This window comes from Balaenoptera borealis (assembly GCF_965194805.1).
Source record: "Balaenoptera borealis genome assembly, contig: HAP1_SCAFFOLD_81, whole genome shotgun sequence".
NCBI lineage: Eukaryota > Metazoa > Chordata > Mammalia > Artiodactyla > Balaenopteridae > Balaenoptera > Balaenoptera borealis.
The window spans coordinates 681824-753912 of NW_028123982.1; the positions used below are offsets into that span (position 1 = coordinate 681824).

At 44.9% G+C, this 72089-nt stretch overlaps 1 protein-coding gene and 1 pseudogene across 2 annotated transcripts in view; both read right to left on the reverse strand.

Moving 5' to 3' along the window:
• Window positions 1-9294: 9294 nt before the first annotated feature.
• On the reverse strand, window positions 9295-42802 carry LOC309621260 (uncharacterized protein; the record flags this gene model as incomplete). Its single annotated transcript, XM_082408835.1, has 3 exons — window positions 9295-13893; window positions 41829-42544; window positions 42638-42802. The coding sequence occupies 2 exons, from the start codon at window positions 42800-42802 to the stop codon at window positions 41882-41884; spliced, it is 828 nt and encodes a 275-aa protein (XP_082264961.1). The 3' UTR covers window positions 9295-13893; window positions 41829-41881.
• A 26678-nt stretch (window positions 42803-69480) lies between these two features.
• The window catches only part of LOC309621261 (CDK5 and ABL1 enzyme substrate 2-like), a 5213-nt pseudogene continuing 2604 nt past the window's right edge, over window positions 69481-72089 (reverse strand). The window contains exons 2-4 of the transcript in view: window positions 70850-72011; window positions 69855-69998; window positions 69481-69610 (exon numbers count right to left, since the gene is read on the reverse strand). The product of the transcript in view is annotated as a CDK5 and ABL1 enzyme substrate 2-like (transcript). The remainder of the gene's footprint in view (window positions 69611-69854; window positions 69999-70849; window positions 72012-72089) is intronic.

The window sequence follows — 72089 nt, forward strand, 5'->3', positions numbered from 1 at the left end:
ATGGACCACAGGTGCACACTGAACAAAGGAAGGATTGTCTCAGGTGCTGGCCTAGGACCTAATCCAGCTGAAACTGGCTTCGGTCTGCTCTGGGATCTGGGGAGTGTCACTCGTCCTCTGGCCTACATCAGCATTCCGCTGAGTGAGGGCTGAACATCAAGGAATGACGGACATTGATCCCTTTGGCATACAACCTTCCAGGTCCTCCTGTTGGAGGTAGATTCACGTCAATATGTGTCCCCTTGATCTCAGGGTTGGTTGCCCATGTTTTGGCTCCCAGTATTCATGCCTCGAGGTCACGTATCCTTGTGGATATCCCGACACCTCCAGAATGAATGTACATTGTGATTTTGTCCTCGCCTACAGACTAACTTGGTTAAAGTCAGTGAATTCTACTCAATTCTCTCCTGTGATCTTGTGGTTTAGGCGTGTATGTGCACGTAAGCGCACGTCTATTTGTATCTCTATGTATGATTCAGTATATGTATGTATTATATAGCTTTTAAGTAGAAAAATGTGTGATTAATAATATATGTATTATGCATATTGCCTTTAATATATAGTGTAATCTAAATTTATTCTTTATAATAAATTCTTGATATAGAATATGTTTATTATGTCATTAAATTATATTATTTATAGAATACCTACAGGTGCACATACATAAACACACACACACTCTTAGGGTTCAGCTTCGTTTAGGGTTTTTGTGTTTCGAAGGCTTGCGTTTTGCGACTTCTCAGTCTGCTCTCCAGATGATCCCCCTCGTCAGGTTCCTTGTTTGCAAATGAATGTTTTCTCACTTTGATCTGCTGCCTTTTCGTCATGCGGATGCTTTGCCTTTGTCATCGAAATCCGTTTTCAGTCGACTGGAGCCCCAACTGCCTTTATTTTGCTTTTGTTTCCCTTGCCTGAGGAGACTGATCCATAGCCATGCTTCTATATCTGAGGTATAAGAATGTACTGTCTATGGGTTTCTTCTGGGCCTGGCCTGACTTCAGGTTTGAAATTGCAGTAGTCAATTTGGTGTGAGGTTCTTGTTGTTGGTGGCAGAAGAAAGGAATCCAGTGTGATTCGTAGGCATGGAGCTGTCCAGGTTTTTCAGGACCATGCATTGTGCAGGCTATATTTTTCCCCATCAGACTTTCTCAGCTCCTTTGATGGGACTATATTGGGTTTCCTTCTGGGTGGCCCTTCTCTTCCCTGCATCTATGTGGATGTCTTGTGTGCCAATACCACGCTGTCTTGATGATGGTAGGTTTGCAGTCTAGTTGTAAATCAGGAAACCCGGTGTCTGAAATCTGCACTTCTTGCTGAAGAGTGTACGGACACCCTCGAGGCTCTTTTGCAATTCCAAACACATTTAAGAATTCTCAGTTGTCCTTGTCTGAGGCAATCTGTGGGAATTTTGATAGGAATGGCATTGACTCTGTGGATTTCCTCGTGAGTGTGGAATCATTTGAACACCATGGACTCTTCCGGTCCATGAGCACTACGTATCATTCCATGTTGGGTATGTGTCCTCTACATCTTCTTTCATCAATGTCTCTATCATCCCATTTTCTGAGGTATGTGCCTTTTAGGTCGTGGGTTAGATGGTCTCCTAGGCATTTTCTTTCTGTTGTTACCATCATTGTCCACAGCATTGTCTCCTCCCTTTCTCATTCAGATAGTGTTGTGTGTGTACAGAAATTCAAGCAATTTCTGTAGCGTCAGTGAAGATTGTACCCTGCTATCGGAATGAGTTTTCTGAGTTCAGTTCTGTTTTGGTTATTTTTCTGTTGGGGGAGGGTCACCGTCAGCATTTTCTGTGCAGAGAATTGTGTTAATTGGGATCTTTCCTCTGCTGTCGGAAAATTCTTCTTTCTTCTTTCCAAGCGTTTATTATGGCGAAGCATTCCTCTGCCTGGGTGAATGAATGTAGGCAGCGTACCAGTGTTAGAGGTAGGTGTATGCAATAACTGGCCATCTCGTCCTTTGTCCTTCTTCATCTCTCTGAGTCATCCAGGAAGGTGAGGACTAGGCCATGGCCCCATGGGCCTCATCTTTTTGAGCTGTACCTCTGTCGGTCTCCCACTCTCTCTTGGACACAATTTGCTCTACCATCTGTGAAACTTCTTTTGCTTGGGTTTGGGAGGTGGGATTTCCATCAGACCTTTCACTCCATTGTGACCAGTCCTCTGTTCATTATGTGTTGGCAAATTGCAATCTACCAGTTGGGTGGTCTGAGGTCAGCTTTCGTTACATGCCCAAGACCAAGCTCTGGGAACTCACCATGTGGTGACAGGATTCATCGCCATCCTGCTCACTTTGTGCTCTTCCGTCGTGTGCTCCGGGTACTGTACCTGACTTGTAGGGAAGCTTAGCATGATGCTCCATGTCAGATCCGGCTGTGCTGTGGTCTCTTCATAACCCAGGATTGGGCCTGGTAGACCTCTAGGCCCTGATTACATTGAACCCTCCATGGCCACACATTCCAGAGCCACCACTGGCCTTTGCGGGCAGTGCGGGTGGGGTGTGCATTGGCTGACTTGGCCCAACACTCGGGGAGAGGCATTTGGTGTCCACATCGGTGAGCTCCTCACCAATGTTCAACGTGGGGTTTTACCATGACAGTGACCAGGAGAAGGGCCTGCAAAGCCTGCATGGATCAGGGCCCCTTCTGGCCATTATCACTGCTTCTTCTGCCCACTCGACCTTCTGCTCCGAGATCAGGCACAGAACTAGGTTGGAGCACATATCCACATGGGATGAAAGAGAACCACCTAGAGTTTTAGGCATAGACCTCGGGTTAAATACGCAGCCTGGGCTCGCTTCATATGATTCTTCCAGGTTTAGTGGGCAGAAGAAGCAATGATAATGGCCGGGTGTGCCCCTGATCCATCCAGCCTGGGCTAGACCGTTTGCTTGTCTCTGTCATGGCAGAGCCCTATGTTGGTGATCGGCGATGAGCTCAATGATGTGGACACCCAACGCATCTCCCCGAGTGTGGGGTCGAGTTGACCCACCCCACACCCCACCCCTACTCTCCACGAGGGCCAGCCCTGGATCTGGAGAGTGTGGCCGTGGAGGGTTCTCCAGAACCAGGGCCCAGGGACCTACGGGGTCCAATCCTGGGCTATGAAGAGAGCTCATCACAGTCAGTTCTGACTTGTAGCACTGTGCCAAGCTTCCCCCCTAGTCAGCTACAGGACCCGGAGCACACCAAGGGAGAGCACAGTGGTGAGCGTTCAGGTGATGAATGCTAGGCCCCACAGGGTGAGACCCCAGAGGCTGGTCTTGGGCATGGACAAAATGCTGGCCTCAGACCATCTGTCTGTTGGACTGCTGCAATTTGCCAACATATAACAAAGCGAAGATTGGTCTCAAAGGATGGTAAGGTCTGTTGGAACCCCCACCCCCCCAACCCCCAGCCACAGAAGGCTTACAGATGGTAGAGCAATACACCCCCAGGAAGGTGGGAAGATGAACGGTGGTCCAGCTCACTGAGCTGAGCCCTATGTGGCCCTGGCCTAGTCCTGCCATTCCTGGGGGACTCAGAGACATTAACAGGGATGAAGGAGAAGAGGGCCAGTTATTGCATACACCTAACACTAACCATGGCAGGATGGCTGCTTTCATTTACCAAGGCAGAGAAAGTTCTCACCATAATAACGGTATGGAAAGAAGAAAGAAATATTATCCGATGGCAGAGGAAATACTCCAATTGACCTGATCCTCTGCACAGAAAAGGCTGAAGGCAATGCTCCCCCAAAAGGAAACAACAGAAAATAGAACAGAACTCAGGAAACTCAGTTTGAATGCAGGGTACAAACTTCACTGACTCTATAGAAATCTGTTGCGCTTCTGTACACACACACACAAATATCTGAATGAGAAACGAAGGAGACAACCCCGTGAACAATGATGGTAACAACACAAAGATAATGCTTAGGAGACCATCTAACCCACAACCTACAAGACACGTACTCAGAAAACGGGACGAGAGACAAATTGATGAAAGAAAATGAAGACGACATATGCCCAACATGGAATGAGAGGTAGTGTGCATGGACCGGAAGAGCCTGACTTGTGCAAATGATTCCACACTCTTGAGGAAATCCGGAGAGTCAATGCCATTCCTCTCAAAATGCCCACGGACTGTCTCAGACAAGAATAACCAAGAAGTCCCATATCTGTCTGGAAACGCAAAAGACCCTCGAGAGAGTCCATACACTCTTCAGCAAGAAGTGCAGATTTCAGACAGCCAAGCACCTGATCTCCAACTAGACTGACAACCTACCATCATCAAAACAGCATGGTATTGGCACACAAGACATCCACATAGATGTAAGGAAGAGAATGGAGAGCCCCGAAAGACAGCTTGTCCAAAAGAAGGAGGTGTGAAAGTCCCATGGCGACAAGATAGCCTAGGCAATGCATGGTCCTAGGGAACCTGGACCACTCCATGCTGAAGAATCACACTGGATTCCTTCTTTGTGCCACCAACAACAAGAACCTCACAGCAAATCGACTACTGCAACATCAAATTTGAAGTCAGGCCAGGCCTAGAGAAACCCATAGGCAGTACACTCTTGGATCTCAGCCTTAGAACATGTCTAATGGATTGGTGTCATCAGGAAAGGGAAACAGAAGAACAAGAAAGGTAGTTGGGGCTCCAGTCGGCAAAAAGTGATTTCAATGGCAAACGTAAAGCATGTGCACGATGAAAAGGCAATGGAGCGAACGTGAGAGAACATTGATTTGCTATTGATGAAAGTGACGAGAGGGATCATCTGGAAAGCAGACCGAGAAGTCGTGAAAGGCAAGCCTTCGAGACACAAAAACCCGAACCAAAGCTGAACCTTAACAGTATGTGTGTGTTTGTATATATGTGCACCTGTAGGTGTTCTTTATATAATATACCTAGATTATATATAATAAACATATTATATGTGAAGAATTTATTATATAGAATAAGTGTAACATACATAATATATACATGAAGGGCAATATGTATAATATATATATTATATATCATATTTTTCTACTTAATACCTATATAACACAAACCTATAATGAATTATACATAGAGATACAAATACGTGTGCACTCACACACAGGAGAGAACTCAGTAGAAGTCACAGACTTTTCCCAAAAGTGCTTCTGTAGGTGAGGACCAAATCACAGTGTCCATTCATTCTGGACGGATGGGGATATCCAAAAGGATATGTGACATGGAGGCAAGAATGCTGGGAGCCAATGCATGTGCAACCCACCCACGAGACAAAGAGGACACATGTGGACGTGAATCTACGTACAACAGGAGGACCTGGGAGGTTGTATGCCAGAGGGGTCGATGTCTGTCATTCCTTGATGTTCAGCCCTCACTTGGCAGTACAGGGATGTAGGCCAGAGGACGAGTGACACTCCCCATATCCCATAGCAGTCCCAAGCATGTTTCAGCTGGATTCTGTGCTAGGCCAGCCCCTGAGACAGTCCTTCCTTGGTTCAGTGTGAACCTGTGCTCCATGTGATTCCAGCCCTCCATGTGATACCAGCCTACAGGTTTGACAGGCACTGTAGGTTCTTCTAAGCCTATCCACCTAATGCCTTCCCTAGGAAGTTGATGCAAAAATGAGTGCCACTTTCAAGATGGGGAGATTCGGGAAGAGTGGTCCATGGTTTCTACAGGGCCACATCACTGATGACATGGAGGATGGAAGCTAGTTTTGAAAGCAGCTGTGTCCACAGAACAGGGGCCATGGCTCTTCCCATGTCACGTTTGTGTCACTGTTCTGGGCCAGGGACCCCAGGAAGTGACCTAATTTCCCTGGCAATAGAGCCAAGAGAAAGTGGAAAATGGGGAACAAGGCATTGACATCCTAAAGGAGGCCACTCCCCAGCTCACCTGGCTGTAAACATGGCTCTGCTGAGTCCCCATGTGCTGGTGCTGTGGCCTCAGGAAAAATCACGATGAGCGTGAGTCTCTAGTGCTGTTGATGTGGGTCCAGTCTCACGTGAGTTGCTTTTGGCCAGTGCCTGGGAGGAACGCAAAAACAAGCCTAGGAGCCCCAGGCCTGTCCACCAACCTGATGACACCCTGCTAGCCATCTGTCCTTGCCTTTTGTGTTGAATGATATTGGACGTGGGTGATGCTGTCCTGTGGAGTGGGTTTGCTTTCAGTATGGGCAGGCTCATGAGTGGTGAAAAGCCAGGTGGGCCGGAAACATGCACAGCCATGTCTCAAGCTGGAAGAATCATATGAAGCGAGCCCAGGCTGTGTATTTAACCCGAGGTCTATGCCTAAAACTCTAGGTGGTTCTCTTTCATCCCATGTGGATATGTGCTCCAACCTAGTTCTGTGCCTGATCTCGGAGCAGAAAGTCGAGTGGGCAGAAGAAGCAATGATAATGGCCAGAAGGGGCCCTGATCCCTCGACCCCACACTCGGGGAGATGCGTTGGGTGTCCACATCATTGAGCTCATCGCCGATCACCAACATAGGGCTCTGCCATGACAGAGACAAGCAAACGGTCTAGCCCAGGCTGGATGGATCAGGGGCACACCCGGCCATTATCATTGCTGCCATGACAGAGACAAGCAAACGGTCTAGCCCAGGCTGGATGGATCAGGGGCACACCCGGCCATTATCATTGCTTCTTCTGCCCACTAAACCTTCTACTCCCAGATCAGGTAAAGACTTAAGTCGGATCACATATCCACCCAGAGCAAAGAGAACCACCTAGAGGATTTAACAAAACCTCAGGCCAAAGGGTGCTGACTGGGATCACTCCATCCTGACCAGACAGCTTGGGAAATGGCTGTGTAAGTGTCTGGCCCAACAGGCTTCTCACCCCTCATCAACCTGCCATTGCTGGAGGCAGACATACCCAACAGGACAGGAAAACCCAGCACAAACACCACTCCACACAACCAGGCAAGGGACAGAGGGCTACCAGGCTGGCATCAGGGTGGTGGCCTAGGCAGGGGCTCCCAGTCTTGCCTTTGGGGTCCTCCCAGAAAATGGCCCAAGGCAACGTGCGTGAGACCTGACCCAACGTCGACAGCTAGCCCTGCAGAAACTGCCCTGACTGTGACGTTTCCTGAAGCCACAGTCCCAGCACATGGGGACACAGTAGATCCATGTTTACAGCCACGTGAGTTGGGGAGGGGGCTCTAGGATGTGGATGCCTCGTTCCCCAGATTCCAGGTTCTGTTGTGGTCTAGTGCCAGGATGTGAGTTCACTTCCTGGGGTCCCCTTACCCAGAGCAGTGACACAAACACGGACTGGGCAGAGCCAGGTTCCCGGCTCTGTGGACACAGCTGCTTTCAGACCCAGCGGCTCTCCTCCATGTCATCACGGATGTGGCCCTGTACAAACCATGGGTCTCTCCTGCCCTATCTCCCCATGTCCAAAGTGGCTCTCATTCTCGCATCAACTTCCTAGGGAAGCAATTAGGCAGATATACCGAAAAGCACCTACAATGTCTGTCAAATTTCTAGCCTGTTATCACATGGCGGGCTGGTATCACATGGAGCACAGGTGCACACTGCCCAAAGGAAAGATTGCCTCAGGGGCTGGCTGAGGACAGAATCCAGTTGTAACAAGCTTGTGCGTGCCCTGGGATCTCAGGAGCGTCACTCGTCCTCTTGCCTACATACCAGTCATGCCAACGGAGGGCTGAAAGTCAAGAAACTACAGACATCGACCCCTCTGGCATACAACCATTCAGGTCCACCTGTTGCAGGTAGATTCACGTCCACATGTCTCCTCTTGGTCTCCAGGGTGAGTTGTCCATGCATTGGCTCCTGGCAGTCTTGCATCCAGGTCACATATCCTTGTGAAAATCCCCACCTCTCCAGAGTGGATGGACATTGTGATTTGGTTCCCGCCTACAGGCAGATTTAGGAAAAGTCTGCGACTTCTACTCCTCTCTCCTGCGATCGTGTGGCTTGTGTGTGTGTGCGCACGTGAGCGCACACATATTCCTATCCGTACATATGATTCAAAACCTGAATGTATTATATAGGTATTATGTACAAAAATTTGATACATAATATATATATTATATATATTGCCTATAATATATATTATGTATCCTAATCTTATTCTATATAATAAGTTTATAATATAGAATATGTTTGTTATATATACTCTAGGTGTATAATGTATGGAATACCTACAGGTGCACATATGTACACACATACACATTGTTAGGGTTCAGCTTCGGGTTAGGGTTTTGTGTCTGGAAGGCTTGCATTGTGCGACTTCTTAGTCTGTTTTCCTTGTGATCCCCCTCCTCAGTTCCATCGTTAGCAAATCATTGTTTTCTCACGTTTGCTCCATTGCCTTTTTGTTGTGCGGATGCTTTGCCTGTGCTGTTGAAAAACCTTTTCAGTCGCCTTGGGCCCCAACTGCTTTTATTGTGCTTCTGTTTTCCTTGCCTGAGGAGAGGGATCCACAGACATGCTTCTAAGGCTGAGATCCATAATGCACTGCATATGGGGTTCTTCTAGGCCTGGCCTGAACTCAGGTTTGACAGTGCGATAGTTGATTTGGTGTGAGGTTCTCATTGTAGGTGGCATGAGAAAGGAATCCACTGTGATGGTTGTGTATGGATGGGTCCAGTTTCCCCAGGATCATTCATTGCACAGGCTATCTTGTCCACATAGGACCTTCTCACCTCCTTTGACCACACAAGCTTGGCTTTCTTTTGGGGCTTTCCGTTGTCCTCCTTGGACCTACGTGGATGTCTTGTGTGCCAATACCATGCTGTCTTGATGATGGTAGGTTTGTAGTCTAGTTGGAAATCAGGCAGCGTGGGACATCCAAAATCTGCACTTTTTTCTGAAGAGTGTATGGATACTCTCAAGGTTCTTTTGCGTTTCCAGACATATTTGGGAATTCTTGGTTGTACTTGTCTGAGAAATTCTGTGGTTATATTCAGAGGAATGGCATCGACTCTCTGGATTTCCTCGAGTGTGCGGCATCATTCGCACAAGATGGACTCTTCCGATCCATGAGCACCACCTATCTTTGCATGTTGGTTGTGTCGTCTTCATATTCTTTCATCAATATGTCTGTCATCCCGTTTTCTGAGTTACAGGTCTTGTAGGTCATGGGTTAGATGGACTCCTAGGTATTTTGTGTTCTTACCATCATTGTCCATGGGGTTGTCTCCTTAGTTTCTCATTCACATAGTTTGTTTTGTGTTTACAGAAATGCAACCAATTACTGTAGAGTCAGTGAAGTTTGTACCCTGCAACTGAACTGAGTTTCCTGAGTTCTGTTCTCTTTTGTTTTTTGTCTTCTTTTAGGGGGGGGGTCACCTTCAGCATTTTCTCTGCAGAGAATTGGGACAAATGGACTCTTTCCTCTGCCATCAGATTATTCTACTTTTTTCTTTCCATGCCATTATTATGGCAAGGAATTCCTCTGCCTGCGTAATGAAAGCAGCCAGGGTGCCAGTGTTAGAGTTAGGTGTCTGCAATAACTGGTCCTCTTCTTCCACCCTCTCCATCTCTGAGTCCTCCAGGAAGGGTAGGATTACTCCAGTGTTCCATAGGGCTCAGCTCAGTGAACTGGACCTGCTGTTCCTCTGCACCTTTGTCCTGGGTGTAAGTTGTTCTACCATCTGTGAACCTTCTGTGGCTGGTGGTGGGTGGTTGGGGAGGTGGGAGTTCCATCAGACCTTTCCCTCCATTAAGACCAATCATCTTTTCGTTAAGTGCTGGCTAATTCCAGTCCACCAGACCGCTGGTGTGATACTGGGCTTTGGTCCATGCCCAAGACCAGTCTCTGGAGGCTCACCTTGTGGAGCCCAGCATTCATCCCTGGCCTGCTCACCTCTGTGCTCTGCCTTGTGTGATCTGGGTCCTGTCCTACACTAGGGGGAAGTTTGGCATGGTGGTAGAGGTCAGAGTCAGCTGTATTAGCTTATTTTGTAGCCCAGGATTGGGCCCCATTGACACCTCCACCATGGCTCTGGAGAACCCTCCATGACCACACTCTTTGGATCCAGCTCTGGCCCTCTTGAACAGTGGGGTCAGAGTACAGGGTGGGTCGAATGGACCCACATTTGGGGAGATGCACTGGGTATCCACATCATTGAGCTCCTCGCCAATCTCCAACGTGGGGTTCTGCCATGACAGTTACCAGTAGTAGGTCCAGCCAGGACCGGAGGGATCAGGGTCCCACCTGGCCATTATCATTGCTTCTTCTGCCCACTCGACCTTCTGCTGCCAGATCAGAAACAGACCTAGGTCAGATCACATATCCACCTGGACAAAAGAGAACCATGTAGAGTTTCTGGCATAAACCTCGGGCAAAAAGGCGCTGCCTGGGCTTGCTCCATCGTGACCACCCTGCTTTGGACATGCCTGTGGATGTGTCTGGCACACCAGGATTCTCAACCATCTTGAGCCTGCTCATTCTGGAGGCAGACCAACCCAAAGGACAGGAACACCCACCAACAACACTCCACACATCCAGGCAATGGACACATTGTTCCCAGGCTGGCATCAGGGTGGTGGCCTAGCTGGGGTTCCCAGGTTGGCCTTTGGGTTCCTCCAGGACAAAGGCCCAAGGCAACTCGTATGAGACCTGACCCAACATCAACAGTCCTGGAGGATCACCCTGGCTGTGACTTTTCCTGAGGTCACAGACCCAGCACATGGGGACACAGCAGAGCCTTGTTTACCACAACCTGGGCTGGGGAGGGGGCTTATCTAGGATGTGGATGCCTCGTTCCCCAGGTTCCAGTTTCTGTTGGGCTCTATTGCCAGGGAAGTTTGGTCACCTCTTGGAGTCCCCTGTCCCAGACCAGTGACAGAAAGACAGCATGGGCAGAGCCATGGCTTTGGCTCTGTGGACACAGCTGCCTACAGACTTGCTGCTCTCCTCCATGTCATCAGGGTTGTGGCCCTGTACAAACCATGGGCCTCTCCTCCCCAGTCTCCCCATCAGCAAAGTGGCGCTCATTCTGGCATCAACTTCCTAGGTCAGCCATTAGGTGGATAGAACTAGAAACACCTACAGTGCCTGTCAAACATATAGACTGGTATCAAATTGAGGGCTGGTATCACATGGAGCGCAGGTACACACTAAACAAAAGGATTGCCTCAGGGGCTGACCTAGCACAGAATCCTGCTGAAATAGGCTTAGGTCTGCTCTGGCATCTTGGGAGAGTCACTTGTCCTCTGGCCTAAATCCCAGTCCCGCCGAGGGAGGGCTGAAAGTCAAGAAACTTCGACCCCTGTGGCAAACAACATTCCAGGTCCTCCTTTTGCAGGTAGATTCACGTCCACATATCTCCTCTTGGCCTGCGGTGTGGGTTGCCCCTGCATTAGCTCCCGGCAGTCTTGCCTTCAGGTCTCATGTCCTTCTGGAAATCCCACCCCTCCAGAATGGATGGACATTGTGATTTGGTCCTCGCCTACAGATGGACTTAGGAAAAGTTTGTGACTTCTACTCAATTCCTCTCTCCTGTGATCGTGTGGTTTGTGCATGTGTGTGTGCGTGAGCACATGCCTATTTGTATGTCTACGTCTGATTCATAATATATATGTATTATATAAGTATTAAGTAGAAAGATTTATGATACATAACATATAATATACATATTGCCCCAATATATATATTATGTATTTTGAACTTATTCTGTATAATGAATTCTTGATATAGAATATGATTATCATACATAATCTAGGTATATTATTTCTAGAATATCTACAGGTGCGCATACACACACACACACACACACACACAATTTTAGGGTTCAGCTTCGATTAGGGTTTGTTTGTCTTGAAGGCTTGTGTTTTGCGAATTCTCAGTCTGCTTTCCCGAATATCCCCTTCCTCGGTTCCATCGTTTGCGAATCATTCTTTTCTCACGTTTGATCCACTGCCTTTTTGTCATGGGTCTTTGCCTGGGCCTTTGAAAAGCCGTTTCAGTTGCCTGGAGCCCCAACTGCCTTTATTGTGCTTCTGTTTCCCTTGCCTGAGGAGTCCGATCCAAAGACACGTTTCTCAGGCTGAGGTCCAAGAACGTACTGCTTATTTGTTTCTTATAGGCCAGGGTTGATTTCAGGTTTGACATTGCGGTAGTCTACTTGGTGTGAGGTTCTTGTTGCAGGTGGCATGAGAAAGGAATCCAGTGTGATGCTTGTGCATGGAACGGTCCAGTATCCCCAGGACCATTCATTGCACAGGCTATCTTGTCCCCATAAGACCGTCTCACCTCCTATGACTGCACAAGCTTGGCTTTCTTTCGAGGCCCTCCATTCTCTTCCTTGCATTTATGCAGATGTCTTGTGTGCCGTTACCATCCTGTCTTGATGATGGTAGATTTCCAGTCTACCTGGGAATCAGGCAGCATATGACGTCCGAAATCTGCACTTCTTGCTGAAGAGTGTACGGACACTCTTGAGGATCTTTTGTGTTTCCAGACACATTTGGGAATTCTTGGTTGTACTTGTGTGAGAAAATTCTTGGTTATTTTGATAGGAATGGCATCAACTCTCTGGATTTCCTCGAGACTGTAGAATCATTTGCACAAGACCTACTCGTCCGATCCTTGAGCACTAGTTATCATTCCATGTTGGGTGTGTGTCATCTTCATTTTCTTTCATCATCGTGTCTCTTGTCCCATTTTCTGAGTTATGGGTCTTATAGGTCGTGGGTTAGATGGACTCTTAGGTATTTTCTTTGTGTTGTTACCGTCATTGTCCACAGGTTGTCTCCTTCCTTTCTCATTCAGATAGTGTTGTGTGTGTACAGAAAGACAAGCAATTTCTGTAGTGTCAGTGAAGTTTGTACCCTGCTATTGAACTGAGTTTCCCCAGTTCTGTTCTGTTCGTTTTTGTTTTTGTTTTTTTTTCTGGGAGGGTCACCTTCAACATTTTCTGTGCAGAAAATCGGGGCAATTGAAGTCTTTCCTCTGCCATTGGATAATTCTTCTTTTTTCTTTCCATGACATTATTATGGCAAGGACTTCCTCCACCTGGGTGAATGAATGTATCCAGAGTACCAGTGTTAGAGGTAGGTGTATGCAATAACTGGCCATCTTCTCCTTCCTCCCTCTCCATCTCTCTGAGTCCTCCAGGAAGGGCTTGTCTAGGCCAGTGTGAACTGGACCACTGTTCATCTGCCCCTCCCTCCCAGACTTAATTTGCTCTAACATCTGTGAATATTCTGTGTCTGGGTTTGGGGGAGTCGGGGTTCCATCAAACCTTTCCCACCATTCAGACCAATTTTCTGTTCGTTATGCATTGGGAAATTGCAGTCCACCAGATGGGTGGTCTGAGGCCAGTCTTTGGTACATGCCCAAGACCACACTCTGGGGCTTACCCTGTGGGGCCCAGGATTCATCTCCAGACTTCTCAACTTTGTGCTCTGCCTTGGTGTGCTCCAGGTCCTGTAGCTGACACGGTGGGAAGCTTAGCACAATGCTCCTGGTCAGATCTGGCTGTTCTGAGCTCTCTTCATAGCCCAGGATTGGGACCCGTGGAACCCTGAGACCTGGTTCGACAGAATCGTCCATGACAACACACCCCAGAGCTGGCATTGTCCCTCGTGGGCAGTGGTGGTGAGGGGAGGGGTGTTGTAACTGGGCCCCACACGGGGAGATGCATTGGGTGTCCACTACCTTGAGCTCCTTGCCAATCACAATGTACGTCTATGTCATGACAGTGACCAGCAAAAGGCCCGGCCTGGCCCAGAGGGAGCAGTGCACCACCCAGCCATTATCATTGCATCTTCTGCCCACTCGAACTTCTGCTCCCAGATCAGGTATCTCACTGGACATTAGGGTCCACACATAATGAGGGCTGCCACAGGTCAGCAGCTATTCGTCTGCCTGTAAACTGGTGGCCATGTTAAGCAAGGGCATCCACAGCTTCAATGGCTTTTAGTCTGAAAGGAAATCAGTGTCCACATATAAGAAGAACAGGCACAGAATCAACAGCTATAAGTCCCAACAGAAATCTGTGTCCACATATAACATGGGTAACTACAGGAAAACGGCTAACAGTCTCACTTGAAATCACTGTCCACATATAACAAGGGCTACCAGAGCATCAACTGCTATCAGTCTCCCTGGAAATAAGTGTGCACATACAACAAGGGAAACCACAGCATCAAAGGCATTCAATCTCACTGGAAATAGGTGTCCACATATAACAAGGTGAACCACAGCTCAACGGTATGTCTCACTGAATATTACTTTCCACGTATAACAACTGCAACCATAGGTCAACAGCTATCATTCTCACTGGAAATCAATATCCACATACAACAAGGTAAACCACAGCATAAAAAGCAATCAGTCTCCCTGGAAATAAGTGTCCCTATATATCAAGAGCAACCACAGCATCAATGGCTATCAGTCCCACTGGAAACAAACATGTGTCCACATATAACAAGGGCAGGCAGAGCATCAACAGCTTTCAATCCCCTTGGAAAAAAGTATCCACATATATAAAGTCCAATCATATCATCAAAGGCTCTCAGTCTCATTGGAAATCATTGCCCACATATAACAAGGGCAGCCACTGCATCAACGGCTATCAGTCTCACTGGCAATCTGTGTCCGCATATAAAAAGGGCACAAGAGCAACAACGGCAAACAGTCTCACTGGAAATTAGTGTCAACATATAACAAGTCAAACTACAGCATACAAGGCTATCAGTCTCACTGGAAATAAGTGTCCACATATAACAAAGGCAACCACAGTATCAAAGGCTATCATTCTCACTGGAAATCACTGTCCACATGTAACTAGGGAAACCACCAGTAAAAGGTTAACAGTCTAACTGGAAATCAGTTTCCACATATAAGATGGGCAACCACAGCATGACGGCTATCAGTCTCTCTGGAAATCAGTGCCTATATATATCATGGGTAACCAGAAGTCAACTGCTGTCAGTCCCACTGAAAATCAGTGTCCATATAAAACTAGGAAAACCACAAGTCAATGGCTAACAGTCTAAGTGAAAATCTGTGTTCCCGTATAAGAAGGGCAACCAGAGGTCAACAGCTATCAGGCTCACTGGCATTCAGTGTCCACATATACAAATGGAAACCAGAGCAAAAACAGCAATCAGTTTCACTGGAAATTAGTGTCAACATATAACAAGTGCAACCACAGCATTAATGGCTATCAGTCTCACTGAAAATCAGTGCTCACATAAAACATGTACAACCAGAGGTCAACTGCTTTCAGTCCCACTGAAAATCAGTGTCCATATAACTAGGGAAGCCACCAGTCAACAGATATCTGTCACGCTGGAAATCAGTATCCACATATAACAAAGCCAACTACAGGACAAAAACTATCAGTCTCACTTGAAATCACGGTACGCATAAAACCAGGGTTACCTCAGCATCAACTGCTATCAGTCTCACTGGTATTCAGTGTGCACATATAAAAAGAGCAACCACAGCATTGCCTGCTTTCATTCTCATTGGAAATTAGTGTCCACCTACAACTAGGGCAACCACAGCATCAAGCGCTATCTATCTCATTGGATATTAGTGTCCACATTATCTAGGGCAACCACAGCCTCATCTGCTATCAGTCTCACTTGAAATCAGGGTCGACATATAACAAGGGCCGCCACAGGTCAACGGCTATCAGTCTCACTTGAAATCACTGTCCACATAAAACCAGGGTACCACAGCATCAGCTGCTATCAGTCTCACTGGAATTCTGTGTGAACATATAAAAACGGCAACAACAGCATCAACAGCTGTCAGTCTCACTGGAAATCTGTTTCCACATATAACAAGTCGAACCACAGCATCAAAGGCTATCTGTCTCACTGGAAATCAGTGTGCACATAGTAAAAGGGCACCCACAGCATCAACCAACATCAGTCCAAATGGAAATATGCGTCCACGTATACCAAGGGCAACCACAGCCTCAAAGGATATCAGTCTCAAAGGAAATCAGTTTCCAAATATAACAAGTGTGACCAGAGTATCAACGGCTATCAGTCTCAGTGGATATCAGTGGCCACATGTATGAAGACCAAACACAGCAAAAAGGCTAACAGTCTCACTGGAAATCATTTTCCACGTATAACAAAGTAGCCACAGCATCAAAGTCTATCAGTCACACTGGAAATTAGGGTCGACACATAATGATGGCTGCCACAGATCAACGGCTAAAAATCTGACTGGAAGTCCATGTCCACATTAAACAAGGGCATCCACAGTTCAACGGCTATGAGTCTCATTGGAAATCAGTGTCAACATATAACAAGGGGAACCAGAATATCAACGGCAATTAGTCTCAATGGAAATCACTGTGCACATATTAAGAGGGCAATCACAGCATCAACAGTTATCAGATTCACTGGAAATCAGGGTTCACATATTACAAGTGCAACCACAGAAGCAACGGCTATCACACTCACGGTAATTATTGTCCACATATAACAAGTGCAGACACAGCATCAACTGCTATCAATCACACTTGAAATCAGTGTTCACATATAACACGGTCATCTACAAGACAATGGCTATCAGTTTCACATGAAGTCACTGTCCACATACAACAAGGGATACCACAGCATCAAGGGCTACCAGTCTCTATGGAAGTCAGTGTCCACATATAACTATGGCAACCACAGAATCAACGGCTGTCAGTCTCACTGGAAATCAGTGCCAATATAACATGGGCAACCAGACATCAACTGCTACGAATACCACTGAAAAATCAGTGTCCACATATAACTAGGGAAACTGCAGCAACAACAGCAAACAGTCTCACTGGCAATCAGTGTCCACATACAATAAGGCAACCACAGCATTAATGGCTATCAGTCTCACTGGAAATCAGCGCCCACATATAACATGGGCAACCAGAGATCAACTGCTATCAGTCCCACTGAAAATCAGTGTCCACATATAACTAGTGAAACCATAGTTCAATGGGTATCAGCCTCACTGGAATTCAGAGTCCACGTATAAAAAGGGCAACCAGAGTTCAACGGCTATCAGTTTCACTGGCAATCAATGTCCACATAAAACAAGGACGACAACAACAACGTTAGTGGCTATCAGTCTCACTGGGAATCAGCGTCCACATAAACTTGGGAAACCACAGATAAACGCCTATCAATCCTACTGGAAATCAGTGTCCTCATATAACACGGGCAACCACAGGACAACAGCTATCAGTCTAACTTGAAATCACTATCCACATATAACAAGGACTACAACAGCATCAACTGCTATCAGTCCCACTGGAAACATGTATCCACGTATATCAGGGGCAACCACAGGCTCAATGGATATCAGTCTTACTGGAAATCAGTGTCCACATATAACAAGTGTGACCAGAGCATCAACAGCTATCAGTCTCACTGGATATCATTGTCCACATATAACAAGACCAACCACAACAAAAAGGCTATCAATTTCATTGGACATCATTGTCCACATATAACAAGGGTAGCCACAGCATCAAAAGTTATCAGTCTCGGGTGGGTGGGAGGGAGATGCAAGAGGGAAGAGAAATGGGAACATATTGTATATGTATAACTGATTCACTTTGTTATAAAGCAGAAGCTAACACACCATTGTAAGGCAATTATACTTCAATAAAGATGTTTAAAAAAAAAAAAGAAAATAGGCAGAAGACAGGAACAGACATTTCATGGAAGAGAATATACACATGGCAAAGAAGCACATGAAAAGATGTTCAACATCGTTAGCCATCAGGGAAATGCAAATTAAGACCATAATGAGATATCAGAGAATAACTAAAATTAAAGTATAGTGACAACATCAAATGCTGGTGAGTACGTAGAAAAATTATATCACATCACTGGTGGGAAAATAAAATGGTTTAGCCACTCTGAAAAAAAAAAAAAAAGTTATCAGTCTCACTGGACATTAAGGTACACACTTATCTAGTGCATCCACAGCTTAAACGGCTATTAGTCTGAAAGGAAAATGTGTCCTCATATAAAAAGGGCAGGCACAGCATCAACATCTATTATTCCCACTGGAAACCTGTGTCCACATATAACATGGGCAACTACAGGACAATGGTTATCAGTCTCACTTGACATCATTGTCTATATATAACAAGGGCAACCACAGCATCAACTGCTGTCAGTCTCCCTGGAAATTACTGTCTACATATAACAAGGGCAACCAGAGCAACAACGGCAATCAGTCTCACTGGAAATTAGTGTCCACATATAACAAGTCCAACCATAGCATCCAAGGCTAACAGTCTCACTGGACATCATTATCCATATATAAGAAGTCAACCACAGCATTAACGGCTATCAGTCTCACTGGAAATCTGTGTCCACATTTAACATGGACACCAACAGCATCAACGGATATCATTCTCACTGGAAATTAGTGTGCAGATACATCAAGGGCAAACACAGGTCAACAGCTATGAGTCTCACTGGTATTCAGTGTCCACGTACAACAAAGGGTACCAGAGGTCAACGGCTCTGTCTCACTGCATATCATTTTCCACATATAACAACGGCAACCAGTGGTCAACGGCTATCATTCTCAATGGAAAGCTGTGTTCACATATAACAAGGGGAACCACAGAATCAATGGAAATTAATCTCAATGGAAATCAGTGTCCACATATAACAATTTAACCACAGCACCAATGGCAACAATCTCACGGGAAATGTGTGTCCACATATAACAAGTCCAGCCACAGTATCAAAGTCTATGAGTCTCACTGGAAATCAGTGTGCACATATAAAAGGGCACCCACAGCATCAAAGGCGATCTGTCCCCCTGGAAATCAGTGTTGATGTACATCAAGGGCAACCACAGCATCAACGCCTGACAGTCTCATTGGAAATTAGTGTCCACATATAGCAAGGTCAACCACAGGTCAATGGCTATCAGTCACACTGCAAAACTCTGTCCACATATAACAACGGCAACCACAGTTCAACCGCTATCAGTGTCACTGGACATACGTGTCCACATATAACAAGACGACAACCGCATCAAAGTCTATCCCTCTCCCTGGAAATCAGTGTCCTTATATAACTAGGGAAACTATAGGTCAACGGCTAACAGTCTCACTGGAAATCAGTGTCCACATATAAATAGGGCAAACAGAGCACAAATGACAATCCGTCTCACGGGAAATCAGTGTCCACATATAATAAGAGGAGCCACAGGTCAACGACTATGTCTCATTGGATATCACTTTCCACATATAACATGGACATCCACAGATCAACGGCTATCATTCACATTGGAAATCAGTGTCCACATATAACAAGGTAAACCACAGCATCAACAGCAATCAATCTCCCTGGAAATTAGTGTCCATATATAAAAAGATGCATCACAGCATCAATGGCTATCAGACCCACTGGAAATATGTGTCCACATAAAACAAGGGCAGGCACAGCATCAACAACTATCAATCACACTGGAAATCAGTGTCCACATATAAAAAGTCCAATCATAGCATCAAAGGCTCTCAGTCTCACTGGAAATCAATGCCCACATATAACAATTGCAGCCACTACATCAACGGCTATCAGTCTCACTGGCAATCTGTGTCCACCTATAACAAGGGCAACCAGAGCAACAACAGGAATCAGTCTCACTGGAAATTGGTGTCGCCATATAACAAGTCAAACCACAGCATTCAAGTCTATCAGTCTCACTGGAAATATGCGTCCACATATAACAAAGGCAACCACAGCATCAACGGTTGTCAGCCTCCCTGGAAATTATTGTCCTCATTTATCTAGGGAAAACACCAGTAAAAGGCTAACAGTCTAAATGGAAATCATTGTCCACATATAAGAAGAGCAACCTCAGCATTACAGCTATCAGTCTCATTGGAAATCAGTGCCTACATATAACATGGGCAAGCAGAAATCTACTGCTATCAGTCTCACTGAAAATCAGTGTCCACATTTAACTAGGGACACCACAAGTCAACGGCTATCTGTCTCACTGGATACCAGTGTCCACGTATAACAAGTGCAACCAGAGGTCAATGGCTATCAAACTCAATGGTAATCAAAGTCCACATATAACAAGGGCAACAACAGCATTAATGGCTATCACTCTCACTGGGAATCAGTGTCCACATAACCTTGGGAAACCACAGGTCAATGCCTATCAGTCCCACTGGAAATCAGTGTCCACATATAACACGGGCAATTACAGGACAAGAGCTATTAGTCTAACTTGAAATCACTGTCCACATATAACAAGGTCTACCACAGCATCAACCGCTTTCAGTCCCACTGGAAATATGTGTCCATGTCTATAAAGGGCAACAACAGCTTAAACGGATATCAGTCTCACTGGAAATCAATGTCCACATATAACAAGGGAGACCACAGCTTCAACAGCTATCAGTCTCACTGGATATCAGTGTCCACATATAACAAGAACAACCACAACAAAAAGGCTATCAATCTCATTGGACATCATCATCCACATATAACAAGGGTAGCCACAGCATCAAAAGCTATCAGTCTCACTGGAAAAGAGGGTCCACACATAACGAGAGCATCCACAGCTTAAACGGCTATTAGTCTGAAAGGAAATCTGTGTCCACATATAACATGGGCAGGCACAGCACCAACAGCTATCAGTGCCACTGGAAATCAGTGTCCACATATAACATGGGTAACTACAGGACAATGGCTATCAGTCTGACTTGAAATCGCTTTCCACATACAGCAAGGGCTACCAGAGCATCAAGTGCTATCACTCTCATTGGAACTCAGTGTGCAGATACATCAAGGGCATACACAGGTCAACGGCTATGAGTCTCACTGGTAATCAGTGTCCACCTATAACAAAGGGAACCAGAGGTCAACGGCTCTGTCTCACTGCATATCACTTTCCACATATAAAAATGGCAACCACCGGTCAATGACTACCATTTTCAATGGAAATCTGTGTCCACATATTAACAAGGGGAACCACAGCATAAAAACCTATGAGCCTCACTGAAAATGTGTGTGCACATATAAAAGGGCACCCATGGCACCAACGGCGATCAGTCCCTCTCTAAATCAGTGTCCACGTATATCAAGGTCATCCACAGCATCAACGGCTGACAGTCTCACTGGAAATTAGTGTTCACATATAACTAGGGAAACCAAAGGTCAACAGTTAACAGTCTCACTGGAAATCAGTGTCCACATATATAAAGGGCAAAGTGACCAAAAACGGCAGTCAGTCTCACGGGAAAGCAATGTCCACATATAACAAGATGAACCTCAGGTCAACGGTATGTCTCACTGAATATTACTTTCCACATATAATAAGGGCAACTACAGGTCAATGGCTATCATTCTCACTGGAAGTCAATGTCCGCATATAACAAGGTAAACCACAGCATCAACAGCAATCAACCTCCCTGGAAATTAGTGTCCATATATAACAAGTGCAACCACAGCATCAATGGCTATCAGTCCCACTGGATATATGTGTCCACATATAACAAGTTCAGGCACAGCATCAACAGCTATCAATCCCACTGGAAATCAGTGTCCACATATAAAAAGTCCAATCATATCATCAAAGGCTCGCAGTCTCACTGGAAATCTTTGCCCACATATAACAAGGGCAGCCACTGCATCAACGGCTATCAGTCTCACTGACAGTCAGTGTCCACATATAACAATGGGAACCACAGGTCAACGGCTATATCTTTCTGTATATAATTTTCCTCATATAAAAAGGGCAACCACAGGTCAACAGCTATCATTCTCACTGGAAATCATTGTCCACATATAACAAGTTAAACCACAGCATCAAAGACAATCAATCTAAATGGAAATCAGCGTGCATATATAACAAGTTCAACCATAGCATCAAAGGCTATGAGTCTCATTGGAAATCTGTGTGCATATATAAAAGGGCCCCCACTGCATCAAAGGCTACCAGTCTCACTGGAAATCAGTGTCCACATATATCAAGGGCAACCACAGTGTCAATGGCTGTCAGACTCACTGTAAATTAATGTCCACATAGAGCAAGGGCAATCACAGGTCAAAGTTTATCAGTCTCACTTGAAATCATTGTCCACATATAACTAGGGAAGCCACCAGTCAATGGCTAACAGTCACACTTGAAATTAGTCTCCACATATAACAAGGGCTACCAGAGCTTCAAGGGCTATCAGTCTCACTGAAAGTCAGTGGCAACATATAACAAAGGCAACTACAGATCAACAGCTATCAGTCTCACTGGAAATCAGTGCCCACCTATGACAAGGGCAACCTCAGCATCAATGGCTATCAGTCTCTCTGGAAATATGGGCATTCATATAACCAGTGGAACTACAGTTCAATGGCTATCAGTCTCACTGTAAATCATTGCCCACATAGAACAAGGGCAAACAGAGCATCAACGGCTATCAGTCTCACTGGAAAACAGTGTCCACATTTAACAAGGGCAAGCACAGCTCAACAGTTATTAGTGTCACTGGAAATCAGCGTCCAACTATAATAAGGGCAACCAAATATCAACAGCTATCAGCTTCACTGGAAATCAGTGTCCACATAGAACAAGAGTAACCACAGCATCAACGAGTATGTTTCACTGGAAATCAGTGTCCACATATAACAAGGGCAACCACAGTTTAACGGCTATTAGTCTCACTGGAAATAAGTATCCACATATAACAAGGGCAACCTCAGCATCAACGGTTATCAGTCTCTCTGGAAATCAGTTTCTACATATAACAAGGGGAACTACAGTACAACACCTCTCAATCCTACTGAAAATCATTGTCCGGATAGAACAAGGGCAAACAGAACATCAAAGGCTTACAGTCTCACTGGAAAACAGTGTCCACATTTACAAGGGAAAGCACAGCTCAACATCTATTAGTTTCACTGGAATCAGTGTCCACCTATAATAAGTTAACCAAAGCATCAACATCTATCAGCCTCACTGGAAATCCGTGTCCACGTATATCAAGGGCCACCACAGTTTAACGGCTATCAGTCTCACTGGAAATCAGTGTCCACATACAAAAAGGACAACCTCAGCACCAACGGCTATCAGTGTCACTGGAAATCTGTGTCCACATATAACAAGGACAACCACAGCTCAATGTCTATCAGTCTCACTGGAATTCCGTGTCAAAATTTAACAAGTGCAACCACAGATCAGTGGCTATCAGCCTTAAAGGAAATCAGTGTCCACATATAACAAGCCCAACCAGAGTTCCACGGCTATCATCTCACTAGAAATCAGTGTCCACATATAACAAGGGCAACCTCAATGTCAACGGCTATCAGTCTCACTGAAAACCAGGGTAGACATATAACAAGGGCAAGCACAGCTTAACGGCTGTCTCACTGGAAATCAGTGTCCACATATTAAAGGCAGCCACAGCATCCACAGCTATCAGTCTCACTGGAAATCACTCTCCACATAAAAAATGGGAAAGCATATCATCAACTGCTAAGAGTCTAACTGGAAATCAATGTCTGCCTATAACAAGGGCAGCCACAGTTCAACGGTTATCAGTCTCACTGGAAATGAGTGTCCACATATAACACCATCAGCCACAGCATCAGCGGTTGTCAACCTCATGGACATCACTGTCCCCATATAACATGGGCAACCACAGCATCAACAGCTATCAGTCTCATGGAAATCAGTGAAATCAGTGTCCCTATATACAAGGGCAGCCACAGTATCAACGGCTATCAGTCTCATAGGAAATATGTGTCCACATATAAAAAAGGCATCCACAGTATCAACGGCTATCAGTTTCACTGGGAACCAGGGTCAACGTAACACAAGGGCAACCACACTTCAACTGGTATCAGATCTACTGAAAATCAGTGTCCACATATAACAAGGCAAACGAGAGCAACAGCTATCCATCCACTGGAAATCAGTGTCCATATATAACAAGGCCACCACAGCATCAATGGCTCTCAGTCTCTCTTTTAATCAGTGTCCACATATAACAGTTGCAGCCACAACATCAAGAGTTATCCGTCCAAATGTAAATTAGTGTTCACATATAACAAGAACACCCACAGCATCAACGGTTATCAGTCTGACTGTTAAACAGTGTCGACAGATATCAAGGGAAACCACAAGTCAGCAGCTCTCAGTCTCACTGGAAATCAGTGTCCAAATATAACAAGGGCAACCAGAGTTCAACGGCGAACAGTCTCACTGGAAATCGTTGTGCATATATAATATGGCAAGCACAGGTCAAAGGCTATCAGTCTCAATCGAAATCAGTGTACAAATAAAACAAGGGCAACTGCAGCATCAACAGATATCACTCTAAATGTTAATCAGTTTCCATATATAAAAATCGCAGAGAGGAGCTTCAAGATGGCGGAAGAGTAAGACAAGGAGATCACCTTCCTCCCCACAGATACATCAGAAATACATCTACATGTGGAACTGCTCCTATAGAACACCTACTGAGTGCTGGCAGAAGACCTCAGACCTCCCAAAAGGCAAGAAACTCCCCACGAACCTGGGTAGGCCAAAAGAAAAAAGAAAAAAGAGACAAAATAATAGGGACGGCACCTGCACCAGTGGGAGGGAGCCGTGAAGGAGGAAAGGTGTCCACACACTAGGAAGCCCCTTCGCAGGCGGAGACTGCGGGTGGCGGAGAGGGGAAGCTTCAGAGCCACGGAGGAGAGGGCAGCCACAGGGGTGCGGAGGGCAAAGCAGAGAGATTCCTGCACAGAGGATCAGTGCTGACCAGCACTCACCAGCCCGAGAGGCTTGTCTGCTCACCCGCCGGGGCGGGCGGGGGCTGGGAGCTGAGGCTCGGCCTTCGGAGGTCGGATCCCAGGGAGAGGACTGGAGTTGCCTGCGTGAACACAGCCTGAAGGGGGCTAGTGCACCACGGCTAGCGGGGAGGGAGTCCAGGAAAAAGTCTGGACCTGCCGAAGAGGCAAGAGACTTTTTCTTCCCTCTTTGTTTCCTGGTACGTGAGGAGAGGGGATTAAGAGCGCCAGAGACGGGCATGAGCCACGGCTATCAGCGCGGACCCCAGAGACGGGCATGGGACGCTAAGGCTGCTGCTGCCGCCACCAAGAAGCCTGTGTGCAAGCACAGGTCACTATCCACACCGCCCCTCCTGGGAGCCTGTGCAGCCCGCCACGGCCAGGGTCCCGTGATCCAGGGACAACTTCCCAGGGAAAACGCACGGCGCGCCTCAGGCTGGTGCAACATCACGCCGGCCGCTGCCGCCACAGGCTTGCCCCACATCCGTATCCCTCCATCCCCCCGGCCTGAGTGAGCCGGAGCCCCCAAATCAGCTGCTCCTTTAACCCCGTCCTGTCTAAGTGAAGAACAGATGCCCTCAGGTGACCTACACGCAGAGGCGGGGCCACATCCAAAGCTGAACCCCGGAGCTGTGCGAACAAAGAAGAGAAAGGGAAATCTCTCCCAGCAGCCTCAGGAGCAGCGGATTAAATCTCCACCATCAACCTGATGTACCTGCATCTGTGGAATATCTGAATAGACAACGAATCATCCCAAATTGAGGAGGTGGACTTTGGGAGCAAAGATATATATTTTTTTCCCCTTTTTCTCTTTTTGTGAGTGTGTATGTGTATGCTTCTGTGTGTGATTTTGTCTGTATAGCTTTGCTTTTACCATTTGTCCTAGGGTTCTGTCTGTCCAGTTTTTTTCTTTTTTTACTTTAAAAAATTTTTTTCATAATAATTATTTTTCATTTTAATAACTCTATTTTATTTTATTTTATCCTCTTTCCTTCTTCCTTCCTTCCTTCCTTTCTTCCTTCCTTCCTCTCTCTCTCTCTCTCTTTCTCTCTTTCTTTCTTTCTATTTTTCTCCCTTTTCTTCTGAGCCGTGTGGATGAAAGTCTCTTCTTGCTCCAGCCAGGAGTCAGGGCTGTGCCTCTGAGGTGGGAGAGCCAACTTCAGGACACTGGTCCACAAGAGACCTCCCAGCTCACGTAATATCAAATGGCAAAAATCTCCCAGAGATCTCTATCTCAACGCCAAGACCCAGCTTCACTCAACGACCAGCAAGCTACAGTGCTGGACACACTATGCCAAACAACTAGAAAGACAGGAACACAACCCCATCCATTAGCAGATAGGCTGCCTAAAATCATAAGGCCACAGACACCCCAAAACACACCACCAGACGTGGACGTGCCCACCAGAAAGACAAAATCCAGAGGGAAAGACAAGAGAAGGAAATGGGACCTACATATTGTAGAGAAGGAAAAGACCCAAAACAAGGAAAAGACCTACAATAGAGAAGTTCCTTTAACATTTGTTGTAAAGCTGGCTTGTTGGTGCTGATTCTCTTAGCTTTTGCTTGTCTGTAAAGGTTTTATTTATCCATCAAATTTGAATGAGATCAGACCTAGGGACACATACAGACTGAAAGTGAGGGGATGGAAAAAGATATTCCATGCAAATGGAAATCAAAAGAAAGCTGGAGTAGCAATTCTCATATCAGACAAAGTAGACTTTAAAATAAAGACTATTACAAGAGACAAAGAAAGACACTACATAATGATCAAGGAATCAATCCAAGAAGAAGATCTAACAATTGTAAATATTTATGCACCCAACATAGGAGCACCTCAATACATAAGGCAAATACTAACAGCCATAAAAGGGGAAATCAACAGTAACACAATCATAGTAGGGGACTTTAACACCCCACTTTCATCAATGGACAGATCATCCAAAATGAAAATAAATAAGGAAACACAAGCTTTGGACAAGGACAAGGACATAGGGAGGGGGAAGGGTAAGCTGTGACAAAGTGAGAGAGTGGCATGGACATATATACACTACCAAGCGCAAAACAGATAGCTAGTGGGAAGCAGCCGCATAGCACAGGGAGATCAGCTCGGTGCTTTGTGACCACCTAGAGGGGTGGGATAGGGAGGGTGGGAGGGAGGGAGACGCAAGAGTGAAGAGATACGGGGAACATATGTATATATATAACTGATTCACTTTGTTATAAAGCAGAAACTAACACACCATTGTAAAGCAATTATACTCCAATAAAGATGTTAAAAAAAAGAAAAAAAAAAGGCAGCCACAGCATCAACAGCTATCTGTCTGACTAGAAATCAGTGTCCACAATTAACAAGTGCAGCCACAGGATCAATGGCTATCAATCTCACTGGAAAAGAGTGTCCAAATAAAACAAGGGCAAACACTGGTCAATTGCTATCAGTCCCAGGTAAATTCAGTGTTCACATATAACAAGGGAAACCACAGGTCAACGGCTATCATTCACACTGGAAATTAGTGTCCTCATATAACAAGGGCAAACACAGTTCAACTGTTATCAATACACTTGAAATCAGTGTCCACATATATCAAGGGCAACTGAGAATCAATGGCTATCAGCCACACTGGAAATCAGTGTCCACATATAAAAAGGGCAACCACAGCATCAACGGCTATCAGTCTCACTGGAAAATCAGTGTCCACATATAACAAGGTCAACCACAGTTCAACGGCTATTTATCACGCTAGAAATCCCTGTCCACATATATCAGCGGCAACCACATGTCAAAGGCTTTCATTCATAGTGGAAATATTGTCCATATATAACAAGTGCAACCACAAGGCAACGGCTATCTGCCTCACTGGAAATCAGTGTCCGCATATAAAAAGGGCAACTTCAATATCAACGGCTAACAGTCTCACTGGAAATCAGGGTCCACATATAACAAGGGCAAGCACAGTATCACTGAAGATCTATCCCACTGGAAATCAGTGTCCCCATATAACAATTGTAGCCACAGCATCAAGAGTTATCTGTCCAACTGGGAATCAAGGTCCACATATAACAAGGGCAACCAGAGATCAACGGTTATCAATTTCACTGAAAATCAATGTCCATATAACAAGGGCAACCAGAATTCAATGGCTATTAGTCTCACTGGAAATCATTGTCCATATCTAACAAAGGCAGCATAGGTCAACGACTATCAGTTTCCATCAAAATCAGTGTACAAATATAAAAAGGGCAAGCACAGCATCAACGGCTATCCGTCTCAATGTTAATCAATGTCCATATATAAAACGGCAGCCACAGCATCAACAGCTAGCTGTCCCACTAGAAATCAGTGTCCACAATTAACAAGTGCAGCCACAACATCAATGGCTATCAATCTCCCTGGAAATCAGTGTCCACATAAAACAATGGCAACTAGAGGTCAACTGCTATCAGTCTCAGGGAAATTACATGTCCACATATAACAAGGCAAACCTCAGGTCAATAGCTATCAGTCACACTCAAATCAGTGTCCTCATATACAAAGGGCAACCACAGAAACAAAGTCCATCAGCCTCAAAGGAAATCAGTGTCCACATATAACAAGGGCCACCACAGGTAAATGGCCATCAGTCTCATGGGAAATCAGTGTCCAAATATAACAAGAGCACCAACAGAATCAACAACTATCAGTCTCAATGGAAATAATTGTCCACATATAACAAGGCAACCACAGTATCAATGACAATTAGCCTCACTGGAAATCTGGATCCACGTACAACAAGGGCTGCCACAGCATCAACGGCTATCAATATCATGGAAATCAGTGTCCCCATATAACATTGGCAGCCACAGCATCAACAGCTATCAGTCACACAAGACATCACTGTCCATGTATAACATGGGCAGCCAAAGGTCAACGGCTATCAGTCTCAATGGAAATCACTGTCTACATATAAATAGGGAAAGAATATAATCAATGACTAATAGTCTCACTGGCAATCAGTGTCCAAATATAACAAGGGCAACCACAGGCAACGGTTATCAGTCTCACTGGAAATCAGTGTCCACATACAACATGGGCAGCCACAGCATCAATAGCTATCAGGCTCATAGAAATCAGTGTCCCTATATAACAAGGGCAGCTACAGCATCAACAGCTATCACTCGCACAGGAAATCGGTGTCCCTATATAACAAGGGCAACCAGAGCATCAACGGCTATCAGTTCCACTGGTTACCAGGGTCCACATAACAAAAGGGTAATGACAGGTCAACTGCTATCAGATCCACTGAAAATCAGTGTCCACATATAACAAGGGAAACCACAGGTCAAGAGCTGTCAGTCCCACTGGAAATCAGTGACCATATATAACAAGGGCAAAGGCAGGTCAACAGCTATCCGTCCACTGGAAATCCGTGTCCACATATACAAGGGCACCCACAGCATCAATGGCTATCAGTTTGACTCGTTAATCAGCGTCGGCATATATGAAGGGCAACCACAAGTCAACAGCTCTCAGTCTCACTGGAAATCAGTGTCCACATACAACAAAGGCAGCCACAGCATCAGTGGCTATCAGTCTCACTGGAAATCATTGTCCACATTAACAAGGGCAGTCACAGAAACAATGGCGATTAGTCTCACTGGAAATCTGTGTCCGCATATAAAAATGGCAACCACAGCATCAACCGCTATCAGTGCCACGGAAAATAAGTGTCCACATATATAACAAGGTAAACCACAGTTCAATGGCTATTAATCACACTGGAAATCAATGCTGACATATAACAATGGCAACCACATTTCAACCACTTTCATTCTCAATGGAAATATTGTCCACATATATCAAGGTCAAACACAAGGCAATGGCTATCTGTCTCACTGGAAGTCAGTGTCCATGTAATAACAAGGGCAACCAGAGATCAACAACAATCAGTCTCACTGGAAATCAGTGACCACATATACAAGGGAAACCACAATATCAACGGCTATCAATCCCACTGGATATCAGTGTCCATGTACATCAAGGGCAACCACAGGTCAATGGCTATCAATCCCAATAGATATCAGTGTCCACATATAACTAGGGCAACCACAGGTCAAATGCTATCCATCCCTCGGAAAATCTGTTTCCTCATATAACAAGGGAAACCACAGGTCAACGGCTATCAGTCCCACTGGAAGTCAGTGTCCACATATATCACGGGACTCCACAACATCAATGGCTATCAGTCTCACTGGAAATCAGGGTCCACCTATACCAAGGGCAATCACAGCATCAACGGCGATCAGTGTCATGGAAATCAGTGTCCACATATACCAAGTGTAGCCACAGGTCAACCACTATCATTCTCACTGTAAAGCAGTGTCCACATACAACTAGTGCAGCCACAGCATCGACATCTATCAGTTCCACCGGAAATCATTTTCCTCATATAAAAGGGCAAACAGCATCAACAGCTATCAGCCTCAATGGAATTCACTGTGTACATATCTTTTGTAGCACTTGAGCTAATCCCACAGAATGTATTGTCAGGGAACTGGAAATAGTGTAACTTGTTTCTGATTTAATTTACAGAGTATGTGGGTGGTCAGACTCAGTCCAAATTCTTAAGAAATCAGTTGGAAAGAAAACATCACATGAGTTCTACTTGTTGGCACATTAACACAGTGTTTGGCTGGGGAGTAGATGGTATTCACATGATGACGAGAGTAAGACTTGAGTTTCCAAAGAATGTATAAAAAATATGATAAAGAACATAGAAATATGGTATTATTGTCCATTCTTCAGAGATGTCACATCTAAATTTAAACCATTAAATTACAAATCTTCAACCTGTCATTTTCTCAAATAGAGATCTTTAGAGAATCTGGATAAAACAGGGGCTGCATGTGAAGTTCAAAAGAAAGTTGCTTAATAATGAATCATGCACATTTACTGGACAGGTGAGCTGGTTAGCAGTGCACTGACAAGAAGGATGAGACATTTATGTGGGACCTTGGAAGAGCCTTTTATTAAAGTAGGAGGATCAAGCTTGGGCAAGGGAAAGCAGATGGAGTTCTCTGAGTTTTTAGAAGTTTTTGACCTATATATAGAAATCCATTTCTATTTAACTTAATATCTGAATTGTTGTTTGACTATGAAGAAAAAAAATTCACTCAAGCGTAAATGTCTCTTTCCTAATCATATATTAGGGAGGAAATGTGTTTCATGGACCTTACTTGCAACACTGATAAGAATTCACTTACAATATAAGAGCAATAATGCTGTGAACATCACCCAGGGAAGTCAGCTGACATACCCAAGGTCATTGCAAATCCAGAAAAAGAAAGTAAGGTTTCCAATATCCACCTAAGCAGACATGCTTTCTTGTAGTAAAGAGAGCATATACTCTGAGACCCTGAAAAATGATGTTCTCTAAAAAAATCCAAGCTGAATACAACTTGACATTCTGACTGGATTAAATATGTAACAGAGCTTCTAGTATTACCCAGCAGAAAGAAATTTTTTAAAAAATGGAAGTGGTAGGATGCTCTGGCAATTAGCAAGATATTTTATAGTTTACAAACACTAATTTAAACCTTGGTTCATAGTCTTAATTTTGAAAAAGTTACTGAATCTCCCTGAACTTCACATTTTCCTGGGTATAATGAGGCTAGTATGAGATAATTTTTGCAAATCAAAGTGCTTCAAGCTCTGGTAAATGCTCGATAAATAGTAACAACTGCATTTATTAATAATAGTTAATATTGTAATCATTTACTACTCTCACCTTCAGATGACCCAGACAACAAAGCTATTATTTATCTCAGTGACTGACACCTCAAGGAAAGCACTAACCTAATATTACAATGATTAAGAGAACACCATTTTAGTGAAGCTATGCATACCAACATATTTCTTACCACTACACACACACTTCAGTTCTAAGAAATAATTAACTGTGACCAACTAATTTATTCCAGATACACTGGAACATGCTGTAAAGTGATCTACATTTCTACAGCTTCATAAGATGGTTTCCCCATAAAGTATTAGCTAACAGCACAGCACCACAGGTGGAACAATATCCTGTCAGAGTGAACAATGCAAACTGTTAGGTAAATCCATAGTTTTATAAAGTCCAGAGTTACACACTTCTATGACCAAAAAACTTTTTTTAACTTTCATTTTCTGGATTTCAGAAGTACAATTAAGAGTAAATAAAATTCAAATTGAAAATTCTGTTCTTCCACTCTTCCTAAAGCTTTCAAAGGGCTTCTGAAGTAGCAAAGTTATTTTGTTTGTTTCTAGACCTTATTTTTCCTTCTTTCTTGTATTTCCCACATATTATTGCTCAGACGATTAACAACTGTGTCTGTTCATCCTCGGTGACCCTTACCAACATGCAGATGCTCAAAATTCCATCTTCGTGGCCACAACATTCTGCTTTATCTTTTTGGGAGACAGGTCCTGACACAGCTTTTCTATTTTGCATGAGACCTTTCTACCACAAAAGTGGATTTCTCTTATCTTTCCAGGGTCAAACAGACCGTCACATATGGCCTGTTCTAATTCAGATGTTGGAAGAATTAAAAAAAAACCAAAAAAACAAAAAAAAAAAAACGCTCTTTGAGGCAAGTTCATGGCCTGTTTCAGTGATAAGCCTGCCGGACTCCACATCCTACCCCATCACCAAGGAGGGAGCCAGGTTTCTGTTGCAGCATGGCCTCCTCAGAATGTCTCTGAAAACACAGCATACACAACACAGATGAATTAAATACAAACTCCTCTGCAGAGACTTAAGACTTTTGAGCAAGTAATCAAAAAATCTGAAGTATCCTAAAATGAAATTTCATAAGAACTGACTGGGTTGGAATTTAAACAAATGCTTTTGATCTGCCTCAAACCAAGCTGAATGCTTCCCTCTGCATGGGCCTCCTTCCCGGTGATACACATTCATAACAATCCCAAGTTCTAGCCACTATTAAAAAAAGCCATGGAATTAGTTTGATGTGCCAGCATTCAGTTAAATGATGTAACTAAGGAGTCCTTTGGTAAACTAACAAACCGTGAATTGTTCAAAATTTTTGAGAGTATGAATTATTAAAAATTAGTCAAAAATTACATCTTCCATCCAGTCTCCCAAACTAGAAACCTTGGTTTTGACAAACCTGCACATCCTAAATCCAGTCAGTCGCCAAAACCAATCATCTAAAACTCAGACAGGCCTCTAGAATTAGACTCTCATTCATCCCAACTGCTTTCGCTCTCAGACCTAGTTGGAACGATTTCAATACTCTCTACCTTGGTCGCCAGTCTCCAGAATCCACCTCTCACCATGCAGTGACACCGCACCAAAAGCAAAGACAAGCATGCCTTTCTCTTGTCAGGAATATCCTTGTAGATCTCCAGTGATTCTGAGATGGAATTCCAGGTCCTGGTCTGTCCTGTGACTATGCCCTCACGGATGGCCATCTGCCCACCAGTCTTCTCTCGTCCTTCTCAAGTCCCCCTTTGTTCCTGCCAACCAGGATGTCTCCCCGTTTCCTGGATGTGCCAGGATCTATCAGAGCCTCTGGGGTAGAATGAGTTTTTCTCTCAAAGACAGCTCATCTTTCCACCTGTCAAACATCCACTTAACCTTCCAGTGTCGTTTCAAATGCCACTTTCCTTCTCCAGGCAGTTGAGTGCATCATCGTCTGTGTTCCCGCAGCACGTTTAGCATCTGTAGCAGCATTTCCTCTGTGTGAGTGTTGTCTGTGTGCTGCCCTGTCCCCTGCGAGAGCAGGATCTCCCCTAAGACATGAACCCTGTACTATTCCTAGGTGGGTATGAATGTTACCATTGACTGATTCCTCTACTGCACGTTAGCTTCATCATGATCTAACACAAAGTACATGAAATTAAAGCCAGGCAACTCCTGGGTTTAAATCATAAATCCTCGCACTGTCTTCTTCCTGAAACTTAGCTGTGGAGCCTTGTGCTTCCTCACCTGTAAACTAGTAACACAACCAGATCATGGGGAGGGAAGGAGGAGGGAGGGAGGGAGAACTAAGGAAGATTAAATGAGATGGTACATGAACACTGCCTGGAAACGTCTGGGCATGAATATATTTACCAACGATAACAAAGATAAAACTTCCCTGGCACCCACTCAGTGCTAGCATGTGGTCAACAACCTCCCCATATAACCTACTAGTAACAAAGGCCATGATGGACACAGGAGCTGACCAATGTCACAGGGTAAGTGCCAGCAAAGCCAAGACTCAAGCTCAGGTGGGAATCTAAACAAAAGCTCTGAACATTACTTCACTTACCTAATTACCCAATAATTTATCTGATCCTCATCAAAATTCCTTTAACTTTCCTCATTTCATGGATGAATAAACTGAACCTCAAATAAATAACTAGCCACAAATCATACATACAGTTACAGGGTAAACATGCTAGGATTCAATTCCAGTGTGCCTAAACTCAAAATGCTTCAGTGAAAATCACATGGGTTATTATCAACATAAAAGGTGCAGACATACTATAAAACAGAAGACCGGCATGAATCTCAGGAACAGCACGTGTGTGGTGGTGATTTAAAATGAAGCCAGATTCCCCCTGGTTAAGGTGATCAGAAAACATTCTTGGAAGGTTTATAAAAGTATTTAAAAAAATAAAATTTGACATTAGAAAAATGAAAATTATTATTGGAAACCAAAAGGTATGGATGGAGAGCATTCAGGAAAAGGTGTGAAATCTGCAAATCTGGGACAGAGAAGCACACCATCCTCAGGGGACCAGAAGAGGGTCAGTGTGGAGGGCAAATGCGGGGGAGGACATATCCCACAAGGGTGTACACCACATGAGCAGAAATAAGGCAGATCCGGTCCTGGTGAGAATAAGCCACAATGAGAAGGTGATGGGATGTGTGGGGACTGATCCAGTCAAGAGGCCCAGAGCAGAGACATGGTGGGGACCCTGGGCTGAGACGCAGACTTCCCAGGAACTGAGGGGCACAGATGTGACAACAGGGCCTCAGTGCAGAGGAGGTCAAGGTTTTACAACTGGAAGAATGCGACAGTCATGTCCTTGAGAAAGGGGGACCACTTGACGATGTTTTGCAAAGGAGTCTGATTTCAGGTAAGTTGAATCTGAGATGCCAGTGGAACACTGAGATCAAGGCTTTCAGCAGGCAGACACATGCACAGTCAGAGCTTGCAGATCTGACTGGAGCTGGGTGTCTGCATGCAGGCCAGTCCCTGTGCACATGCCCACGTGAAGACAAAGAAGGCGGGAAGGGAGGGGAGAGAAACGCAAGAACTTGACTTCCTACATTTTAGCAGCAGGAAGAAGAAAGGAGAAAAAATCGTGCTTTGCAGCAAGCAAAGATGAGTTTACAGGAAGCACTGTCTAAAACTGCCTCAAATCCTATTAGATGTTAAGGAAAGTGAATTCTCAAAACTAAGGGAACAGACATCTTTTCATAAATATCTGAAATACGCTGATGGGCCTGGAAATTGGATAGTTAAGGATGAAACAGTGGTAGAAAAGTAGAAGCAAGTTTTCCAGAAGTCTTGCAAGAAGAATTAGTCCACATAAGATGAAATTGAGGAAGGTCACATAAAACTGCAAACCTCCCAATAAAATGAGAAAGAGTCCCAGCTCAGAACAAACGAGTGGCTGGAAGGTTGCTGAGAAGAAGGAAAGACATTTGATCATGGCTACAGCTGTGATCATCCTCATTCAGAGACCAGCCACTCTCCAGAGCGCAAACACACTACACAAAACAGAGGCCTTGACAAGCCTTTTCCAAAGACCAAGCACTTATACTAATGTCACAATTGAGACTTAGAACCAACAAATGTATCGATACGACTCATGTATCCACAAGCTATCCAGGGAAGATAGTTTATTAGCTCCATCTTACTACATATCACTTATTTTCTGAAGTTATTAACCAAGGAAGCCTCCTGTTAGAACTTGTGCATTTGCCTTAGACCTTACTTAAGAGATGCTAACATGTTTGTGTCCATAGACTGTACTGATTCTAAAAGAGATTCAACGGCCTCTGCATGACAGACACAGTCGTCAAGAGGAGGCGTGTCAGAGTTCTACAGACTTTGATGGGGACCATTTCCTGCTAATTACAATGCCCAGTCTCCCTCTCTCTAAAATAGACATTAATAATAATACCTCCAGGGTGTTATAAGGTGTGTAAGATCAAATGACATGTGTAAAATCCTTAGCAAAGTAATGGCTCCACAAGTGATACTGTTATTTGAAGGGTCATGGAGTTAGACTTCATTTTACCAGTGAGGTAACACAACTACTAACAGAGCTTAGAAACAAAGTCAATTTTCATCCCCTAGCTCAGTGCTCTTTAGTTGGATTTTAATCTCAAATTATTATTAAATGTCAGGGTGATCTTAATTAAAGTCATGACCCAACAAGATCCTGAGCAGGAGGTGCCTTCATTGTGTTTGCTTGGTCTTCCCTTGTGGAAACTTTGCTCATGCTCAAAGACACCGCTTCTTGCTCATAGCTAAGGAGAACATGGGATGGCCTGGTGTCTCGTTTAATCAAGGGTAGTTTACTGCTGGGTTCAGAAGAGGTTAACTGGTTCCCATCAGTACTCTGTGTTCACTCCGTCTGATTTGTAGTCCATCATATCTGTAAGCATCCATTATATTTATATCTTGATATAAGCTCCTTCACAACGTTTTGCACAAATCTTTAAAAGTGAAAGAATATTTCATACAAGTTAATCCTTTAGCTAAAGAAGATAATGGCTTAGCAAATTCATCTTAATGAAAATTGTTTTCTCTAAAAGAGAAGGTGTGTTGTTTTAACCAAAAACTCAACTGAAGGGAGTTATCCCAAGCTTTAACTCAAAAAGTGCTGGGTCAGAGGAGTACAAAAAGTCCTATAACTTAATCAACATGAGCATTCAAAATATTGGATTATTTTCTCTAATATGACTGTAACCAGAAGTATATCTACATTTGTTTTCATCTGTACTTAGAGAAAGAAAACTACAATGACTCTTTTCTTGAGCAATGTAGAAAGCAGCTTACATTGCTCTCCAATCTTAAAAATTTGCTAAATGAACGAATATTTTCCATTTTAAAAATCAAAAGTACTACAATTAACTTTCCAGTGAATATATTCTGTGGTGCTGAAGTTTTAAAATATCTTCCAGGAACTCTGTAACCTTGGAAATTACAGCTGACCCTTGAACAACAAGGGTTTGAGCTGCACAGGTCCACTTATACTTGGATTTTCTCAATAGTAAATACTGCAGCCCGACCAGCTGGTTGAATGGCCGACACGGAGAGCTCACTATAAATTATACGCAGCTTGTCAACTGCTCGGAGGCTAGCCCTCACCCCACACTGTTTGTTCAAGGATCAACTGTAATCCTGTCCTGGGAATTCCCTCTTCATAATTTGAAATCACCAGAACAGGACAGAGCTAAACATGTGATACCTGGATTCTCTGGGCATGAATGAGAAGAAACTTTCAAAATGAAGCTGAGTTCTATTTTTGACTGAAAGTTACACCTCAGTTGCTATATTTGCTTAGCGTAGAGACTTGCCTAGAAGAAATGGCCACTTAATTTCTCTTATGCACATACAGGGGAATAAAAGTCAACACTGCAATAGAATAAATATGGTAGAAATTCTTGGCAATTAACAGAACAAAGACATGGAAGAATCTAACATTTATAGTACCTTGCTCTTTTTATACATACATTTATGTGAAACAAATAGCTTACAAATCAAATCAGAAATAACTTGGTATATGTGATAATGGTAGAGATAAAAATATCTAAAAATTCATCTGTGAAAAATAACTTTATCTGTATCTGTATATGCAGTCCATAAGAACTTCTTAATCTAGAATACATACCCCGTAGACAAGATTATTGAAAAGTTAAAAAATTTTTCTTTCTACGATGGTTTGATACTTTGATAAACTCACAAATAATTATTCTGTCTTAATATTCTGTAATTTCAATGTTCCACAACCCCTTATACTTCAAAAGTAAAATTCAGAAGAACATGCTTTTAAATATATAAAGGAAAAAAAAAAATCCCAGGGATTAGGCCTGGGGCCACAGTAAATATTGAATAAGATTAAATTTCATAAACTTTTTTCTTAAAGACAGGGATTTATTCAGAGTTACAATTCCAGGTCTGAATATCTACATTTTAACATCTCAACATTTTTCAAATAAAAACAATGAAAGAATTAAACAGAGAAAGTTCACGTAAGAAATCAGAGGTGGCATTAGCTCCACTGAAGAGTCTGTCAACCACCTGGAGACCAGCTCCATCTCTCTCAGCTTAGCTGCTTCTCAATTGCACACAGAAAGTGAACCAAAGCCTTAACGAGCTGTCTGGGGAAGATGTTCGGTCAATAAGCTTAGTGCTCACCCAGCGGACCTCATCAGCTGAGTTAAACTCTAGAGAATTCAATGGTAGGACCTCCTTGCAGTTAAAGAACAGAAGCAAAAAGCAGCTTCCACAGCAAAGCAGCAACTAATATTCACAGAACACATTTTCTGGAGCGAGGCTTTCCCAAACCTAGCTGATCAAAACCCCATTTCCAGAGTCAAAACTCAGGCCTAGCCAGTCGGACCTTCCAAAAGTGGAGGCCAAACTAGAATTTTAGGAGCTGCAGACCCAGCCAGGAGCCCGCTGAGGGAGGGCCCTGCAGGGATGAGTGAGGGCTCTGAGGCTGCCTCAGGTCAGAGTGAGCATCTCCAGCAGGTGACGGGATCGCTCGTCTGTGGGGAAGGAGATGAGGGGCAGGAGGGGACATGGAGGCCAAGTAGGAGGCACAGGGATGACGTGCACCAGAGTGACGACAACAGAAGAGAAACAAGGCCAGAGTTTCTAGACAGACAGGTGACCCCTGAACAACACAGGTCTGATCGGTGCGGGTGCACTTACACGTGGACTTTGTTCAAGAGGAAACACTTCAGAACCACATGCTCTGCAGAGAGAACCGCGGCTGCAGGTGGAGGGCCGCCCGTCACTTATGGGAGCATGCTCCACTGTGGGGGTTCGGAGGCCCTGACCCCCGTGCTGTTCAAGGGGCAGCAGCATCTCTGAATCAACAGCTTTGGCAACAGATCAGCCTCAGGGGGTGAAGAAAAGGCAGGAGACATGGGATCAGATTTCCTGGGTTTGGATTCCGCCTCTGCTGCCTACAGAAACGTGAGACCTAGAAAGCAACACTCTCTAAGTCTCAGTTTTCACACCAGAAAATGGAAGTAGGGTTAAATAAATAAATGTTTAAATTAAAATTAATCAATTTAAGTGATCCATGTTAAAAACTAAGCACAGGGCTTGGCCCTTAGACTAAATGTTGGCTGCTAGTCATGGGTTTTGTTGTTAATGATGATGCTGTAAAAACATCATGCATTGAGACCTACCTTGGGCCAGGGACTGTGAAAGTAAAGACTTTTTTGAAAGGGAAAAAAATCTCCCCGATGACAAATATGTGGTCCCCAAGACCACTTCCAATTTCCCCCATAATTGCTACTGAGTTTTTTTGTTTGTTTTTTTTTTGCAAAACAGAGAAGTGCTGAATTATGGAAACAATTTAATTCTGTTACCAGGATCCTCAAAGCAACAGATCATGGACAGTATGTGTCTCACGGCATCAAAAACAAGAAATAAGTCCCAGTTTTCTGACTCTCCTCATTCCTAACACTTGGACTGCGGGAACCAAACAGACCCATGGGGGTTCACTTAACCTGCATTTGTCATGGACCTAATCACTCCCTCTCGCATTTTCCTGCTCAAACTGAGAAAAGCATCGCCCACCTTTAGGTTTTCATTGCCTGTGTCCACAGTGACTCTGAAATTCTTGCTTTGTCAAGATACCAATTTAAAGAACGGGCTTATAGCAGTTGCCAACTGAAGTGACAAAACAGTGCTATCAGATTGGTACTGCGACTAGAGTCTGCTCTGACCACTCTGGGAACACCAGATCCCTGCGTTCATCGTACACCTGTGTTTCTACAGTAAGCACGGGGATGCAGCACTGCACCATCACGAAGACACCTCCACGGAAGATTTCATGTGCATTGGGGCATGCAGAGTGGGTAGCCTATTATGACACAGGTAAGGTCCTTTGAGACAGAAAATGCAGACTTCGGTGGTGAAGGAAGGTGTCTGAAGAGTGACATCTGACTCTGAAGAGCATCCTCTGACACAGAGCGAACTGAACTCGGAAGTAACAGTTCAGGAGCAGAAACAGGAGCTCTCACCCAGCCCCACGGACAGTCGGGGAAACTGAGAAGCACTTAGGAAGGTGAAGGACATTGTTTGGAGAAACAAAAAGGGAGGTGGGTCACGAGCTGGAGAAGGAGACAGGTCATGGAGGTCCAAGGAATCTGGGCTTCATTCTGACAGAATAACAACTAAAAAGGCTTTACGTAGGAATATGGTACGGTAAAATGTCATCACGTGGTTTCTCAACTGCTGGCATTGGTACTGGACACTCTCTGATGGGGGAGGCGTCCTGTGAAGTGCTGGGCAGCACCCCTGGCCTCCACCATTAGATGCCAGCTGCACCCCTCCCCCACTGTGGCGACCAAATATCCTCAGACACTGCCAATGCCACGCTGGAAGCACCGTGGCCCTGAACTGAGAACCACAGGCCGGAGCGAAGAGCCGGGACTGAAGACCCAAGACGGTAACTGACAAGGCGGATGAGAAAGCCAAGCAAGTGACAGCCGAGCTGAAAGGTGACTTTCCTGATTCCTCTCATACAACGTGGCTGCACAACCTAGGCCTCCAAAATCATCTAGAGAATGTTCTAGGCCCACCCTGTGCAAACTCCTCTCCACCTCTGAAGCCCCTTTCACCTGGCAGTGTCATCATGGACCCCTCAGAGGGGACCCTGGCCGGCCTTCGAGGCCCCGCCCACCTCTCGAAGCCCCACCCACCTCTCGAGACCCCGCCTTCACCCCGCGGCCCCTCATCCCTCTCGAGGCCCCACGACCCCGCGTCTGCTTCTCAGAACGTCCTCCACCAACCTGGGGAACGTCAAGTCTCAGCCGACACCTGAGCCCCTCAGTTCTAATCACTCCACAGACTGGACTTCGGAATGAGGAGACCAGCTCCGCCCCTCAGGTCTTAAAGGATATCCTCCAGCCAGGCCTCCCGTGAATCCATTCCGTCTACTCTCTCTACACCTGTTCCTCACTGTTCCTGAGAACTTTATCCCAATGTACTTCTCTCCACTGTATCTTAACTTACGAGATTTATTCGCTTACCCTTTTAAGCATATGACCCATTCCCTATGCTAGTAACCCCAGTTCCTCTGTCCTCCAGAATTGCCGCCACAATGTCCCAAAGAGTCGTGAGTTCTAGATGTCCAAACGAAAATGACCATCTTGCCTGAAACCTGTTCTCACTTTCACATTCTCAGAATCACCCTCCACCCACAGGTGTGAATCGGAAAGCATCCAATCAAACGTCGAGTCCTGACAACGGTAAATCCTGAATATTCCCCACATCTGTCTCTTTCCTTCCCCACTGCCCCTGTTTCAGTTTAGTCACTTTTACCCATCACCCAGACACGAATTTCAAATTTCTTCAATCCATTCTCCATTCTGCCTCCAGAACAATTTTTTTTTATAAATGCCAATCTGTTTATGGTTTAACTACCATAAAATTATTTAAAAGCATCACCAGGATGACATAAATGTCCTTGTTTACACGTCTGGCCTCCTTTCTACCCATCAGTCTCCCAGTTTACAATCCAGAACCACCTGCACTCCATGGTCACCTGCATCTCCATGGCGAGCACACACACTCCTTTTATAGCCGGTCCCCGCAGCCAACTCCTCGTGGACCCTCAGGTCCTGCCCCAGTACTACCTCCCGAGCTACAAGGAGACTCAGTCAACCCTCCCCTTTTGCTCCCCATACTGTGCATGTCTCCACTGGGACCCCAAACACGATAACACTGCACACATCCAACACTCACTGTACACCCCACACTGCGCAAAAAGTTTTACTTGTATTTATGCCTTCTTCTTACACAGAAACTACTGTATCACTCCTCATTTTACAGAAGAGACAAACTGAGAAATTAAGCATTAAATTTACCTTAGTTGCACAGTAAAGTGTAAACTCCAGGACTCAAATCCAGGACAGTCTGACTATAGAGCCCGCTTTAACCAAGCGGCGGCCGCGGGCAGGTCTGGGCCCCCGGCCGGTAGGGGCGCTGGGGACGGTGGGGGTCGGTCCAGGCCCGGCAGGGCCCCGGTGGGGCGACTAGGGCTGGGGGCTGTTGCCGCAGCTGCTGGAGGCGGGTCCCCTGCTGGATGTCCGAGAGCAGGTCCTCCTGCCCCGCGACCGAGTAAAAGCTGTGGAGGTGTGTCTGCCCTGCGCCCCGCCGCGGCCTCGGACTCCTCGGCCACCGCAGGGCCGGAAGCTGGGGCCCCGGGACGCGTCACCTCGGAAGGGTGGGCACAGTCGGTATCGGACCGGCCCGTCTCGTGGGCCGACAGCCTGAGGACAGGGGTTCTGGTGACCAGGGAGTGGGCGCTGTCCAGCTCGCCGGCCTGCAGGGCCTGGGGGTCCGGCACAGCCTCACGGGAGCCGCCGGCACCTCTGCCCTTGGACAGGGTCCTCCGGAGGCGCAGGCTGGAAAAGACCGAGGCCCTGGCGTCCAGCCGGCTCTTCTTCCTGCCTGGGTCCCCGCTGCCGCCCCCCTCGCCTTGCCGGCCCGGCGCCTTCGTGCCCCCGCCCGCCTTCTTTGCGCCTCGGCCTCGCGGGGGCTCCGTGCAGGGAATCGCCACGCTCCTCTTCGGCTTCGCCCCCTAGTTCTCCAGGCTGCCGCCACCGCCGCCGCCGCCGCGAGCACTCAGGCCACGCCAGCCCCTCGGCCCGGCAGCTGTGGGGTCCCGGCAAACCGGTAGCCGGCGAGCCTCCGGGCGCCCTACGCAGACCGCGCGAGGCCGAAGGCGCTCACGCAGCGCCGCCAATGGCCGCGCGGAACGCACAAGGCCCCGCCCCCTACCGGCCCCTCGGCCCCGCCCCCGGCCCTTCGGCCCGGTCCGCTTCGACCCCTTGGCCATGGAAGCGCCCAGAGCGTCCCTTGTCTGGGGACCTTAATATCCGCCCCCGTATCCAGCGTCTTGTGCTCCCCGAAGAGTTAGGCGGGTGGAAGATGCACGCCTAACAAAAAAAATATTTTAAAGGGGAAAAAGGGAAGCCAAATTCCAGTGTAGAGGTGCGTAATCTCAAGGACACGTACACTACCCCCTCCAACCTGCCTGCAGAAGCATGGCTCTTTAATAAACACTGGTCGAATGGACTGGTCTTTTCTTCAACAATTGATCCTCTTAAACACCGTTAATGTGCTTGACCAATGGTTTAGGAAAGGTTCCTACACATAGCGCTGCTTTTATGTTCATGCAGACCTTGCATCTCTATGAGAGAACATAGCGGTCATTTCAAAATTTCATTTTTCAAACTTTTTTTGACAAAATGGCAAGGTGGGGAAATCAGAAAATACTAAGAGATTAGACTTGATTAAAATGCTAATCTCTGAATTTCTATGCATTTGCCATATAAACTAAACAGCATTTATATTCAAAAAGGGTACATATATTTAACTCCCAGGAGGTCAAACTCATCAGTATTAAACATGTCCCTACTGTTGCCGCCTACAAGAAAGAAAAGGATGAGGGACTTCCCTGGCCGTCCACTGGTTAAGACTCCATGCTCCCAATGCAGGGGTTTCAGGTTCAATCCCTGGTGTAGGAACTAAGATCCCACATGCCACACAGCGCAGCCAAAAAAAAGAAAGAAAGAAAAGGATGAGAATGAGAAGGAAACACCCTTGGCACAAATACAAGAAATCATATGTTATGCCATAAACCGCCACTCTCCCAAGCTAACCCTTCAAGACAGACTTTGTCCTTGCCTCTGTAACAGGGAAGAGCCAATTTTGACTCCACGTTGGATCTGTCTTTGACTTTAACCTTTGCTTTTCATTGCTTTTGTTATTATAATCATACATAATGGCCTGCCTCAGGGAACCCTGCCCACCTGTGGATGGCTGCAGGAAAGAAGAAATTAACACATCCCCTCCCCGAGGCTGATGGCCCTTTTTGCTTTACTTCCTCCATGCCTCTCCCTCTCTATTCTGCCTTTTTTATTTTACTTCCCTCTAAGATGCTATGAAAGAAACTGGCATCCAGACCCCGATAAGATGGTTATTTTGAGACACAAGTCTGCCATCTTCTCGGTCTGCCGGCTTCCCGAATAAAGTCGTATTCCTTACCTCAACACCTCATCTCCGATTCATTGGCCTGTCGTGTGGCGGGCAAAGCAAGCTTGGATTTGGTAACACCTTTACTATAACAGTTCCCTGTCTAGCGGAGCAAAATTTGCCACCCCGAAATGTGTCTCTTTGGCATTAGGATTAAATTAGGCTGATTATTTTTAAGAAGCAGAAGACTAAGGAAGACTTTCTTTTTACTTCCACTTAGCGGCCTAAAGAATTCAGGTATTAGAGCTGAACAAAGTTATCCGCAGAGATACCCACCAGGAATAAGCACTGGGCGTGATGGTGGAGACTCAGTGGGCCCAGAGATCAGAGTCTACTCTGTCCCTTTTCTCTGCTGGCCCAGCAAACACTCCTTTACCAAACCTTTGCTTTTCCATCTCCACATGAATGGCCTTCCTCCCCTTTGAAGTCCCAAACCACTAACCCCAACATCCTCTGTTGCCTTTAGCTGAAGATGGTATTTAAGGTGAGGGCTTCGGCCATTTTGGCCGCGATTCAGTTTTCCTGGGTCTCTCCCATGTATACATTTATTAAACTTTTGTGTGATTTTCTCCTGTTAATCTGTGTCACGTCAATTTAATTCTTAGACCAGCCAGAAGAACCTAGAAGGGTAGGGAAAAACTTCTTCCTCCCTGATAACTGTTACAGAGTTTCTTAACATTCTGCTTCACTATTAATATAAAAATTTTCCTCACTGTAAATCTTGTCACTATTTTAATTACTTAGGAAATTTAGTTACCTAAATTTGTTGCCAAAATCTTGGCTCTCTGTGCACCGATGCCAAACAGAAATACGGAGACAGAGTTATGGAGGAAAAGAAAAAGCGGCTTTATTTCTTTGCCAGGCAGAGAGGGAGCATAGTAAGCTAGCACCTCAAGAACGGTGCCCCCCTTCACTGGGGACTAGGGAGAGGTCATATAGTCAGGACTCGTGGTCAGAGGTATGCGATAAGGATCAAGGCAGTAACAGTCTTGCATTCTTCTTTCTTCTGCAACATTTCAGAAGGGTGGGGGTACTGACAAGATGTGGGTGTGTGCAGGGTCTCAGGTGGCCGGTCTTCTAATCTTGATGAGCTTCTCTGGTCCCTTTAATCTCGCCTCAGGTGGTTTCCTGGCTGCTCCCCCCTTTTAGCAACTGTTCGAATCTGCCCTTTGGAACTCAGAAGGTCATGGAGGCTGGAGCCTTGCCTACAAGAAATGGGGGACAAAAAGGCCTCCGTGCCCGGGCCCTGCTCGGCATCATATTTACAGGCTTTTTTTTTTTTTTAATAAATTTATTTGTGGGCTTTCACTAGTTGTGGCGAGCCGGGGCTACTCTTCGTTGCGTTGCTCGGGCTTCTCATTGTGGTGGCTTCTCTTGTTGCAAAGCACGGGCTCTAGGCGTGCGGGCTTCAGTAGTTGTGGCACGCGGGCTCAATAGTTGTGGCTCACGGGCTCTAGAGCGCACTTGAACCCGTGTCCCCTGCATTGGCAGGTGGATTCTTAACCACTGCGCCACCAGGGAAGTCCCTTTAAAGGCATTTTTAAACATCATTGGCATCTAAAGACGCTCCAAGCAGTAAATTAAAATATGATTAAAGTGGCATTAATCAATAATGATACAACTATTTAAGTTAAAAGTTAATTGTTAATCACTTTGAAAATGTGGATACCTAGCTAACATGTTAGTGTTTTTAAAATAAGCTCAGGGGCTTCCATAGTGGCGCAGTGGTTAAGAATCCACCTGCCAATGCAGGGGACACGGATTTGAGCCCTGGTCTGGGAAGATCCCACATGCCGCGGAGCAACTAAGCCCGTGCACCACAACTACCGAGCCTGCGCTCTAGAGTTCGCGAGCCACAACTGCTGAAGCCCGCGTGCCTAGAGTCCGTGCTCTGCAACAAGAGAAGCCACCGCAATGAGAAGCCCGCGCACCGCATTGAAGAGAAGGCCCCGCTCACCGCAACTAGAGAAAGCCCGCATGCAGCAACGAAGACCCAACGCAGCCAAAAATAAATAAATTTAAAAAAATAATAAAGTAAACCCAAAGGAGGAAAAACTACTACATGTTACGTGATGCATTTTAAATGCAGCAAGTAAATGTTCCTTTGCATATTGTGAACCAACATTTTAAACCTCCCTCCTTAACCATTTTATCCAAAAAACCCTATTTTTAAAGTCCTATAACTCTTTGATGTAAAAGCATCATGCAGCAATAATTACTAGCCTTTTTTGAATTATTTTCTTAAAAATAGATGCTAACTTAAGGGCAGGTGGCCCTTTTGAGTAAATAGTTCTGAGAAATCAACTTTAATAACTTTGCCAGGGACTATTGCAGTCTCTGAGCAATTCCAGAGGACTTGAAAAGCCTTTGTTTCAGGTCTTTCGCAAGACCGCTTTCTCCCAGAATCCAGGCTCCTCACAGGGCACAATTTGCCTGAGGCTGTAAAAATTTTCTGCTTCTTTGAGGACTGAGGTACTATCGTTCTTTATTTTTGCTTTTTCTTTAACAAGACATCTTTAATTCTGAACTATCTGTTTCCTTACTATTTTTTCCGAGATCTATTCTACAAGTTCTGAAGATAAAAGAGGAGAAGGAGAGAGGAAGGCAAAGAGGGAAGAAGAAAGAAAGGGAAATTGAGAGAGAAGACTGCTGATTTTTTCACATCCTTTGTGAAACAACAGATGACAGTTGTGTAGCAGGTCACAGATGACAAAGCTCTATTACATGCAAAAGCTTACTGGAAACTCAAATGAGTGTGCTCCGTAGGTAGGTAGGTAGTTTCAATCCAACTTAATTAATAAACAAGGTCAGACTAAGGTTTTTCCAAGGTCACATAGCAGCAAGAGTAATACTTGAACCTACAAATTTAGATCCCAAATTCTTTATAACAAACAACACTACATAATTTACTTTTCCAGGGACTGGAAGAAATGAAAATATTTATTTTGTTCTTCTGTCATAAGGAATCTCCTGCAAAGCTAAAGAGTTTTGTAAAGGAAATTGGCCTTTCTACCTGAAAGGGATCATTTGGGAACTCTTAAGTACGTTGTCAACAACCATTCAGAATGAACTATAGAAAGCCCACCCTGAGCGTCTCAGCCCACAATATACCTAGTTCAGGGGCAAGAAGCTACAAAAAGCATCCTAGAGACAGAGCCCAGGAGAAATTAAGGTTGAGGAAGCCAATCCTTAGCCTTAGAGTAGCATTCTTCAGTAGAAACATAATGCGAGCCTTATCAGTAATTTTTAATTTAATAGTAGCCACACTAAAAAGGTAAAAGGAAAGTAATTTTACAGATGAAAGTATTTTAATAATATACTTTAACCCAAAATATCCAAAATAGTTCAAGAAAAAAATCAATAAAAATTACTAAGGAGATGTTTTACGTTCTTTTTTTCGTACTAAGTCTTTAAGTCCCAGCATCAATTCCAATTTGAGACAAACCCCCAGGGAAACTGATTGCGAATTTCAGTCCTGAAGCACAGCCTAGAGACTGGACTTGCGGGTCTACATCTGACTCTGGTATCATTTTGTCCAGGACCACGTGCTCACCCCTCTGCCTGCTTTTCTTTTACAGCCCATACCACCCCGGCAACACCATGAAGACGCAATGAGCAAATTGCCTAAGAATTCCCAACGCAAAAGGCCTCTAGGGAGTGCGTCCAGATATTTGGCTTTGCAAAATTTATTGATTTTTAATTTAATTTCATTGTGGTTGGAGGACATACTTTTTGTATTTCTATCCTTTCTATGAGTTTTAGGGCCCAGCATATGCTCTGTCCTGGAGAATGTTCCATGTGTCCTTGAATGCATTTCCTTTAATATCTTAGATTCCGATTCCATTGTGGAAGCTCCCACCAGGACTACAAATGATCTATTGCAGTAAGTAACCACTTACCTCTGTTGCCATCTCTGTTCTCATGAAATCCAGCCTAACTCTCCAGTACAAACCATGTGTGTCCAGGAGACATTGCATTTTCTTTCTGGGCCAAAAAACAAACAGGATAGCCCATTGGGTAAATTCATCATGAGAATCTGGAGTGGCATTCCAAAAGGAACTTTCCAAGACCCGTTCATCCTGTGAATCAAGGGAGGTAAAATACTGCCTTTCTGTGTATTATACTTATTCCATAATCTGGAAATTTTCACTGTTAAGTATGTCGGTGTCTGACAAGTGGTGCAAATTAATGCTTGACTACATTCTTTATCTGGTGGAGGGTTCAAAGTTCTAGAATCTAAAGAAAAATCCAACCTGAACCCCAAGACTGTCAGCATCTGTGACCCTCAAGGGGGGAAGGCATTCTGTTTCCTATACAGGAAGGTATACACCTGTATATGTGTCTGAGTGACACCGAGTGAGGAAAGACACTTTGAAGGCATAAAAGACATTGGCAGTTTCCACAGAATCAAGTTTGTGAGTTGAAATGTTTGTGGAGATTTACACTGACACCTTGTTAGTAAAATTGGGTTGACTTCTGCTTGAAGATTCATTGATTCTCTGCCCTTTTGGCTTTTGCTCAAGACCATCTCACAGAACAAACTGTATGGACAGCAAGGGGGGAAAGTGGCAGGGGCGGTGTGATGAATTGGGAGATTGGGACTGATATATAGACACTAATATGTATAAAATGGATAACTAATAAGAACCTGCTGTATAAAAAATAAATAAAATAAAATTCAAAAATTCAAAAAGACAGTTAGAATGGGCATCATCAGAAAATCTACAAACAACAAATGCTGGAGAGGGTGTGGAGAAAAGGGAACCCTCTTGCACTGTTGGTGGGAATGTAAATTGATACAGCCACTATGGAGAACAATATGGAGGTTCCTTAAAAAACTAAAAATAGAATTACCATATGACCCAGCAATCCCACTACTGGGCATATACCCAGAGAAAACCGTAATTCAAAAAGACACATGCACCCCAATGTTCATTGCAGCACTATTTACAATAGCCAGGTCATGGAAGCAACCTAAATGCCCATCAACAGACGAATGGATAAAGAAGAAGTGGTACATGTATACAATGGAATATTACTCAGCCATAAAAAGGAACGAAATTGAGTCATTTGTTGAGACGTGGATGGGTCTAGAGACTGTCATACAGAGTGAAGTAAGTCAGAAAGAGAAATACAAATATCATATATTAACGCATGTATGTGGAACCTAGAAAAATGGTACCGATGAACCAGGTTGCAGGGCAGAAGTTGAGACACATGTAGAGAACAAACGTATGGACACCAAAGGGGGAAAACTGCAGTGGGGTGGGGATGGTGGTGTGCTGAACTGGGCGATTGGGATTGACATGTATATACTGATGTGTATAAAATTGATGACTGATTAAAAAATAATAATAATTTTAAAAAATTCAAAAAGAAAAAAAGAAGAATTCAAGATTAAAAAAAAACAACAAAACCATCTCTCAGAACAGAGGTGCTTCTGCAGCACTGGTGCAGTAAAGTTTTTTCAAACCCCTTTGCTATTAATCACCAGCCCTAATAAAGTCTGGTTCTTGTTTTACTGACTTAAGCAAAAAAAAAGAAAAAATCCAGCATCAATTTCACACTAGCGGCCATATCTCAGTTCAGACTGGCTGCACTCACTTGTACGGCAGCCACGTGCAGCGAATGGCTGGTCCTTCTGGACAATAAGGCCTTGCCTTTGATTTCTCAGAGCTTCTGGAGCAACTCTTAGAATCTGCAAAGGCTTATTCAAACTGTTATTCAATTGTTAAAAACAGTGCTGTGTATTTTGATGGACTTAAAAATAGATATTAAATAGTAGATATTAAAGTTCTATATATTTTCACGGGTAAGCATAATATTTCCTATTTAATCCACCATGGGAAAAATATTTTACCATGCTTTTCTTAACCATTCAGTTTATTAGGGTTTTAATAGGGGTAAGTCCTTGCTCTGAACAGAGCTTGCCATCACGAAAATAAGAATTCACAGAACCGGAAGGACGGTGGGAAGAGATTCCAGTGTAAATATGGAAATAGAAATAAAAAGAACAAAGAGTGTCACTCATCAGCCCCTTTTAAGGGGGTTAAGTCGCAATCCACTGCAGACGGTGCGCCCTGGGGGGGAATTCAGGATGGAAAAACAGTGAAGCCTCCTGCGCCTTTGGATATATGGGCCCCTAGGTAGTGAAGATGCATGTCCAAGGAAGAATTTCAATGGTCCCAGATTCTCGCATCTTCCCATACACAGAAAAGCACTAAAATCATTAACTTGTGATATTTGTGATTGGTCAAGCCAGTCTTTTACTAACGCTTGACTACATGTACTTCCTGCCAAAACAATTCGTATGGAAACTGGCCCTACCCCACCTCTTCAGATCAGCTCCTCAGAGTTATGGAGAGGCGGGCGTCCCCCACACTAGAATCCTCAGTAAGGTCCCCGCATAAAACCGAAACCCACTGTTCTCGTGTTGTGCGTGTGGGGTTTCTTTTCAGTCAAAAGAAGAGAGGAAATAATATTCCAGAGAGAACTCCAAGTTTAGTCATCTTTCCTCTGCCTTGACTATTAAAATAAGAGCTGCCCACAAACATTGGGCCAAACACATGACTTTTCATTAAGCCAAGACTCCACAATAGCGTGCACACACTTTTTTCCCTAATAAATGTTTGTCCATTCCAGAAGATGATCTTAATGTTGGTTTAAATCACATTGCTCCCTGAAATATTAAAAGATGTGTTTACATGGAATTCTAAATGTCAGCATTTTCTCCCAGAATGTAAGAGTCAACTTGGTTAATTATCATAATATGGGAAAAGGCCAAAAAGAGTGAAGGAGAGAAAATAAATGTTTCAGTTTAGGGGCAATGGCTTGCCTGCTCACTACAAAACCTTTGCATTTCCACACAGAAATTAAGCGCACTTGTTTCGAAAGGAAATGAATCCAAGGCAAGTTTTGAAAGGAAAGGAATCCAAAGCAAATCTGCCATCTCTCAAAGCAGATCCTTCCAGAGAACTGCCCTCAGGTAATTTACATTCACTAGGGAACGGCTACTTGCCAATTTTATTTTTGCAACACAAAGTAGCGGTTTCTGAAAAGCTTTGCATCAGCTTCCTTTTCCTCAGGGGAGCAGATAAAGGCTGGCGGGAGCTTTGCTTCCCCTCGCTTGTGTTGGAGCTTCAGCTGTACAAACCTGACCTCAGGGTGCTCACTGGGGAAGGGGAAAATTTTACCCTTGACAACATTATTCGTTTTTCTTGTGATAGTATAGTAACAGTAATAGTATAGAAAGGACTGTCATCAGAGTTTCAAGGCCAAGTGACTCCATTACTTGCTTACTGGGAATTAATTTATGTCTTTACCTCAACACTTTAAACCCTGCCTACCTCAGGGATTAGAGAGGCAGGAAAAGAAAAGGGATTGGGAAGTCTGCCCTTCCTTGCCCCCGATGCTACATTAAAGACTGCTGGAGCGGACTTCCCTGGGGGCACAGTGGTTAAAATCCGCCTACAAATGCAGGGGACACGGGTTTGAGCCTCGGGAAGATCCCACATGCCGCAGAGCAACTAAGCCCATGTGCCACAACTACTGAGCCTGCAAGGCACAACTACTGAGCCCGCGTGCCACACCTACTGAAGCCCGGCACCTAGAGCCCGTGCTCCGTAACAAGAGAAGCCACCGCAATGAGAAGCCCCCCGCACCGCAACGAAGACCCAATGCAGCCAAAAATAAAATGTAAATAAATAAAAAAAAAGACCACCAGAGCTTTTCCGTGCATTCGTCTCTTCTTGTCTTCTAGAAGCTTCCCAGTCTGGGAAACATTTTCTAGGCATTTCTTCCTCAGCCCCATGAAAGCTGCTGGGACTTCGTTTAAGGCAGATGCATATATACAGTATTGAAAATGACAACAAAAATTCAAATAGCAGTTGAAGAGTTGAGGGCTTCCTTTCACAGTTTACAGTGGCCCTTCTTGGGACTCAGTGGGGTTGTTGAATCTGAGGAGCCCGGGGAGAAAGGCCAGGATGTGCCAGCTTGTCCTCATCGAGCCCACAGCTTTACTGGCCTCAGGGAGGTTGGAATGAGCTCGCCCTCCTGAGCCAAGCTCAGCTGCACATGGAAGTCGGCCGAGAACAGCTCGGCTCCCGTGCACCCCCAGCCTGCTGGTCTCCAAAATGGATTAACCCCGCAAAGCGGCAGCTCCTCCGATATTCAAGGAGCTTGTGAGCGGTGGCGAAGGCATTCCTTGAAGCCTGACCTGTCTGTCTTACTGCTGATTTTAACAGACTTGCTCCCTGCGCTCAAGGAACTTACAGTGTAACAGGTGAGGCAAGACAGACACTGAACGAGCCAATAAACTACCTAATTACAAATTGTGATGCCTGCGGACTTGGAGGTTAGGAACAGGTGCTTTGTCTACGAATGGGAATAAGTCAAGGAAGGCCCCTCCAGGGGCCTGATACACATAATGAGAGATGGAGTTGGAGAAAGATTCAGGCAGGCAAAACGTGTGAGAAAAGTATTTGGGCAGAGGAAAGAGTATGAATCAGGGTAGGTAGGCCCCGCAGTTTACTGGTAACAGCAACTGGTGAGGTGGTTCCGTGCCTCAGAGTCTATGACCCCACTTTCAGGGCATCTGAGTTCCTGGGACGTCTCTGAACATTTAATTTCCATATACCACCTGTTTTCCATCTGATCCTTGCAATTATTTATGTCGCTAGGGTATGAGGCAAGTGACCATATGAAATGGGGGAGCAGAGATTAGTGGACCTACCATGGGGGCACCTGCAAACTGACTCTCTCACCGCCCCCCCCCCCCATTCTGATAGGTATCCAGCCTCTGCCCTTTTTCTGTCCCTAAAACCACTGGAAAAGACCTATTTTAACCATCTCCTACTTCCACCCTCACCATTCTACGATAATAAATTAAATCCCCCCCTCCTTTCTTTAATGCTACTTGTTTAAAGTAGCTTCAGTGTGTAGGGAGCATTGGCCTTAGAGAAAATGGGTTTGAATCTTGACTTTACCATTTATCCTGAGTGATTTGGGACAAAAAGTCTCTCTGAGATTATATTTCCCCATCTGTAAAATAAATATAACAGCGGCTATTGTATAAGATCATTGCTAGGATTGAATTAGATAATGTGTACAAATGGCCTAGCATATATTAGGTGCTCAATAAATGTAGAACAAAGGAAACGAGTCAGTTATGTAGTCCAAATACGTCCAGATGTCTTACAACCTCTTCCAGGCCTCCTAGAAACACAGAGAGGCAGAACTGCTAATTCACCAAGACTGAGGAAGCGTGCCAGGCATGAGAAGCTGGACATTCTCAAGTTCTGTTGCTTAGGTGTTCTGAGCTGTTGTCATCTTGTCAACAAAGACCTTTCACTTATGCCACCCTCAGATGAGTGCCAAGGGCTGAGTGTTTTTCTGATTGGCCCAGGGTTTTCCTGCCCCAGATGCTGGATTTTATCCACCACAGCCTCAGAGGCGTGGGTTAGGAGAGCCTGAGCCCTGAGTCAGTGTACCCAGGACTCTGACCAGAAGATGCTGTCTGAGCCGAGCTTTGGGTCCACTTCAGGGACAGAATTCCCAACCAGACAGGAATCTACCCAGTACCCCAGATCTGACTGCATCTGGGAGGTTCCTCAGAATACATTTTCTGAGCTAGAGTACATTTTCATGATCTAATAGTAGAAATTAATAGTTTTAGTCAATGGATAGACAAAAGTAGTCTATCCATACAATGGAACACTATTCGGCAGTAAAAAGTAAGGAGGTACTGATACATGTTAGCATATGAATGAACCTCAAAAACATTATAATAAGTGAAGGAGCAAGACAAAAACACCACATCTTTTACAATGCCTTTTATATAAAATGTCCAGAAAAGGCAAATTTATAGAGACAGACAGTAGATTAGTGGTTGCCTGGGGCTGGGGGTAGGAAGGGGGAGCGACTGTAAATGGAAATGAGTTTCATTTTGGGGGGGATAAAAAATGTTTTAAGATGAGATTGTGGTGATGGTTACACAATTCTGTGAAAAAACTAAGGAATCATTGAATTAAAATAGGTGAACTTATGGTATGTAAATGACACCTCCAGAAAACCATCAGTAAAAAATTAATTTGAAAAGTGAGTAGTTCTCACTTTGGGCCTCAGCTTGGAGGCCGTAATTTCCAGACAAGAAGTGGCCTGTGTCCCATTGCTCTGCAGCCTCTGACTGGGTGCCCAAGTTCAGCTCCCCACTCAGGCCCAAAGGAGCCTCACGGTGGCTCCAGAGATGAACGCTCCCAAGTCCTGAAGCTGGGAGAGGCCAGGGGATGAACTCTCTCCAAGATCCTTCAGGGGGGGCCCTGCTGACATGCTGGTTTTAGGACTTCTGATCTCTAGAACTGTAAGGCAATACACTGGTGCTATTTTAAGTCACAAAATTTGTGGCAATTTGTTACAGCAGCATTAGCAAACTGATGCAGTGTTTAAAAAAATGAATTCCCACACTGCATGGATTATCCTCAGAAGGACTTAAAATTTAGCCTTTAGGCCTTACTTATTCGCAAATTGTATTTCTATGAATACAGGGGAAAGCCTTATTAAAAGACTATTAGGAAAAGGTGCTGCTTCTGTTGTCTTCCTGTGCTGGGTGCCAGAATCTTGACTGCAATTGTTAATTTGGAGCACAGCTGATTCAGACATTATACAAAATCCTACATAAGGTGGTTTTTCACTTTGCGACATTAAAATGATAACAAGGATTGATTAAGACTGATTTACCTACACTAAAGAATCAGAACCCCAGTTTACTTAACAACTAACTTAAAAAGGGGGGAGGGATAAATTGGGAGATTGGGATTGACATATATACACTACTATATATAAAATAGATAACTAATAAGAAGCTACTGTATAGCACAGGGAACTCTATTCAGTACTCCGTAATGACCTATATGGGAATAGAATATAAAAAAGAGTGGATATATGTATATGTATAACTGATTCATTTTGCTGTACAGCAGAAACGAACACAACATTGTAAATCAACTATACTCCAATAGAAAATTTTTTTTAAAAACCATTAACTTAGAGAATAAATAACATATAGGCTTTGTTAAAGTTAGCTCCCCATTCTTTATTAAGTTTAGTGTATTTTAATCCTGCTCTTTGGTTTCAGTTTCTCCCTATAAGATGATAACTCTCTCTCTGGCCTCAGCCTAAATATAACGCACCCCAAATCCACTCGCCTCCTTCACATTGCCTCTAGGTTGACTCGGACATTCCAAATCCCCACCCCACCTCGCATCTCATGCTCTAGCATCCTTTAGTCCCTCACTTATGAGGTTGTCGGTTAGAGAAACCAGAAAGTCACTCTAAATGCTGGTTAACTTTTTTAAATTCCTAAACATTCCTTACATCTTCTCTCCCCCCTGCCCCAGCCATGGTTCAGCTCTAAGCCCTCAGGCTCTCTCTCCAGGACCACTCTCATTGCTTCCTCACTCATCTACCTGAAGGCACGTAAAGGTCAATCCATTCCAAGCAGACCACAGAAAAAAATTCTAACATGCAAATCTAATCATATACCACCTCTAAGTAAAACCCACTCCTTACTCACCAGCTTTAATTGAAGGCCCTGAATGATCTGGACCCTAACTCTTCAGTTTTGTGCTAGAGTTGTATATGTGATTGTTTCCCCCAACACCTTAGGAAATCCACAGGCTTCTAGGGAAACTGACTTCTGCCCTGCCTGGTATGTAGTATCTGGAATGGAATATATGACTTAATACAGAAATACTATTTTAAAATGTGCACAGGACCTCTGCTACTTGAATCAGAGTGGATCTGGGACTGTGGCAGGAATTTCTTGCACAAAGTATCTGGGTAGATGCACCAGAGACCGGGGATGCTGGAAGCCAATTTAGCACCAGGAAGGAAGCAAATATGGCCTCTGTGGGGCACACGTGTGTCCTGGGATAAAATCATGAACCTCTGCATGAAATTATGCCTGAGGGCTATGTTACCTTGAAATGTTTCCATTATGTCAGTAAATAAATTCCTTCATTATTTAATGTATTTAAATTGAGATTTATATAATGGAGAGATATCCTGTGTTCATGCATTGGAAGACTAAATATTGTTAAGATGTCAATTCTTCCCACCCTGATCTATAGATTCAACACATCCCAGTCAAAACCCAGCAAACTATTTTGTGGATAATAACAAACTAATTCCCAAGTTTGTGTGAAAAGGCAAAAGATCCAGAATAGCCAACATAATACTAAAAAAGAATAAAGTTGGGAGACTGACACTACCAGATTGCAAGACTTACTATAAACTATGGCAATTAAGACAGTGTGGTATTTGTTAAAAAAAAATAGATATATGGATTAATGGAAAAGAAGGGTCCAGAAACAGATCCACCTCAATACAGGCAAGTGATCTTGGACAAAGAAAAGAAATAAAGGCAATTCTGTGGAGAAAAACAAATAGTCTTTTCAACAAATGGTGTTGGAAAAATTGAACTTCCATATGAAAAAAAAAAAAAAAATCTAGACACAGACCTTACACCAGTCACAAAAATTAACTCAAAATGGATTATTGTAAAGAAAAAAGTTTCCCTCTGCTCACACATACAATACTTCTGCGACCAGATGTGTGGGTTTTCCACATCAGGCAATTCTCCGACACCTCCTGGATGTCCTACAATTCAATTCAATTCCGACGCCAGCCAGACTCAGCACAGACCCCATGAGGTGGCCTGTCCCCACTTCAGATGCCAGCCCCAAGTCCAAGATGTCCCCTGTGCTTCTGGCTATAAACCAGAGTTTCCACAACCCCCTCCTGAGGCTCAAACATTTTCTAGAACAGCTCAGAGAACTCGAGGAAACACTTATGTTTACAGGCTTATTCCATAATAAAGGACACAGGTGAATAGCCACAGGAATAGATATGGGGGTGAGGTCCAGAAGGGTCCTGAGCACAGAAGCTTTTGTCCCCTTGGAGTTGGGGTGCACTACCCTCCAAGCATGTGGATGTGTTCACTGACCTGGAAGATCTTCAAACCTCACACTTTCGGGATTCTTTGGAGACTTCATCATGTAGGCATGACACATCAACTTCATTTCCAGCCCTCCCCTCTCTCCTGTCTCCAGAGAAGGGGGGTGGGCTGCAAGTTTAAGCTTCTCATCCCGCTTACTCTTCCTGGTGATCAGCCTCCCCACCCAGGAGCGCACCAAGAGTTCTCTCATCAGAAGAAAAGTTGTTCTCATCATCCAGGAAATTACAGAGGTCTCAGGAACTCTGTGCCAGAAACTGGGGAGATATATATACTACTATTTAACAATTATAGACCTAAATATGAAGCACTATACTATAAAACTTCTATAAGAAAATATAGGAGGAAATTTGTGTGACCTTGGGTTTGGTCATGAGTTTTTAGGTATAACCTCCAAAGTACATTCCATGAAAGAAAAAAAAAGAAAAATTAACATTTATTAAAAGTAAAGATGTCTGGGACTTTCCTGGTGGCACAGTGGTTAAGAATCTGCCTGCCAATGCAGGGGACACAGGTTTGAGCCCTGGTCCGGGAAGATGCCACATGCCGTGGAGCAACTAAGCCCATGCGCCACAACTACTGAGCCCACGTGCTGCAACTACTGAAGCCCACGTGCCTAGAGCCCGTGCTCTGTAACAAGAGAAGCCACTGCAATGAGAAGCCCATGCACTGCAACGAAGAGTAGCCCCCGCTTGCTGCAACTAGAGAAAGCCTGCGCACAGCAGCGAAGACCCAATGCAGTGAAAAATAAATAAATAAATGAATAAATAAATAAATTTATTTTAAAAAAAAATTACATGGAAGTAAAATGATCAGTGGTTGCCAGGCATTCTGGCAGGGGAGGAACAAAGAAATAGGAGGCACACAGGGGATTTTTAGGGGGAGGAATGGGTTTTCTCTCACTATAAGTCAAAATCCATAACCCTACCTGTACTTTATACTCTAGTCTGTGAGCACTTTATGCTGTATTCATTATTCATTCATCATTTCCTCAAGAAGTGATTATCGGGCACTATACAATATGTTACGCATGTCCTAAACCAGAATATTCTGTATGCATTTGGACTTAACTTCATCCCTTACTGGAATTTCTTTCTCCATTAGTTGCTTAGCATTTGCATATTTAACATTCCAAACTCTCCCCAGTCATCAAGTGCTCTGAAAAGACATACATAGTGCCTCTCCCCACCAAGAGTTAGTTCATCCTCTTGTCTTACCCGAGCTTCTTCTATACTTGAATATTTCACCATATGGACTGTCATTTAGCTACATCTCTTCTATAAGCTCTTAGAGTTGGGGGAGCATTGTCATTAAAATGACTTTGTAAATTACAACCACCAGTCAGTGAAAACCTTGTGAAACACTAAAGGTTCAAAGAAATATACTTTTAATATCTGTTTTGTGTGGGACTATAAAACATATAAAATAAAAATAATGCAGGTTTTTAGTAAGGTTCAGAGATCTTTACATGGAAAGAAGAAACATTATTAAAAGCCAAAACCATGCAAAATGTAATCAAGTGATCAACATTCATGGGCTGTAGATTTCTGGGAGGGCCTCAGGAGTTAGGGGATGAGTAGGACCTGGATCCAGGGACACGGGCTTGAGGACTGTGGAACAGAATGTAGCATCCCAGCCAAAATCTCTCGTTAACAGAGATGGTAACTGTCTTTCTTTTCTTTTCTTTTTAAAAATATTTATTTATTTATTATTTATTTTGGCTGCACTGGGTCTTAGTTGCGGCACACGGGATCTTCGTTGCAGCACGCTGGATCTTTAGTTGTAGTATGCGGGCTCTTAGTTGGGGCGTGCATATGGGATCTAGTTCTCCAACCAGGGATCGAACCCAGGACCCCCTGCACTGGGAACACAGAGTCTTACCCACTGGACCACCAGGGAAGTCGCTCTTTTATTATTTTTTTAATCAGTTAATAGATTATATTTTTTAGAGCTGTTTAGATTCACAGCAAAATTGGGCGGAAAGTACAGAGTTTTCCCACATACTCCTTGTCCGAATACACGCAGCTTCCCCCATGATGGGCATCCTGCTCCTCGTGGTCCTTCTGCTACAGTCAAGGACACTGCCCTGCACTGCAACGTGTGCTTGTCTTTCCTAGTGGGTAAGAATTTTCTTAGTTTCGGGAAGGTTCTAAATGTTTAGGAAAATCAAAACCATAGCAATAATATTATTGTGTTAAGGAACATACATATTTTGCATGTAAGAAATTCATGCATGTTCCTTAACACTATTAGAACTTCAGCTTTATAACTAAAATGTCAGATGGAGCAATTGATTTAGACTTGTGATTTTTAAGTTGAAATCTTCCTGAGTTGCAACATTTACGTGACCTTTACTAAACTTCACTGTGTTTATAAGTTCAATTTATTACATTTATAAGAATTATATAATACTTAGGTTTTGTTTATTAGGTCAAAATACTTGTAAACGAAATGGGATGTATTATGTTTGCAAATGCAGTTTAAAGATATAAAATGTGTAAATAGGCCAGACTTAACATTAATAACAGCCCCCCTACAAGTGACAGTTAATAATTGCTCCAAAAAATATGATTATAGTAATACGAACTTTAAATCCTTGAGAAGAGCTAGGGTTTTGAATCTGTGACTTATTTTAAAAATCTCAGTAGACTTTTTGGAATAGATGCAGTTTCCTTTCAGGAAAACATATTAAACAAAGTTAAATATGAGAGGTTTTTTAAACGTCTCATATAAACTTTTCCAGAGTAAATCAACCATTCCTTTAATCTTTCAAATGTCTATAATTGTATCAATCAAAATAAAGTGTTTTTTTTTTTTAATGTAATTTTTATTTATTTATTTATTTGACTATGTTGGGTCTTCGAGAAAGCGAGGGCTTTCTCCAGTTGCGGCAAGCGGGAGCCACTCTTCATCGCGGTGCACGGGCCTTTCACTGTCGCGGCCTCTCTTGTTGCGGGGCACAGGCTCCAGATGCGCAGGCTCAGTAGTTGTGGCTCATGGGCCTAGTTGCTCCGCGGCATGTGGGATCTTCCCAGACCAGGGCTCGAACCCGTGTCCCCTGCATTGGCAGGCGGATTCTCAACCACCGCGCCACCAGGGAAGCCCAAAATAGTGTGTTTTTCAGAAGTATTTATTTGCACCGGGTCTTAGTTGTGGCATGTATGCGGGATCTAGTTCCTCGACCAGGGATCGAACTTGGGACTCCTGCATTGGGAGCATGGAGTCTTAGCCACTGGATCACCAGGGAAGTCCCTAAAGTGTTTTTTGTTTTGTTTTGCATTTATCTCTTTGCAATCATGCAGTGAAATTCCAGAGCACAGGGACAATGTCTCATTTATAGTTGATTCTTCAGTGTCTGGCATAAGGCTTTGGCACACAGTAAGTGCTCAATAAATACTGAACACAATACAAAGGTTCTGGAAAAGATGGCAAAGTGTGACAAAGTGGCTCAAATTTACATTCATTCATTGTCAAAATACTTGTACCAAAGCAGTACAAGTGTATCCGAGGTGACTTGAAGCATGATTAATATTTTGGTCAAATCTCAAAGGGAAAAAATTGTGTAATAGCTCATCTCACTTCTCATCCATTCTTGTGTCAGTTAAATCCACAGGAATTGCTGTTGGGCCTTTAACTTTGTGCATCTTGTCCTTGAGTAGCACTGAGGCTTCTGAATTCATTGAGTGTTTCTGGATGTTGATTTAAACATTGGCTTCGCTGTAGTGAAAAGAACTTGGAAAGAAGGAACCTGCGTTCAAGTCCTGATCCTGTCACAGCCCAAATACACCAGAGCAGCTGTGCAGCCTGGGTCAGTTGCTTACCCTCTCTGAGTATCATTTTCCTAGTCTGTAAAAGAAAATGATACCAGTACCTGCCTCATAGCAAGTCTGTGTTTATAAAATGCAGTCGTAATGTATGAATTCAGGGAAACTACACAAATAAAGGACACATGCTATATGCTAACGGTAACTGTTTCTCTCTCTGTTTCGACTTTGCCTTCTAGGTCCTTCCTACTCAGAGTGTGGCCTGTGGCCCAGCAGCACCAGCCTCACCTGGAGCTGGTTGGATGTGCAGAATCGCAGTCTCACCCCCCAGCCCTACCGAATCAGAGGCTGCGTGTTGACAAGGTCCCAGATGACTGCACGTTACAGCTTGAGAAGCACTGTCTACACAGGGTTGAAGGGGTGAATGTGTTCCTTTCTTATCGCTGCTGTAATAAATCTCCACAAACCGACTGCTTGAAACAAGTGTATGATCATACAGTTCTGGAGGCGGAAGTCCTAAACTCAAGGTGTGAGCAGGGCTGGTTCCTTCTCAGGCTCCAGGGGAGGTTCATCTCCTTGACTTTCCAGCTCCCGGAGGCGCCTGCATGCTGGGCTTGTGGCCCATTCCCGCGTCGTTGCTCTGACCGCTGCCTCTGGCTTCAACCTTCCTCTCTGACTCTGACTCCCCGACCTCCCTCTTTCACTAACAGGACCTTTGTGATGACAGTGGGCCACCCGGATAATCCAGGATACCCTTCCCACCTCAAGTTCTTAGACTTTAATCACTTCTACAAAAATCCCTTTTGTCGTGCAAAGTAACATATTCACAGGGGGATTAGGACACTGGCATCTCTGAGGGGCCATTGTTCTGTCTGTAACAGATTCCATGTGACTAAGCTTTGCTCAGTTCATCAGAAATCTATTTCAAAACAGTGGCAACTGAATGACATGCTCGCATTAATTGGTTGATTCGATCATTTGTATCCTCAGTGTTTCAGGGCGTAAATGCTGCCCAACGATTCACTTATGTTCTTTGTCCTCACTCTCTTCCACTCCCACCCCCCGAACTCCTCTCTCTTCTGCGTGCCCACCCCACATTTCACCTTTACTCTCAACGAATGACTTGGCTTCCCATTTCACAGAGAAGTTACAGTCTATCAGACATTTTTGCTTGAAAATGCCACACCACACGGCATGCGGAACTTCCCTGACCAGGGACTGAACCCGCATCCCCTGCAGTGGAAGAGCCAAGTCTTAACCATTGGACCACCAGGGAAGCCCCACCAGACATTTTTGATGATAGGTGATTCTATAATATTTTGGCATATATCCTAGAAGGAGTTTAGAGAATTACGTAGAATTGCTATAATAAAACTCCTTTCATTCCCTCTACGTACTTATTATATGAACAGGGTGTTTGGTTATTTTTTTAAAATTTGCATTATAAAAAGAAAACTATGAATAGAACTGATGCTGAAGCTTGTCTTATTTTATTAATATGTAATATTTATCCACAGATATATGAATTAAATTTTAAAGGCCCTACTCATCTCATTAGGAGAGATATTTCAATAATATTTTACTTTTTATGTTAATAGTTTTCAAAATTATAAAACGGTATGCTATTTTACCAATTATGTACTAAAATAATTATATCTAAATTTAGGATGAATATTTTATTACATTCATATTTTTGTTGCAGATAGGTATGGTACGTTGATTAATGGAATACAGTATAAAGTTCAGTTAGGGAAATTAAAAGGATATGAATGTTCAAGGAATGAAGGTACATTTTGAAGTTGCTAAACTGCTAAAAAAAAATAGCTTGTTTTTGTTTTTGTTTTTGTTTTTTAGCTCGTCTATCTTCTCAATGTGTGATGGTGGATACCAAAGTGCTAGAGTATTTTGATTTCATTGACTGTATTTCAAAGATAAAATATTTTTTAATATGCTAGAAATTATGTCCTTTGCAACTATTTACATATAAAAAGAATATGTTTGGATCTCAAATTTAAAATGTGTGAATTACCTGCTGTATAAAAAAATAAATAAAATAAAATTCAAAAATTTTAAAAAAAGGTGTGAATTGTACACATTTTTTCAAACATTTTTTAGGGTACTGAGCAAAGCAGTTTGAAGACCCAGGAGCTACAACATTGGTTTTCAAGCCTAAGCACGCACCAGAATCCCTGGAAGGTGGTTAAAACGCAGGTCGCCGATCTCCTCCGCAGACATTTCTCACTCACTTGGTCCGGAGTGGAGCTGGGGAATTTGCATTTTTCATCAGTTCCCAGGTGGTTCGAACGCTGCTGGCCCCCACCCTGAGAACCGCAGTCCTGCTCTAGAATTACTAGCCTACGTGCAGTTGACTAAACTGGAAACACGGGTATCCCCCTCTCCACCTGCAAATAGGAAGCGAGTGTAACCACCCCTCCCCATCCCCCGCCCTGGTCCAGCGCAGCCCCGCCCTCACCTGGATCTCCGCCGCCCCCCACCTCACGCCGTCTCTCCGCAGCGCAGCCAGAAAAACCTTCCCGAAGCTCAGCTGCGATTAGTCACACGCTTTCTCAGAACCTTCCCTAACCCTCCGTTAGACTGAAGATGCAAGATCAAATATCCTTCTGTATCTCTTGGTCTCGGCTCACTTTTAGAGCTTCATCCCCCATCTCCAATCCTCACCACCACTGTAAACTCCAAGTCTACTGGAGTATTTCTTGTCCTTTAATGTGCTCTGCTCTTTCTCACCTCTGGGATGCAATTTAAACTCTGGGGAAAACGCCTCTGCTCCCCCAACCCTTGTTCACTGTGCTGAGTCCTACTCACCTCCAGATTGCTTGTTAGAAGTCACTTCATCCAGAGCTCTTCCTGGTCTCTTTACAACCAGCTCAAATCCCGCCAAATGTGCTCTCACGACCTCACTGCTGGCTTCAAGGATCACACATTACATTTTTTTTTTAATAGTAATCTTTTTAAAATTTTATTTATTTATTTATTTATTTATTTGGCTTGTTGGGTCTTTGTTTCTGTGCGAGGGCTTTCTCTAGTTGCGGCGAGCGGGGGCCACTCTTCATCGCGGTGCGCGGGCCTCTCACTGTCACGGCCTCTCGTTGCGGAGCACAGGCTCCAGGTGCGCAGGCTCAGTAGTTGTGGCTCACGGGTCCAGTTGCTCCGCGGCATGTGGGATCTTCCCAGACCAGGGGTCGAGCCCGTGTCCCCTGCATTGGCAGGCGGATTCTTAACCACTGCGCCACCAGGGAAGCCCCACACATTACATTTGATGGTACTTGCCTGTTTGCTTGCCTGTCTCTCTCCCTCCAGATTTCAGTTCTCTGGGGACAGGACCTTGTCTTGTTTACTGTTGTATCTCTGGTTACAGTGCTGGAGCATAGTAGATATGCCGCAGATGTTTGTTGAATGAATTCATGTTCCTCCCGTTCGCATGGCACCAATGCTGAAATGAGGAGCACAGAATAGAGTCATGGTCTCTGCCGCTAGCATTTCCACAGAAGACGGTGGCAGGAAGACAAACACACAGAGAAAGAGAAGACAGTATGGTTTACTGTGAGAGTGAGTGACGCAGAGTGTAAGTGCAACAGAAGTTTCAAAAGAAGGGAGATCGTGCTTGATGGATTGTTTGGAGGAGACCAAATGAAGACCTTGAATCTCCCCATTTTCTTTTCATGACTTTTCTAGTTGAGGACAAACGGTATTTTGTGAGCCTTTGGGCAAGGCAGTGAGTTATTTATTTAGAATCAATCTTTTCTGTGACTGGGAGCTATTACATGAAGAGAGGCTGGCCAGCCTGCCCTATGACCTTAGTGCAGTAAGTTCAAAACTTGTAACTTCTATTGATTATTATTATTTTTTTTAAACTTTTTTTTAAATTAATTAATTAATTAATTAATTTATGGCTGTGCTGGGTCTTCGTTTCTGTGCGAGGGCTTTCTCTAGTTGCGGCAAGTGGGGGCCACTCTTCATCGCGGTGCGCGGGCCTCTCACTATCACGGCCTCTCTTGTTGCGGAGCACAGGCTCCAGACGCGCAGGCTCAGTAATTGTGGCTCACGGGCCTAGTTGCTCTGCGGCATGTGGGATCTTCCCAGACCAGGGCTCGAACCCGTGTCCCCTGCATTGGCAGGTAGATTCTCAACCACTGCGCCACCAGGGAAGCCCCGATTATTATTATTTTTGCATCAGTTCATATCTGGTCCCAGGGAATGTAGACAGATACAGAATTTCAGTTTTTGGAAGCTGCATGCAGTTTTATTGCAGCAAGGAGGTGAAAAATGGTTCCTCCAAAATCTAGTTTAGTGAATTGCTCTAGTTGAAAAAGATGTAATAATAGTGTTTTCTTTCAAAGATATTTAAAGGCACACATTTTCCTTCAAGTCTTATATACTATACAGAGTGAAAGTACTCAAAGATTCTAAGAATCATGCATTCTTACATCTATGACAAAGGCAGTAAAAGCCTTTTTAACAAATATTAAATTTTAACAAACATTAAACATTTTGCCGCGAGCGGGGGCTATTCTTTGTTGCGGTGCGCGAGCGTCTCATTGCGGTGGCTTCTCTTGTTACGGAGCACGGGCTCTAGGCGCGTGGGCTTCAGTAGTTGTGGCACGTGGGCTCAGTAGTTATGGCTTGTGGGCTCTAGAGCGCAGCCTCAGTAGTTGCGGCTCACGGGCTTAGTTGCTCCGCAGCATGTGGGATCTTCTCGGACCAGGGCTCGAACCCGTGTCCCCTGCATTGGCAGGCAGACTCCCAACCACTGTGCCACCAGGGAAGGCCATGCATGTTTATTTAACATATACTGCTGCAGTTTCCCTGATTATTTCTGTAAAGAAAGTATCCAGAAAAAAATTAAGGCTCCAAATAAAATCCTTCAGGGACAAAAGGGAATAGCTACAAATAGGGCAGGAACAGCTGAGAGTGTGACTTGCAGACACAGGAGCGGGGATGCTTGCAGACTAGGAAGCCCTTCTGGAGAAATGATCTGGGGCAGCATAGTAAGTAGGTGTATGTATGAATGTTCGTGGGAGGCTGTTCTGAACATAAAGGGCAACAGAACACAGGGGTGGGTTTTGTGGAGTGGGCCAGGGAGGCAAAGCCTGCAGTGAGAGGATGGGCTTGGGCAGAGCAGTGCATGAGCCACGTGTAGGAGGCTGGAGGGCCTGAAATGCACACAGATGCCACATGAGTCAGGTCTGCGTGAAGCTGGGAAGGCCGAGAAAAGGCAGCAGATAGGAATGTAGCAAACAAGGGCAGAACTGTCGGAGTGGGTGACGTGTGGCTGGAGAGGAAGGGGCAGAGGCGAACAGTGAGGAGGGAACACGTCACAATACTGACCATGCAGGAAAGTGAAGCATGCGCAGTGATTTCGTAAGATCGATGCTGTAGGTTCTTTAGAGAAAGTAGCTATAGGGGTTCCAGAAGGGCGACCAACTCATTTTTAATGCTGAAGAAAACCCACAAAGTTCACAAATGAGAAACATAAGCATTAGTTTTTAATGCCATTAATAGGTTGGATGAGATTGGGGGCGTTACTAAAGACCCACACCAAACCATATCAAAGAGAAAGAGAATTTCATACCGATGAATAGGGGAAGTATGGTTCCATGTACCAGACAATAATTTTGGAGTATATAAAATTTATTAATTGGACTGACCCTGTTAAAATGATAATTATTGTGCATATCTGTGCAGCACACATCTAGGTTTATAAAATACAGCATAAGAATATTAAATATACTTTGCCATCAAAGTAAAAAAGAGGCCATTATACTTGACTGAATGCATTCCCCTAATAAGGCACAGTGTAAATGAGCACTTTTCACAGCCTCGACTCAAGGGTCATACACAGATATGAGTGGATAAGCGGAGAAGTAAATATTAGCTTCTTCCACCAATTTATTTGCTTCTGAGGCTTAAAATATAGAATACATTCTCCTTTGTCTACTGTGCTTTATAAGGAAGTTAGTTTCAGAGTCTAAGGAACTGAAAAACAATTGACTTAAACAGAACTATTCTTTCCTGGAAAATATATGTTGCAATTTATAAAAGGAATATCTGGGTTTGTTTTTGTTTTTGTTTTTACAATGTTGCAAAAGCTTGCAGTCAGCTGATAGTGCTTAACCATCATTTTTAGGCTTCACTGTGTGCTGATAATTTTGGCAAAATTCATGGGAACTTCCAAATGAGAAAGACTTTAAAACTACTGACAGAGAGCATCGTGAATTCTTGAAGCACTTTTTGGCGGGGAGTTAAATGTTTTAAATCCCTGCGGTTAGCTCTTCTCACAGCAGACCCAATGCTGAGGTGAACCCCTGGTTAATGACCTTGTTCAAGGTCACCGAATAAATCAGTTTCAGTTCTAGGGCTGGACTTCTAACCTCAGAGTCCTTACGTGTAGCCTGTCTCCTGAGCTGAGTTGCCAGTAATAGACTCGTTAGATACTTTGGGTTTTCAGATCTGGTTTAAAAATTCAATGTGAGGGCTTCCCTGGTGGCGCAGTGGTTGAGAGTCTGCCTGCCAATGCAGGGGACACGGGTTCGAGCCCTGGTCTGGGAAGATCCCACATGCCGCGGAGCAACTGGGCCCGTGAGCCACAATTACTGAGCCTGCGCGTCTGGAGCCTGTGCTCCGCAACAAGAGAGGCCGCGACAGTGAGAGGCCCGCGCACTGCGATGAAGAGTGGCCCCCGCTCGCCACAACTAGAGAAAGCCCTCGCACAGAAACGAAGACCCACCACAGCCATAAATAAATAAATAAATAAATAAATAAAATTAAAAAAAAAAAAATTCAATGTGAGTAAACCATGAAAACAGATAACACGTGCAATTTACATACTTTACAGCATTGCTTAGTGCTGAGTAAAAATCTAGATGCCCTCAGATCCAGACACATCCAGGTTTAGAAATGCTTTATTTTGGCCAATAAACTGTTGAAAACTTTGGTTTTCAATTAGTTGCCAACATTGAAAAATGACAAGTATTGTGTAGCTGGCTTTCTGGCTTCTTTTTAAAATTTTAAAGATCTGAGCTAATGTGTAGTATAGTGAATATAGACAACAATATTGTATTATAATAATCAAACTTGCTAAGAGACTAGAACTTATTTATTCCAACCACTAAAAGGAAATGATAATTATGTAACCTGATAGAGGTGCTAATTATCGCTACAGTGACTGTCACACTACAATATGAAATGTATCAAATTGACATGTTGTACACATTAAATTTACGCAATGTTATATGTCAAGTATATGTCAATAAACATTATTTTAAAGAGCTGAGGATATTGGCCTATACTCGCAAATGATAAAAATCCCCTGGAGCTGGGGAGCACGGCCCCCTTCAGATGGCGTAGTTCATCCCCGCCTTCACATGGCTTCTTCATTCATTACATGAAGAGCCTGGGCCTGCAGGCACGTGAATTAGAGAAGCTTGCTGTGGAGGGGTTCTAGTCGTGTCACCAGATTAGAAACTTCAGTAGTCTCAAGGCCATTTTCCTGAGCTGCCAGGCAGAGCCTTTACAAGGGATGGTCCTTCCATCTCATCTTTCTTATCATCTTATCTCTCTCCACTTATCTTTCTCTGCTCCCTACCATCACCCTCCTGTTTCCGTTCCAACTAGTAGGCTTTCCCTGAATATAAAGTACACTATGCTATAGCTAAAATACTCATTGTGCCCTAAATACAATGTGTACATGTTGATACTCATGATTGTACACATACTACTGATTTACCTTGCCCAAAGAGCCTTCTCCATAGTATCCCTTTTCTCCAGGGCAACTTTCTACATACTTTCCTATCAGTTCTAATATGACTTTCTTTTTTAATTGAGGTGTAGTTGACTTACACTGTTTCAGGTGTACAACAAAGTGATTCAGTATACCTGTGTATATACATATATATACATACAGATATATATATATTGTTTTTCATATTCTTTTCCATTATAGGTTATTACAAGATAGTGAATATAGTTCCCTGTGCTATACAGTAGGCCTGGTTGTTTATCGACTTTATTTTATTTTTGCAAAACCAAATTTTACTTAAAGCACAAATATACATTACTTTTTGCAAACAGATCCATGACACGTGACTAGACAGTGAGGTCAGATAGCCACATAGTGCACATTTAAGTCCGCTGCGGCTTCCAGGTGCTGAGGGAGTGGCCCCAGGCCCTTGGACACAGATGTCTGGGCTGGTTCTAGGGGGCGACAGTTCAGGCTGAAGTTTAATGCCTTGAATACTTGCTTCACTTGAGTACCACGCAGTGGCAGCTCTTGACATTATTAAAAAGGACACAGTGCATTAAAGGGAAGGTTACAGACGGGTTTGGTGAATGACTAATTTTCACTACATAAACACACAAACTTAAGTGACTGTATCAGCCATTCTAACATCTGTATAGAAATTCCCAGGAAGACGTGTTCCGCAAGGCTAATTGTAAACCAGGACATACATTTGGAAGTCGGTCCCTTGCGGTGCCTGCAACAGGAGTGTCCTTGAGACGCTGTGGTAGCGGGACAGGTCGCTTTTCAGAAGAGCTGCCTGGGGTCTAGCAGCTTCATCCTTCAAGCCCCCCTTGGTGCACGTGGGCTTTGGGGGCCGTCTTGGGGAGGACAGGGCAGAGGCACTCCTCAATAAATAAGGCCGCGTACAAACTTGGGCTTCGCGCTCCATCCTGCAGTCGCCCCACCCCTTAGCCCAAGTGAGTGATGAGGAAGAAGCCACAGCAGCCAGCAGGGTGGGAGCGGCCGTCCTGCTTCCCTGCTGGGGTCTCCCCGAGTTGCTGGTGGTTGAGCACGCTGACGAGGGCTGGTGTCTCCTTTCTGCAAAAGCACCAGTGCACACGGGAAGGATGCAGGGTGGGGCTGTCCTGGAGCCCCTCTAGTGACGGTTCATGGGACAGCAGTAGGGAAGCAGCTTAACGGCCCAGCCAACCTGGTACTTTTTGAGAGCAGCTGACTCGTGAAAGAGAAGCTCCAGCCCACGGTCTTCAGTGTTGCCGGTGGGGCAGCAAGCGGAGGAACTGGGCCACATGTGCGTGGAGAAGCTGGCGTGCTGGGCACAGACCTGCCCAGAAGGACAACGACCAGCCCTTGGGGTCGGCTTGGTGTGGCGGCTCCTCCGGCCAAGGCGGCTCCCACTTCCTGCTGGAAGAAGGCTGCCTCACCCTTGCGGGGAGGCAGGGCTGTGAAGTGGTCAGTCTCCTCCCCGCTGGAGGGTCAAGCGTGGTTTAAGTCACAGCTTCAGCAGACGCCGCTGTTTAACCAGTTTCTGTTCCCTTAGGAAACAAAGACCCACAACCAAATCCTACACGACAGTAAACACGGTTTCTCCACAATATTGCTTAGGAAAATCAAGAGCCAGCAATCCAGTCATCCTAAAGGTCCCAAGTGTCGCGGGCAAGGGGGATTTTTCTGGGGAGACGGATCCCTGCGTGGGGTGGGCTAGTTCTGTGCCCAGAGGCCTGTTGGGGTGTGTGACCCCGGGGCATCAGGACTTCACAGTGACGCGATCCTCGGAGGAATAGAGGCCCGAGGGTGAAAAATGAGACCAAAACCAACCGGGGGTCTGCTCTCCTGGGTTTAGGCTGACGCCAGAGCTCTGCATGCGGATGCGGGGAAGTGGGCGGACACGGGGCTGGGGGGAGGGAGGGAGCCGGCCGAGGAGGCGGGGAGAGGTGGGGCTCCACAGTGCGGTCTCCACGTCCGAAAACCCCAAGTAGCCGAGATGAACGCGCCAGCAGGTTCACTCCTGCAATCCAGCGCGTGCAGTGAGCGCTGGATCCCAGGTCTCTACCAGATGCTATCGGAGGCTGCGACGGTAGCGGAAGGCTGGGTGATGCAGAGGAGAAACGCTGTAAGGTCAGGATTCACCACCGCGCATCCTAGGTCCTGGCGCCAGGCCAGTCGCAGGCACAGGAACAGAAGAAACAATACCAACCCCCCAGGTTGTGTTCACGGAGGAACGCAGGAGGGCTCTCAGAAATACCGTGGCGGGGTGGTGTGCTTTGGAATGGAAGCCGTGTCCCTCCAAGGAAGCAAGGGCGGGCCGCGCGTCCGCACCCAGTGCCTGGAAACGCGCCCGCGGGCCCACGAGGCGCCAGGAGCGCCAGGAGCGCCCAGAGGCCTGGCTGGAACTGCGGGGGGAGGCGTCCGTAATGAGGTGACAGCTGGTTCTCGGGAGGGTGGAGACCAAGTTCCAAGGCCACGAGCACCGTGAACTCAAACTCAATTGGATCCCGGCTGTGGAATGGAAACCTTTCTTCTGACGTGTCCGTGAGTTGCTTCACGTGGTTCTGGCGAGGTCGCTGTTGATCTCGGCGGCCAGCAGCGCGCAGGCGCCCGGCACGGTTTGGGTTCTGTTTGTTGGGCTCGCCCTGCAGGACCAGCTTCTCCAAGTTCATGGAGGCCGCCGACACCGTCCCGGGCTCCAAACCGCACTCCTCGGACAGGTGCCGCATCTCTCGTCTGAAACTCCTGATTTTGCTCCGCGTCAGCTGGATGTGCGGGAACTGCTCCCGGAAGGTCCCGTTCACGTGCTTCTCCAGGTCGGAGGGCTTCACCTGCTCTAACACCGCGGGCGTGCAGGACACGAGGACGAGGACGCGCTCGTGCTGGCCGCGGGGCCGCTGCGGGTCGTCAGGAGGCGGGGCGGTACTCCAGGTACCCCGTCCCCCTCGGCGGCCCCTCGTTCCGAGCCGGCCGGCGCCGCCCTGGGCGGGACAGGGTTACATCTGGACCCCAGCAGAGGGCGGGGCCGCTGGGCCGGGCGGTCCGGCTTGAACTTGACCAGGGCGTTGGTGGGTACAGGAACTTGGCGTAAGACGCGACCTTGCCATCCGCCCCCAACTCAACGCCTTCCAACGGGAAGACGATCTCGGAAGACACGGACACACACCGCCGGATGGATCCTCTGCTTCTGGCTGTCCACCCTCAGGCCACTGGCCCGCAGGCCTTCTCCACGGGTCTGGGCCGAGAAGGCTGCACACAGGGACGGCTGGGCGCAGATCAGCACAATCCTGCTGTGCTTGGTGTCCTACTGCCTCATGTTCTTGGTGAAGTGGGTCTCCTTCAGGCCTTTGTGTCTCGGGATCCGGATACATGTGTGGTTCTTTGGACCGAGACACATCCAGCGGCATCTCCAGAACCTTGAACGAGCAGCGCTGGGAGGCGATTCGCCTTCTCTGGCGCTACCCGTCCAGGCCCAGGCCGGGGGCACGGGCGGCTATCGATTTTACATATAGTAGTTTGTATCTGTTAACCCCAAACTCCTAAGTTATCCCTCCCCCCCTTTCCCCTTTGG